General features: G+C 35.1%; 1 long non-coding RNA gene and 1 pseudogene across 1 annotated transcript; one reads left to right on the plus strand and one right to left on the minus strand.

Annotated features, from left to right (window-relative positions):
• Positions 1–3,609: 3,609 nt before the first annotated feature.
• LOC114263944 (receptor-like protein kinase FERONIA pseudogene) lies at positions 3,610–40,446 on the plus strand (annotated as a pseudogene).
• Positions 40,447–43,646: 3,200 nt separating this feature from the next.
• On the minus strand, positions 43,647–45,112 carry LOC145802082 (uncharacterized). The gene is made up of 2 exons (XR_014344352.1): positions 44,890–45,112; positions 43,647–44,031 (listed from the first exon to the last, which is right to left on the minus strand). It is a non-coding gene; the product is annotated as an uncharacterized LOC145802082 (long non-coding RNA).
• Between the last annotated feature and the right edge of the window lie 26,977 nt (positions 45,113–72,089).

Consider the following 72,089-nt stretch of genomic DNA (forward strand, 5'->3'; position numbering starts at 1 on the left):
GGGTCTCAAGTTTCACTTCGAAGGTCATTGTTTTCATTAAGAAGCCCAAAAACAGGTCTTTAATCCCCTTCTAAGTAAATGAATATTTGAGTATTCTTACATTCTTAAGCATGGAATGTGTGTCGAAGCTGGCTTCTTAGTTTCGAAGCCGCTGTTATTTGACTTTTAGTGCCAAAATCTGGCTTCGAAGCCAAACATTCTACTTTGAAGCTGGTATTAACGTCTGGGATATGTTTTTTCCCTCCAAGAGTATCAATGTTGAAGGAAATTCTTCGTATTTGTACTTTTGGTACTTAACGAATTTACGCGATATATCTTTCAGATATAAAGGCTTTTGAAATCCTTTTATTCCACATTCTGAAATCACTTGCTCGCTCAACATACAAAACCCTTCACCTCTATTCGTCTCCCACTTCTTTCTACTCCCTTTTCCAGCTTCGTCCTTTGAGAAAGCGTTTTATCAATGGCTTCCTCCTCATTGAAGGTGCCAGTTGTAGAGCGTGCGAGCCCATCTGTAGCCCTGAAAAGGCTCATTGATGCAGAATGTGAAAAGTACAAAGCTGGGGAGAAAAGTGCCATTGACGGACGCATCTTCATTCCTCGTCCTCATGTGCAACAAGACTATGTGCTTGGTCCCATAGTCAAGGAGATTCCTATTGAGCTTCTAGCTTTATACCCTTGTCTGGAAGACCATTGTCTCCTTTACGAAGGTGGCCTTGACTGGAGGAACTGGAAGACGAATCGCCCCCACCGATGCTGGCCCACGGTGAGACCAGAGTGACAAGAATGGTATGATCAAGTTGTCCCTAGTAGGACCCTGGACCTTCAAGAACTCTGCCTCATCGACGCCCTTCGATTATCCAGGTTAACCATTTCAGAGGACCCCTTTTTAGTTCCTGCTGCTCTGTGCTTTTGGAATTCTGTTTTTAATTTCTTCCAATTCAGATGTGGGATGATGGCCCCTACTGTTCTTGACATTTGCCATCTTTTAGGATTATCTCCCATTGGAACTCTCATTGGACCAGATTATCCTGACCTAGCAGTCCCTTTTTCCCTCCCCTCTCTTAACTCATCCTATAGTGACTTTGTCAAGGCTGAGAATAGAAGGGATGGTCTTGTGACCGATAGGGAATTCTTTTCTTTCTTATTATATTGGCTTTGCAAGTTCCTTTTCTGCACTTTTTCTCAAAAAATTATGCCTAAATTTGCCCCTCTTGCCAAAGCCCTTGTTTTACAGAAGAGGGTGGCTTTAGCCCCATACGTTCTAGGTCACGTATACAGAGCCTGCTCTCTTTTTTGTGAGAAACCCTTAGATGTCAATCAAGGGGGACCGATTTGGATTCTTCAGCTTTGGCTTTTTCTTATTTCCCCGAGTTACAATCCAAATGCCTTAAATTTTTTGAACCAGATCCTCTTACTCATGGCATGAGGCTAGCCAATGCTTCTCTTTATCTTTTTACTTTTGCTTTTTTACTTCTCTTTCTTCCACCAACTTTCAGCTTCTCGTCTTTCCTACTGCTTTCGTCCCTTCGAACCCACTACTATCGGCCCACTTTGGTTGAAGAATTTCCTAAGTGATAGGCTCTGTGCTTCACCTGTTCACAAGGATATATGGGTCTCCATTTTAATTCCCAGAGAATTATTCATTGGGACCATGAACCCCAGAGCTTACAAATGCATTGTTGAGCCCTATTGTCCTGCACAATTTGTTAGACAATTTGACTTCACTCAATGGGTCCCAATACCTCTCTGTAGTAACACCAATCTAAGTTTTACCACAAGGGATGTGAAAGTTCGAAGGTCCAGACTGGAAGAGGCAACTTCCAAATTTATACAGGACTTGATCGATTTTGAGTATATCCCCTTCCTTTCCCAAGGTAACATTTTGAAAAGATACCAAAATTGGTGGGTGACCAATATGGAAGTGCACTTGGCCATTCCCCCTCAAGACCTACTGACGGTGTTAGATGTACCCAAGCCCAAAGGAGCTAGAGCTGCTACTTCTTCCACTGTTCTGACCACTCTAGTTCCTGTGTCTGCCTCCACTCCTAGAGTTACTCGGGCCACCTCGAAGAAAGGTATACATTCTCATCTCTTCTCTTTTACCTTCTTTATAATGCTTTCAGTCTTATCATTAGTTTTTCCTTTTGTGAGGTGGTGTAGGTACCTTACAGGGAGACTCTCCTCAGAAGATTCAAGCTCTAAATCTCCTCAAAAGCAAACAGCAACAAAAGAAAATGAGACTTTTACTTGAGCCTGAGAAGGAAGTCTTTAACGTGCAAGTAGAAGAAGAAGAAAAAGCAGAAGAAGAGTTAACCCAAGAGCAAGAGTCTTCCTTGAAAAGAAGAAAAAGAGTAGCCGTCCCTTCTTCTGGCTTAGTTCAAGACCCCATGCATGAGACAATGGTCAGAGTGGAGGAACTCATTTCTGAAGAATCTGAATCCTAAACTGGAGAGAAAGAAGTTGAGGAAGAACATTCAATGCCTGCACAAAGAAAAAGGAGAAGAAGATGACTGTCTCTCCTTCTGATTTTTTTGAAGACCCTATACATGAGGCAGCTGCTAAGGCAGTGGAACGAGAGCATTCCAAGGCCATAATTGTCTTTGAGAGAGCTGAGAAGAGATAGCAGCAGCAATTCTTAAGAGACGAAGCTGCTACTGCTGATGCACTTCAAAGGGATGCTGCAAGAAGACAACACGTTGCTGATCACTACTCTCTTCGAAGCTCTCCTACTGCTACTATCACTTCTGAAACAAGTAACTTCTTTTAAGCCTCTATTGTTTTTCCTTGTTAATCTTGTGGGTATTGAGCTTTGACATCACTTTGTCATTCTCTTCTTTTGCAGCAACAAATCCTGAGCTTACTCTTTCAATGAGAACTCTCTCAGTTTCAATTGAGACTGATCAGATGCAAAATGTGAAGACCATTCAGATAATACTCCCACTTCCTAGGCCTACATTCAATGTATCCTCCTTGAGGCCAAGCATTCCTGCATTTCTTTCTTTTGGATTGAATCCATATCTCCCTTTCTTATCTTTGGATCTACCTTTATTCGATTCTTTTCCGAGCCTTACTCTTTCCCTCCCCCCTAAGGGAATTCCAACTATTACTCTATCTCAGATGATAGCTGATTCCCCAAAAGCGGGTGCTAGTGGCTCTCCAACCCATGGTTTATTACCTTTATCTACTTCCAGCCCTTCTTCCCTTGACATATTGGTGGCTAGGACCATAGAGACTGCTGAAAATGTTCCATCTATTTCTCTTATCCCTATGCAATCCTCTATGTCTTCTACCACTACTCTTTCTACACCCCTCATGCTCATGGACGAAGTAGATGTCTTCAAAGCAAGACTAGCTAGTCTCTTCGACATAGCCTTTACCTCTCCAATAACAAATGATAAGGCTGAGCCGTTGGTACTAGCTGACTCCCTGTTAGAAATTCTTGAGGGCTCCTCTTCCTCCAGTAGGAAGCCTTCTGCACCTCTGATGGATTTAGACAACTGTCTAGAATTACTGATGTCTTTTTCAAGGATTCCTTTCGAGGCTTTATAAAGTCCTATAATAAGAAATGGCTTCCTGCAGTGTTGCAAAGCTGTTGAGCAATCAAGCATGACTGTCTCAAGTCATCTATCTCAGGCAGCAGCTACTGTTGACTTTTATATCAACATTTGTCATACTGCCAAGGTTGCAGAGGAGAGATTAGCAAGAGATCAGAGCTTTGTTTTCGCAGTACATTCTGAAGTCTCAGTGCTGAAGGAACAACATTCCTCTGTCTCCCATTTTCGAACTCAACTACTGGAGAAGAAAGCTCAACTTGAGGATGAGCTGTCTATAGTGAATCAAGCCTTAATTCGAACTGACACAAAACTACAGATCACCAACCAAGGATTGGCCGATCGAAAGCAAGAAATGACCACGGCCATTCAGTTGGCTCCCTCATTTAAGAATAGGAAGTCTATTGTAAAAGAACAATTAAGGCATTGTAATGATTTTTGGACCAATTTATGGCAGAATGTATTTAACTCTTTATGAAGAAAAACAAATTCTGATTTATCATTTGAGTACTCTTGTGTTCTTTTGCTTGACATTCCTTCTACTCCTTTTGTTTCCCAGATAGTTAGAAAATAAGGCTTCAAATATCTGCCATTGATCTTTTTGGGATGTACGTATGCATTCAAATTTCTCAAATGGTATGCCCCAAAAGGCAGGACTCTATGAATTTGATATGGTCCTTCCCAGTTAGGTGACCATTTACCAAACTTATGGCTTTTAATACCTATTGGGAGTATAGTTTTCCACACCAAATCACCTTCATCAAAGCCAATGTGCTTGACTTTCTTATTGTAAATTTTGGTTGCTTTCTTCTTTTGAAAGAGAATGCTACTTAATGCCAGAATTCTGGCCTCATCTATTTCTTCTAATTCCAAGCACATACTCTGATGGTATTGCTTAGAATCTAGCTGGTCTTGGCATCTTACCCTTAAAGACTTAACATTAATTTCCACAGGCAATACAGCATCATGCCCATACACCAAGGCATAAGGAGTAACTCATGTGCTTGACCTTGGAGAAGTTCTATAAGCCCACAATACATCCAACAACAAGTTATGCCAATCCCTAGGATTGTCTTCCATAACCATTTGTATTCCTTTCTTCAAGGACTTATTGGATAATTCAGTCTGGCCGTTAGCTTGTGCATAATAGGGGGTGGAATTAATAAGGCTAATTCCAAACTCAGCCACAAAAGACCTCACCATTTTTCCATCAAACACAGTCCCATTATCAACAGTTATGGTTTGCGGGATGCCAAACCTATGGATCAAATCCCTGATGAACCCAATGACCTTAGTCTGGTCTACAGCCTTGTATGGCTTAGCTTCGACCCACTTGGTGAAATAATCAGTAGCCACCAAAATGAAACAATGATGCTTCAAAGAGGGTGGGTGTATTTTTCCCATCATATCCATGGCCCATCCTCTGAATGGTCAAGGCTTTACTACTGCATGCAGGTCAGTTATGGGCACATGCCTTATTATGCCATGCTTTTGACATGCCTGGCAACCCTTTGCATATTCTATGTAGTCTTTAAGGATAGTTGGCCAATAATAGGAATGTCTTTGAAGCATCCATCTCATTTTTACACCAGGCTGATGTGCACCACAGATGCCTTCATGAACCTCAGCCATAGCTGTTAATGCTTCTTTTGGTCCTAAACATTCCAACAATAGACCATCTCTCCCCCTTTTGTAGAGATCATTGTTATATATGATGTATTGCATAGATTGCAATTTAATTCTTCTACTGGCCTTTGAGGATGGGCCAGCCAAGTACCGTATTATTGGATGCCTCCAATCTTGTTCCTGTAAATCATTATGACTGACTTCCAGGACCACATTCCTTTTATTTAAGGGTGGTATAGATTTCTGGTATATTGTTTGGCTTATGTCCCGTTGGGTACCATCCCTCCTCTTGAAATTCGAGGCTTTCTAAGCCACATCATTTGCTCTATTATTCAAGAATCTTGGAACATGAGTTACATTTGCTATTTGAAATTGAGAGAGCAAATGTAATGCGACAACATAATACGGCAGCAAGCTTATACTTTGACATTTAAAAATCCCTTTCACTTGGTTAACCACCAATTGAGAATCTCCAAATATGTCAACTGCATGTACTTGTAATCCAATAAGAATTTCCAATCCCACTATCAAGGCTTCATATTCAGCTTGATTATTAGAACAAGTAGTTTCATCCACTCTGAAACCGTGTGTGGTTTCTATTCCTTGTGGTGACTTAATCACAATACCAATTCCAGTTAGGCCATTGGCTTTCGATCCATCGAACCACATTTGTCATGGCTCGACACTAGCCATACCAAGTTCCATTATCTCTTAACTCTCTATTTGAGATGTATGGTCTGCCAAAAAATTGGCTAAAACCTGTCCTTTCACTGCCTTTTGAGGCACATATTCTAAGTGAAATTCTGACAAGGCTAATACCCATTTGCCAATTCTTCCCCTCAACATAGGTCTAGATAACATATTTAACCAAATCTGTGGTTGCAATTACCAAGACATTTGTAGGCAAAAGGTAATATCTTAATTTCATTGCAGCAAAATACAGTGCAAGGCAAAGCTTTTCTACAGCTGAATATTTACATTCACAGGAATTTAAAAACCTACTAAGGTAATAAACAGCTTGCTCCTTGCCTTCTTCATTGTCTTGGGCTAAGAAAGCTCCCAATGAATCTTCTGCTGTAGCTATATACAACTTCAAAGGCTTAACGCTATTTGGTGGCATCAGCACTGGAGGGTTGGCCAAGTAGGCTTTGATTCCTTCGAAAGCAATTTGATGCTCCGCTGTCCACACAAATTCCTCTTCATCTTTCAGCCTTAATAAGGAAGAAAATACTTTAGTTTTCCCTGCAGTGTTAGAAATGAATCTTCGAAGAAAATTAACCTGTCTAAGGAACTTTTGTAATTCTTTCTTACTTGATGGAGGTCTGGCTTCAATGATGGCTTTGGCTTTATTCTAGTCAATCTGTATTCCTTTCTTGTGTACTACATAGCCCAAGAAGTTTCCAGATGATACGCCAAAAGCACACTTAAGAGGATTAAGCTTCAATTTGAACTTTCTTATTCTTTCAAAGGCTGCTTCTAGGTGAAACAGATGTTCCTCCATAGATTGGGATTTAACTACAATGTCATCAATATAACACTCTAAATACCCTCCAATAAGGTCATGAAATATAGTGTTCATAGCCCTCTGATATGTGGCCCCATCATTTTTTAGGCCAAATGGCATTTTAACCCATTCGAAGGTCCCAATATTCCTAGAACATCTGAATGCTGTCTTGTGAACATCCTCCTCTGCAATGCAGATTTGGTTGTAACCAGAGTGCCCATCCATCATTGATAAAATTTGATGCCCTGCTGAACTGTCCACCAGCAAATCTACTATAGGCATTGGATATTCATCTTTTGGAGTTGCTAGATTTAGGTTTCTAAAATCGATGCATACCCTCATTTTGCCATTCTTCTTAACTACAGGCACAATATTAGATAGCCATTCAACATACCTGGCTGTCCTGATAAAGCCTGCCTTGAGTAGTCTAAGAATTTCTTCCTTAACTTTCTGGATCACTTCTGGACCCATTCTTCTTGGTTTTTGTTTGTATGGCTTGAAGTTAGGCTTCATAGGAAGCCTATATTCCACTAATGACCTATCCAATCTTGGTAGTTCATTATAAGACCATGCGAAACAATCTTTATATCTCCTCAGTATAACCAACAACTGGTTCCTGTCAAGAGTATTCAACCGAGCACTTATATAAATGGGTTGTTGTACAGAACCTTCCCCTAAATTTATTTTTTCTAAGGGGTCTTGTATCTGAATACTTACTGAAACTCCTTCTTTGATTCCTTCTAACTTTGAAGCAATCTCCTTGCTGCGTTCTGTTCCCAGGTTCTTTGATTCAACCTCTTTACCCTCCTCCTCATAGACGAAGTCTGTCCACAAGGCTTCTTCTTCTTGTATTTCTTGGACTTTTGTCTCTATGTCCAATGCACAGTATTTATCAAGGGTCAAAACTCTGGCTTGTTACTGCTCCTGCTTGTAGCCAATTATCATGACTTCTTTCTCTTGCTCCCGCACTTTCTGGACTATTGACTTTACATCCAATATTGAAAACTTAATTAAAGCCAAAGACTTGGCTTCTGGTGCTTCATCTTGCTACCTATAACCAGGCATCATTGTCATCTTTAACGACCACCTCTTCATCAGCACTCTCCTGGACTAAGTGCTTCAGGTGTGTCACTTCCTCATCAGCCGTTACTTCGGCTGAGCCATCAGATTTTATCAGTATACTGAGCGGTGTCACTCCCTCAATATACAACTTGGCTTCTACGAAGTCTGCGCAGGCTACGAAAGGTTGAGGATCTGCATCAATTTCCTCCATCTCCCCATTGCTTAAAGCAATTATCATTTTTTGATGCAAATAGGAAGGCACACATTTGTTAGTGTGGATCCAATCTCTACCAAGTAAAGCATTGTACTTCGCATTGCTGTCGATGACGAAAAACGCCGTCATGCAGTCCTTGGTTCCCACACTCAAGTTGATGGGTAGAATTCCCTGGGCCATCTGTTTGTCCCTAGCAAAACCAGCAATGGTTGTACTGGTTGGGATTAACCTGGGATTCTTTTTCCCTAATTTCTTCAAGGAAGATTTCGGTAGTAAGTTCATCGCTGCCCCATTATCCACTAAGACTCGGTTCAACTGTATCCCATCGAAGAAGGCCTTAATATACAAAGGCTTAACATGTTGTGTCATAGAATTCAAGGGATATTCAAAAGGATACGAGAGGTTAATACTTACCACTTCTTCACTCTCATACTCAGTTTCCATTGGGGTAATCATTCCGGAATTATCTTGTACCATACTCTCTTGTGAGTCTTCACTAGAGATTGGAATTGGGTCAATTTCTTGCCCCTCTTGATTCTCATCTCCAGCTTGGAATTCATGCGGTAGTATGTGTACCATGTTTACTGACACCGAGCCAAATTGGATGGCCGGCTGTGTCTGCTTCTCCTTTTGGTCACCTTGTTCAGTCACTCCAGAAGCATCCTCCATGCTGCTTTCTAGTACTTTATCCTTTGAATGGTCTGTCACGACTGGTTTTTCAACCAGGAACGTTTGTTCAGCCATGAAGGCTTAGAACATTTCTTCCTCAACCATTTCTTTCTTTTGGCTTACACCAACTTCCGTTTCTGGTTCGCTGTCACTTTCCATTAGTGCCTTCTCTAATCCTGCTAAATTGGACTTCTTCCTGGCTCTTAGTTCAAAATGAACTTTGGCCAACTATTTTCTGTTGCAACCCATTTTTCCTTGTAGAGTTGGTTTTGGAGTAGGGTCTGACTTTGGATTCTTCTTTCCTTCTATTTGTGCCAATAAAGAATTCTCTCCATTTTCTTTCAGGTCTCGTTGGTACTGAGTGTATCTGCGCTGAATTTTTCTCATTTATGATCTAGAAATCACGGGGACCATATCTGGTTCCTTTGTTTTTGGGTGCTTAAGCAAGACCCAATTGTTCGGAGCCACCAAAGGAGGTCTGACCATCCTACCTTGGATTCCAGCAACCTTTCTCTGGGTAGACACTTCCCTAGGTTTGTTCTGCATTACAAACCAGTCTGGGACCCCAGGTACCCACGAACTTACTGACCCTGCCGTGGAACTACTTCCTTCTTCCTTCGAAGCTTTCCTCGAAGCTAGCCGCGAAGGCCACTGCTTGGTCCTGACTTCATGCTTTGGGCCTAACTCCGGCCTTCGATGAAGGTGTCTACTTTCTGTCTTGCGTGAGGCTAGTTTAGGGGACCAATCTCTGGTTTTAATCCCATAAACTGGACTTTTCTCCAATCTCGTCCCAGAATGGTTGCTCTCCGTTTTGTAATAATTAGCTGGCCTGGATTCATGTAAGGGCTTCTTGCCTTTGAAATGCATCCTATTAACTGTTGGTTCAACCCTCAAGGGCTGTTGCCTGACGCTAGATGGATATGGCCTTTTATTGTAAGCATTGGTTGGTTTAGGACGTCTCTGCACATCCTTGTAGTACTGCTTCCCATCAGTCGGGAGTCCTTTCAACCATTTGTAGCTTAGTCTGCACCTAGGACACATCCTCTGCATTACAGCTGCTTCTAAGGAATCGTCATCCAATGCTTCTTCCTCAGAGTCTTCCCTCTGGTGTGAGAAACCTTGTCCAATAGCTGGTAGATCTCTAGTGTCTTTCTTGATTGCTGTCTGGTTGGCCACATGCATCTGTGCATTGACTTCTTCCAATTCTTTCAAAGACAGGTTCTGAAAATCTGGCATAATGACATTGGTTGCCACCTCTCCAATTTCTGGAAATGGATTACTGTTGATCCCCATGGCCTTTTCAGCTTTGGCTGGGAATTTCAAACTCTCTTTCCGAATTTGTTCTTGGATCCTGCCTCGAAAAACAACACAGTTTTTAGTTGAGTGAGACCAAGAATTATGCCATTTACAATATACTTTTCCTTTAAGTTCATTAAGAGATGGAATTTTAACCCCTTTTAGTAACTTAAGGAAGTTGGCCGCAAGCAAATGATCAAAAATGTCATCTGCCTTAGTTAAATCGAAAGAATATTTCCTGTGGAGATCTTTCTTTTTAAATTGCTGGTCAATTGTTGTATCCTTATGAATTAATGCTTCACAGATCATAGGCTCTTTCCCCACAATCTCTGCTGCATCAATCTCATAGTTAGGATCTTTGTAGTATGTCTTATATGATGCATTATTTCGATCTTGCTCATCTTCTAGTAATGCTTCATATCTAGATACTCTGTAAGTCAGTTCTACTAAGTCCCTGAACTCTGTTGAGTCAAACTTCTTTTGAAGCCTAAATTCTAAGCCATTTTGAGCCAATCTTATGAATTCTGGCTCTAGCAAAATGACTCTATATTTATTTCAAGTCCTTTTAAATCTAGCAATAAACTGAGTAGCCTTTTCTTCAGGTCTTTGACTCAACCTTGCCAAGTCTGCCATGGAAACTTCTGGCTCCGATTGGAAAAATTGGGCATGAAATGCCTCTTCCATTTGTTGCCAAGTTTGGATTGAGCCAAGTGTAAGGTTAATGTACCATACAAATGCTCCCCCAGTTAGAGAATTTGGGAACAGCCTCAGCTTCATAAAATCATTATTAGTGAATTCACCGCATTGAGCAGTGAACCTAGCGATATGCTCTACTGTGGACTGGTTTCCATTCACATAAAAAAGGGCGAAATCTGGTATCCTGAAACCTCTTGGGTATTCATGTACCCTATCTATCCATTCTGGGTAGGGTTTTCTGTATACAGGAGTCTAGACCCCCCAAGCCATTGGTCTACACATCTCCCTAACGATGTTAGCAATTTGGTCCCTAGGGACCATATTTTGTGCCTGCTGAATCACCGCCGGAGGAACAAACACAGGATTTGGTGGACAAACTTGTACTTGTGGTCCTCTTGGTCCATAAGGTGGTATATTTAGGACTGGTTGTTCCTGTGGTGCAGGTTGCTGTTGGGGGTGTGGGTAATCCCTTTGAATTTGTCCTACGAAAGGACCTGTGAAAGGTGCTGGAACTGGTGTTGTGTCTCTTCCATTTGTAGGAACACTTTCTAAACCCCCGGGTATAAATTCGAATAAGGGATTAGTGAACCCCCTTGTGCCAGGTATGGCTTCAAACATGGGATTCAGAACCATTCTTATGCCATTTCCTTGTACTGGGCCAGTTCCACCAAATTGCATGGCTTCACTGTTAAGTACTGAGACATTTTGACCTACAACGGGCCTTGGAACAGGTTCGTACCAACACTAAGGTGATGGTCTTTCATGGTTCTGATTACTAGTTTGTCCATTAGAATATCCATGAACTTGCATAGGCTGTTTATCTCTAGCCAATCCTTGCTGAGGGACATTCGAAATTTCCTCCATGTGTCTTGCGTTTGTTAGTTGGTGGTTATTCATTCGATCCAAAAAGGATGTTGCCCACCTTTCCATTGTGTTCATTAATTGTTGTCCCATTGCATCTATTAAGCCACCCTATGGATTCACTGGCTGAGTAGATGGGACAGTGGATGGTCCAATTCCTTGGTCTCGTCCAATATTACGAACAAATGGTATTTGTTCTGAAGTACTGGTCTGTTCGACCATAGGTTCCGATAAAATAGGAGTTTCCACAGGATGTGTTATCACATCATCCTCTGGATTAGGTATCTCTACCCCTCCTTCCACGCCTTCTTCCAAGCGTTCATTTTCTCCTTGTCTCCTACGTCTAGCCATTTTAAATGTAGTCCCACCGGGCGTGCCAAAAATATATGTTGGCTTTTTGGCTTTCGAAGGTTATTATTGTGATTACGAGCGTGCCAGCAAGGATCAATTTAGTCCTTACAGAAATTTAATTGCCAACCAATTATCAGACGACTGTGTTTTAGTTCTCTTAGCCTCAATGAAGAGGACTTTTACTGGTGGCTTGATCTAGGAGAATTTAAACAGAATACCAATCAAATAAAGAAAATCTGAAGCATTTCACTAGAATGAAAAACTTACAATAATTCGAAGCGACGACCTATTTGAAACTACTCCTATGAATGAAAATGCAGTGCAGAATTTGAAGTACTAGAATGTAAAGAACAGGGTATGTAAAAGTAAAGTAGAATAAGACTGGTTTTTTAGATCTGAGTCCGGGGCTTTTTCCAGGGCCTTCTCTGCTATTTACACTGCTCAAAGATGACAGTCGAACTGTATTTTCAATTGTCGAACTGCTCCCCCATGATCGCTAATTATGTAGCCTCAAGATTAGCTCCACTATGCCATCATTTGCAGTTAAGCTTCCTTCCTAAATTTGAATTTAAATAAGAGTAACCGCTGATGCCACATCACCTTACATCTCTTTGTTGATCCACTGCTACTCAGATCTCATAACAACCAATATCAACTGCCACGTGTACGATCAGGATCGAAGACTTGAATGCTCTCCCCATATTACCCTTACTTTGCCACGCGTCGAATTGTAACTGGCTTGTACAAAATATGCAGCCAACAGAAGCAAAAAGCAAAAATATAATCAAAGTTGTTTGTTCACTCGAGCGGCCATTTGTGTGCTCGAGCGGAGAATCTTTGGTTCCAGAAGTTTAAACTGTCTGTAAAAGTAGTGGAAGTTGTGGTTTTGCACTCGAGTGGAACTTCCTGCGCTCGAGCGTCAGTCCGCTCGAGAGGCCATTTTGCGCTCGAGCGAAGATCGCAGATCAGTTTTCTATAAATATGTGGTTTCATCCGTTTTTAGGGTTACGGATTCTAGATCTTCTTCTTGGATATTAGGGTTTATATTTGGAGCTTCTTTTCTAGTTTCTTTGATGTTTGTTTGAGTTTAAATCTGGTTTGAAAAGTATACATCAAAGGATTGTTTGTTTTGTTCAATAGAAAAGAGAGCGTTGTTCTTCAGTGGATTCCGTGGAATTTAGGCCTGAAGCTTTGGTAGAATCCGGAGTGGCTTATCATCGGGGATTCGACATCGACGTTGCGGATTCAACGTTGGGCAAGGCAATTTCAAGGTGTAGACGAGGTTGGAAGAAACACATAGGGGTCGGTTCGATTCTGGCGTGGATTCGCTAGGTAATTAAGAGTACAGTTGTGTAATTCCTTTATGTCTTCTTAGTGGATTGTTTTGTGGCTTTGGCCTGTGATTTTTTTTATCACAATTGGAGGTGCTTTAGTTGTGGTTTTTCCACATAAAATCATTGCGTCGATTTGTCTTGATTGTTTGATTGGGATTGCTGTTCACTGCTTAAAATTGATACATAATCACAAATCAATATCTAGGGGATTTCTAGATTTTTCAGTCTTCAAGGGGAATGTGTTCCATTTCTCCTAAGCTGATTAATCCTAATTGTTTATAGATATCTTCTTTTGATTCTATTCTCTCATTATTTATTTTGTTCATCTACCATATCTAATTGTTCAGTTATTTATAATATTATTTTGTGTTTTATTCTACTTCATTATCATTTTCTTTTTCAATCATTTCTTCTAACTATTTTAAGCTATAGTTACTTAACTCCATTATCTTTTTGTTTTGCAGGTGAAATTAATTCAAAGAGTTCCTCCAGATTATTTCCTTTATATGGATATGGATATAGATCTAATTCTTGTTGGTTTTCTTCAAAAATGGCTACTTGTTTTTTCTGAATCTTGTACAAAAAGTCTAATTTCGTTTATTATTTCTAATTAATTAGTTCTAAGTTTTTCGTTAATTTCTTTTAATAGCCTAATTAAGGTATAATTTTGTTCTATTATTATTTGTAAAAAAGTATTACTATTTAAGTTATCATATTCTACTTCTTCACTATATTTAATACTCATACAAGAGTTATTGGCAAGGCTGAGAAACCGGGCTCTGATACCAATTTCTATTGCAGATTTGTGGATCTAATTTAATATTAACACTTGTAAGATCTTTCGTTAATATTTTACATTGGTTTTTTCTAAGGATATTTTATTTTTAATACTGGCAATTTTTGAGCTATAATTTATTATAGATCATTCTGAGGCAATAGCTAAAAGAGAATTTAATATATTTAACTCACTTTCTAATTCAGAAATATAATCTAAACTATCTTTTATTTCAGCTCTAAGTGTTGTAATTAAACGCATATAATTACTAATTCTAAGTTTATATGAAAATATAATTTTTACAATTTTTTTTATTAACTATTTATGTTTTTTTGTAATTTTCAAGTTTTTCAAGGTCAATTTATAATTTAATGGAAATTATTGGTGATAGGGATTGGTAAGGTGGCTTTAGTTTGGCGAAGTGTTTGTCTAGGTGGGTTTTGAGCCAAATTGTGGCTTCAACTTTCGAGCTACAAGGAATTATGTTTTTAACAATACATTTAGATTTGGAGAGGCTAAATTATATTCAGTTCCGCTACGTAGCTCGAAATTGGCTCGAATCCAAAACGACGTCGTTTTGTTTTTTTTTTTCTTTCTTTCTCATTGTTTTGAAGATAAAGATGATGAAGAATAAGAAGAAGAAGAAGAAAAGAGAAGAGGGAGCAGCTGAACACATCATCATCAACAACAACAATATCTTCATCAACATCATCATCGTCATCATCATCAATACATTATCAACAGCCAACAAATTTTTTTTTTGCCCCCTTCATCTTCAGATCTAGATCCACTAGAAAAAAAAAAAAATCAACATGATCATCATCAGCCAACAATTTTTTTTTTTCCCTTCATTTTCAGATCCAAATCCACTAGGAAAAAAAAAAGTAGAGTGGCGATCGGCGATACCCACCGGCGATCACTGCCATCACCGCCATCACCGTCGATGTAATGCCCCAAATTTCAACCCAAATGATAAGACAACAATCATGGCTCTTTTAAGGAAAATCGAATATAAATCTCCAAACTTACATTACATGATATGATTGTTCTTCATGTAACAATACATTAATCCAACAACAAGTAAATAAATAAATAAATACCCTCAAGGGTTTACAAGTTTCCAAGGCTTGAGCCTAGTTACACGAAACGGTTATTCAAACCCACACACATACAGCCCTTGGCTTACACACAGAGTCACAGCAAAATGAGAGTCTCGTACTCTCAACACACATTTCCCCGCCTTTAGTTAGGTGGCATCACCACATCTTTTCCTGCACAAAAATCCCGCAGGGTGAGCATAAAACCCAGTAAAAACTCCTTAACAAAGTATATACATTTTATACAAGTCTCAAGAGATGAAATGCATATGCCATGCTATGCTCTTTTGAAAGAAAATCACATCTCCATCTTTGAAAACTCTCATGCTCAATGATGTCATGCAATTTCAATTCTTCAAAACTTAACAATTCATTTCAAGAGCAACAAATACGACTCTGGTAATCCCTAAGTCGGTGTCTGCAAGTAGGCTAGACAAGTACTATCAATTTGTCATTTTTACCGATATTAACCGGAAGGCTCGACACCTATCCGCACAGGTTTTCGGTTTTTCACCCCGGACTCTCAGGCCAACTTATTCAATATCATCTACACCATCTATCAAGACTTACCAACGTATTTACCCCAAAACTATTCCATGAAAACTTGTTTCTCAACATTCTTTTCTCAATGCAAGTTTTCAAATCAACTTTCAAAGTTTAATGTAATCAAATGAATTGATATGCCAATAATACAAGATGAATATAAATATTTTTATTTCAATTCATCATCCAAGGAATAACACAATTCCCTCTTCTCAAGTATCCTCAACAATTAGTCATTTTAAGACTATTTCAACGTTTTGAACAATAATTTCCAAAATGAACAATAATTATCATATTCCCTAAAATTCATCATTTATATAAATATAAATATGAAATTTCCAAACATCCATTTATTTTGACATACAAAATAAATATAACAACATCATTTATGGATTTTCAGTCTCTTAAAAAAAATCTCCAAATTCTAAGTTTTCTCACCAAAACTATACAACTCAAATCTTTTGAAAAAAAACTTTCCAAAATCATTTTTTCTTCAATCAACGAAAATTCAAACCCATGAGATCATTTTAAAAGAATAAGTGACAAACTCACTTTCAAAATCGCTCAACTTCTTGAATCAACAATCAATTTTCAAAGTTATTGAAAGATGATTTCGAAAATCATATACATCTTGCAAAAACATATATATAACTCTAAGAAATCCCTATCTCAAGTTTTGACGAAGAAATGAGATGAAACCCCTAAAATCAACGGTGTTGAAACTCGATCTTTACCGCACACAGCGAAGCCCTCGAGAAGTTAACCAACTTTCATGAAGAAAACTATGGTAGAACTCTAATGGATCTTGAGAAATCAAGGTTTTGATCCAATTTAGCGTAAGGAAATGTAGAGAGAAGAGAGAAGAAAGGGTTTTTAGAGAGAGAGAGAGAGAGAGAGAGAGACCTAACAAGAGTGAGATACACTCAGCCTAAAGAGAAAAAAAGACTAAAATTTCGGACTCACCTACCACTTCAGGGGTGCTGCCCCTTGACCTTGCCAGGGCGTTGCCCTCGGACCCGCCAAGGGACGCTGCCTCCTGGACCCCCATGAGCTAACCGGGCAGCTCGATCATCGACCTGCCCAGTCGAAGTGGCAAAACATGAAAGAAGGGTCGAAACCGGGATCGCTACACAAAGTGATTCACCTTGCACTCTCTTTAATTTATTTTTTGTGTATATTTTTTCTACAGACCTTAAAAATTCTGATGGCCAATTTTCATATCAAATACATCTGATATATATACACATCACATGATAGAATTTGCATGTAGGTGGGATCCTTAGGGATCTCTATCTTTTAGTTGTGGGGATAAAATAAAAGAGGTATTTTTTATCTTAAATATGCAGGATACAACTTATCCAATTTTTCATTAATTATCTTTTAAATAGATAATATAGAACTTCCACTAATTGCAATAATGTCCATCAACACATTACAATTAAACTCCTAAAAGTAGAGAATTACAAGTGAGGCTCTTTCTTACAATTAGTCACAAACTTCCTTCCACCAAACTATATTCCACATGAGCTACTAGGTATGGACAAATTTATCACTACCAAAACCTTAACTCATGTAACCGAATTCTAAATTTTTCCTTCTTCTAATTAGACCCTAAAAGCATTTTTCAAAAATAGTACTTTTGTAATTATACATGTATAAAAATATTTTTTTTATGAAAAAGTTACCGGCCGATTTTTTGTTGGTCCAACGTTAATAGGAAAAATTGCTTGAATATACTTTCTCACTTTGAGAATGGTAGATTCCATGTTAAGCACCTATATAAATCAATTACTACTCACATAGCCCAACATGTCCGTATATAGCCTTTGGTTCAACGTCATCGATTGACAATATCAAAGTTAAATGAATAGTTAACTAATTTATACAAGTCTCTTAGGTCAAAGGAAAATAAGTGCATTGTAATAGAACTACCTTTTAAACTAGCAGTGATCATTTCATAGATGTTCTCAAAATCGATCATGTTCAGTGCATGTAATTTGTTAGGTTTTTATTCTTGGCAATCCTGTTTGACAAAACTCCTTTCAGTTATAATTTTATTCGATCTTTTATTTAAGTGAGACTATGAGTTTTTAGATGTGAATCCAACTTGAATTGTGCCTTGCAGAGATGTTTCAGAAGATAATTCTTTCATATTTGTCACTTCGTTGACTATATCGGGGATTGAGCTGCCTCTTGGCGGGCCCGGCGCAGCGCCCAGGCGGGGTCAAGGGGCAGCACCCCCTGAAGCCAGAAGCAAAATTGCAATCGAAGTTGCTTGTCCGCTTGAGTGGCCATATGTGCGCTCGAGCGGAGAATCTTTGGTTTTAGAAGTTTAAATTGTCTGCAAAAGTACTAGAAGTTGTGTTTTTGCGCTCGAGCGAAATTTCCTGCGCTCGTGCGTTAGTTCGCTCGAGCAGAGTTCGCGGAACAGTTTGCTATAAAAGGTGCGGTTTAGTTAGATTTTAGGGGACGACTTCCTGATCTTCTTCTTGGGTATTAGGATTTTCATCTGGAGCTTTTTTGCTTTTTTCTTTTGATATCTGTGAGAGGTTAATCATAAATTGAGTGGATTATATCAAGGGGTTTGTTTGTTTTATTTATTCAATACAAAAGAGAGAGTTGTTCTTCGGTGGATTCTGGAGAATTTGGCCCAGAAGCTTTGGTGGATTCTGGAGTGGCTTATCGTCTTGGATTGAACATTGGCGTTGTGGATTCAACGTTATACAAGACAATTCTGAGGTGAAGACGGGGGCTAGAAGAGGTACATAGGAGTCGGTTCGATTCGGGCGTGGATTCGCTAGGTAATTGAGAGTACGCTTGTGTAATTCATTTATGTCTTTTTAGTGGATTGTTTTGTGACTTTTTTCCGTGGCTTTTTTTATCACAATTGGAGGCGCTTCAATTGTGGTTTTTCCACGTAAAATCGTTGTGTCTATTTGTCTTGACTGTTTGATTGGGATTGTTATTTACTACTTAAAATTGATATATAATCACAAATCAATATCTAGGGGGATTTTTAGATTTTTCAGTACTTATTGCATAACACCCACATATTTGCCTAAGGTCATTACCTTAATGATGGAGTTAATCATTCTATCATATAGCAGCAAAACAGGTGTAAGCCATAGTAGTGCAATGCCTAATCAACACCCATAGCCTAGAACATTAATTGGGTCTATAAGGCATCGAAAAATCTTAACTACCAACTTTTGGTTCATTAACCATTAGCGTGTTTTTCTACAATGTTATCCAAGGGACCTTATGTTCACATCATATGTAACATTAAATATAACATTATCCAGAATAATAATATACAAAGTGCAAAATAAAATGCCAAGCAATTATTCAATTCGTTAATAAAGTAAACAAATTGTTTTTTCGAGGGCACAAATGCTAACATAATTTACTTGCTAGTTAAAGTTCTTAGGATTTCAAATCCTAGGAAGATAAAGACAAAATTTAACATAAATAGCCAAAACTAATCTTATAGCCCTAAAACCCTAGAACTCTCCATCACTTTATCGTTTCTCTCTCTCTCTCTCTCTCTCTCTCTCTAGTGTTGTCTCTACTATGTTTACTAGTGCAGCCTCAATGACATCTACCACCACCTCAATTGCATTTGCCGTCAGTGCTTCTATTATTTACACTCAAAATTGTTGTTGCTCTACCGACCTTTCAGTATCCTCTAACGTTTAGCGTTGGATGTGCTTTATTTACTTGAAACAATCATTATAATCACTGATTTGTCAAGCACCATTCTATCTCTCCGTTTGATGCATCTCACTAGTTCAGATCTAGACGTTGCTCACCTTCAATGAAATTTCTTATTCTCTATTTTATTTTATTTATCTATTTGTTCATTTGAATGTTATTAGTTGTCAGAAATTGATTGTTGCTATTTGTTTGGTACTTTTTTTAGTCTACTCTCTTTTTACCGTTTGTTGTACTCAATGAAATTTATCTGAGTAAAATTAATGAAACTGTTATAGTTAGTAAGATTTTTCTGACTTAAACTAAAAGTCGATGAAATTTCTTTGACCAAAGTCTTGTAAAATTTCACTAACGATTTTATTTTGGAGCTATAAATTTAAACTTTTTAGTCTTAAATTTGGAATCAAGGACCTGATTTTGTATTTGCTCTTAAATAGAATTTTCATAAATGTTGGAAAGTAAAATTTCAATGTGTTTTATTTTAAAAAAAAATAATAATAAAGAAATATAAAATTAGTCATTTTAAAGTCCCCAATTTGAATTTATTAGTCCTAAATTTAGAATTAGAAACCTAATTTTTTTAATTGGTTCTTAAATTTACAATTTTAGTGTGAAAACATGAAATTTCTCTCATCAAAATTTCACTATGATGTAACAACAAACCTAGTAAATTATTAATATAATTGTGAGGGCATTTTGATCCAAAATTGCTTCCGTGTTTTGTTAGAGGACCTGCACTAATACTATAAAATTATTTGTCCTTACCTGCGACAAAATGTTATCTAAGGAGCTTTAAAAAAAAAAAAAAAAAAAAACTCCATTAAAAATAGAGAAAATTGGTGATAAATTCATATTCTCACCCCTATCTATACTATATATTAAGCAAAAGGGAGTTTTTAACCCCCAAGACATGTGAGAGCTTCAATATCTCAATCTAAATTTTTAAAATTTTTTATTTAAAAAAAATCTCAGCATTTATTAATTTGGTCAAAATTCCCTGATCATCATTTATTAAATTTTTTTTCAATCCACAAGTCTTTCCACATGCTTGCATTTATTGATTTGGTCAAAATTCTCTGATCAGTATTTAAAATCCTCTCATACAAATAATTATAGATACAATCCGTGTATAGTTATTGCAGTATCCTTTTCAACTTCTCCCATATACTATAGTTAATGATAAGATTGTTAAATTATTTTTATACAAAATCTTAAAAAACATAATTTATATATTTAAAAAAATCTAAAGCAAATATAAATATCTATAATTATCCCGTGCATAGCACGGGTGATAGGCTAGTAAGTCATAAAGGACAAGGGTGGTTGTATTGGGGACATAAGGATATTTCTCGGTCAAAAGAACATTTGTTGGTCAAAAGTATATTACAACCTATCTGATAAAATTTTTATTTAAAATATTTGTTCAAATCTTTTTTTTATTTGTTCAATTTTTTAAACCTATTTGTTCAAATTTGAAATTCACCAAGCCTATTTTTTCCTATATGTTGAAATCCACCAAGTTTGTTTTTCAAATCAGTTCAATTTTTTATTTTATCTATTCAAATTCTTATATATACACAGATATATATAGAGAGACGTCCTATCTGTCAAAATCTTTTTCTATTTGTTCAAAACCCAATTCTCTCTCTCTCTCTCTTGAAACCTCTATCTATCTCTCTTTATCACAGGCCACTGGAATCTGACTCAAACTTACCACCACTGTCAAAAATCCCTCATAAAATCATCAACATAAAGAATAGAGGCGTCATATGTATTGCTTCAACTTGAGGAACAATTCCAGATCGGACTTGACCTTGTTCTTGAGATCCGAGTCCATAGCCATCGTGTTGATCATCCATATGAGAACTACTATTGCGACACAACCGTTTTGAACTAGACCAGATTTGAAATCAATGTTGTGATTGGTTAGATAGAGAAGCGGAAGAGAAAGAAGTGGAAAAAGAGGAACAAGGTAAGAGTTGTTGGAAATGGTTATAAAATTCTGGATAAAACCAGAATTTTTGTAAAACCCCATATTTTTATATAATAATAATAATAATATATATTTTTAATTTTCTTAAATAATTAGTCACAATATTTTGAATTTAATAGTCTGTATATTTTTATACTGAACATTTATTTAAAATAAAATAAAATAAAATGTTTTTTTGACTTTATATTATCACTCAATATAAATTTATGAACCTTATGATATTTTTATTCAAATTACACTGAAACCTAATATTTTATATACTAAAACCCAAAAAAAAAATATATATATATATATACATATTTAATCAGGCTCTATTGGAAGTCAATTAGACTAATTAAATTAGGTGGGATTTGAGATTAGATATAATTAACTAATTTTGTGTCAATCAAGACTTATTAAGAATATGTATTATTTAATTAAATCAATCTTAATCATAAATTAAACTATGGAAGGAAAAATAAATAAATAAATAAATAACTAAATAAATAAAAAATAATAATAAATTTATGGGTGTATATGAAGTGAGGGTGTGCTGAGAAACCCAAGTGTGTGTACTAAGAAATCTGTTTGTGTGTGCATGTGTAAGTGATGTGCTGGAAGCTTGACCAAGGTGCATGTGTGCAATGTGTCAACAAGAGAAGTGCATGTGTGTGTGTATAACTAAGGAGTTAAAGGTGTTTGGGTGAGGAATTGGTGGGTATGTGCTGTGAGAGTCCTAGAGGGAGAGAGAGAGAGAGAGAGAGAGAGAGCCGAGAATGAGAGAGAGGGAGTGAAAAATAAGAGAGTATTGAAGCCTATTCAATTTTTTTTTGCTAGAAGGAATTTCATGGGAAGCAAAAAAAAAAAAAAAAATTAAAGAAAGGAAGATCTTGAAGGCTAATAGGTAAGAAAACCCTCTCAACCTTCTCATTTTTTTTATATAATTGAAATTTTCAGATTGTATACATATGATACATTGTCTAAATTGTTTTGAATCTGCCCGCATGTTTACCCGAATTTTTAGATAATTTTATACTCAAAATTTCGAGATGATTTCTTCTACAAAGTTGTTGATAATGATGTCTAGTTTGTCCAGAAATTTTTGGAAATAATTTCTGAGCTTTCTACGAATTTATACAAATTTTTAACTAAATCTGAAACTGTGTTGAGAATAAATTGTTTTGAATCTGCCCGCATGTTTACCCGAATTTTTAGATAATTTTATACTCAAAATTTCGAGATGATTTCTTCTACAAAGTTGTTGATAATGATGTCTAGTTTGTCCAGAAATTTTTGGAAACAATTTTTGAGCTTTCTACGAATTTATACAAATTGTTTTTTACTAAATCTGAAACTGTGTCGAGAATAATCTGTCTTGAATCTGCCAGCATGTTACCCGAATTTTTAGACAATTTTATACTCAGAATTTCGAGATGATTTCTTCTACAAAGTTGTTGATAATGATGTCTAGTTTATCCAGAAAGTTTTGGAAACAATTTTCGAGCTTCCTACGAATTTATACAAATTTCTAACTGAATCTAAAACTGTGAGACAGATTTTACCATGTATTTGAAAATTTATTTAAAATTCTATACTAAGCCAAATCTGGTAATTTCTAACTAGAAGATGAAATTTGAGAAGTCTAGTTTCAAAATAAATTCTTAGATTATGGGTTTGATCTATAAATTTAAGCATGGAATTAAAATAAGGAAATGTGACAAATCTGTGTCATAAACACTCTTGGAATTTGTTTAGAATTATTTATAAGTTATTTTTGGAAAAATATTTCTGAAAAATAATCATAACATGTTTATTGAGTATCCTGCAGATTGATATGAATTTTAGAGTTGTATAAGTAATGTATTTATAATTTTATTTGCAAGATATATACTCTGGAAATTTTTCTGGACAGGATAAAATGACCACTTTAATATTATGCTAGTCTAATTTTGTAAATCAGAAATTTGTGCATGTGTGTATTTATGGTTTAATTCTTGTATCTAAGTTGTTATTTCATACCATGGTTTAAATAAATTGTTTATTTAAATTCTCTACTTTTATTTAGTATTGTGTGACACATGCAATATTTTATGATTGGAAATTTTAATGAGTTGGTATAACATTACTTGTGATAAAAAAAAAATTTGGGGCGTCACAACATGGTATCAGAGCTCTAGGTCAGAATACCTAAGGACAGTGGGTAGAGGTTTAACCTCAATTGAGGAGTAGTATCATGTGTTAGAAGGAATAGAATTATGTAACTCATAGTTTATGAGAGGGTTATGCTAATCATAGTAACTATCATTGTTTGATGCTAACTGGGTTGACGCCAAATTTGTCGGATGTAAAATCATCACTGCTCTATCTTCATTGAACCTTTCCAATTCGACAAAGTATTGCCTTAAGATGATCAATTGGTAATTTTTGAGTCATGTTTATTGTATCTTGTATGTTGTTCTCTTGAAAACCGATTGCACTCTTTTAATCCTTACAGGGTGAAGAATCTTAGGTGTTTGGTTTGAAATGTGTATGGCCAAACACAATTTCAATTCAAATATCTAGTTTGATCACCAGCTCCATAATCTTAACCCTATTTAAAGTTCAAAACTATCATGTCATCCGACTTTACCGTCTGCTCAAATTCCTTTTGAATTCTTATGCTAGTTATGCTATGGTCGTAGCCACGTCATACTCTTTCTTCTCTACTATAATTGTGTGGATCTTAGGATTAGAGCTTGAACGATTAGAAACACCTATAAGTGTAGCTTCACTGCTAGGAGGTCAAACTCGAGTAGATAACGTCTGCAAATCATGTGAACTAAGAGTCTCTAATTTACGTTTAACTTGCGACCTACGAGTCATGGAAATTTCAGACTTTGACGTTATCCTAGGAATGGACTGGTTATCAGCCCATAGAGCCATCATTGATTGCTATCGGAAGACGGTGATTGCTTACTCTCAGGATGGAACACGATTCCAATTTAAGGGGGATAGACAAGATTCCCTATCACTAACACTTGGAAATTCAAAGTGGCACAATCACCTAGTTGGGTGGCTAGCCAGCTTAGTTCTGGAAGATAAAGATCATATGGAACTAGGGTTACGAATATGCTGATGTGTTCCCAGAGGAATTACCAGGACTACCCCCAAAGCGAGAAGTAGACTTTACCATTGAACTACAACCTGGTACATCACCGATTTTAATGGCACCACATCGCCTGGCACCAACTGAATTGAGAAAGCTAAAGACATAGTTACAAGAATTATTGGACAAGGAATATATAAGGTCAAGCACGTCCCTGTGGGAAGCACCAACCTTATTTGCTAAAAAGAAAGATGGGACACTCAGGTTGTGCATTGATTATCGACAACTCAATAGTCACCATTAAGAATCGGTATCCACTACCTCGGATTGATGACCTTTTCAATCAGCTTAGAGGGGCAAAGTATTTCTCAAAGATAGACCTCAGGTCGGGGTATCACCAATTGCGTGTTCAGGAAGAAGATATTCTTAAAACTGCGTTTCAAACCTATTACAGCCACTATGAATTCGTGGTGATGCCATTCGGCCTAACCAATGCACCAGGCATGTTCATGAGCTTAATGAACAAAATATTCACACTTTACTTAGATCAAATTGTGGTAGTTTTCATAAAATATATTTTGGTGTATTTCAAGTCTGAAGGAGACCATGAATAATATTTGAGAATAGTACTTCAAACTTTGAGAGAAAACCAGCTGTATGCTAAGGCTAGTAAATGTGAGTTCTGGATGGGGGAAGTAAGGTTTTTGGATCACGTGGTATCTGACAAGGAAATATTAGTAGACCTAACTAAAGTAGAAACAGTGACAGAATGGAAGCAACCTAAGAACACATTTGAGATTCGTAGTTTCTTAGGACTCGCCGGTTACTATCGAAGATTCAAGACTTCTCAAAACTGGCCAAACCAATGACACATTTGACTCAAAAGAGGGTAAGTTTGAATGGAACGAATCTTGCGAAAAATTCATTCCAAGAACTCAAGAAAAGATTGACGAGCGCCCCTATTCTCCTAGTGCCAGAACGTGACGTTGGGTACAACGTGTATTGTGATGCTCCCAAAGAAGGTCTGGGGTGCGTATTGATGCAAAATAGCAAGGAGGTGAAATTGATAAGTTAAATCAGTTTAATTTCAAGTACTGGACCCTATGAAAGTGTAATTAAATACTCGATTCAGTTTAATAAAACTAAGGTTTAATCAATTGGGTTCGAATTGGAGTTAATTGAGTTGTGAGGATTGAGAATTTAGATTATTATGAATTACATTTATTTATGAGGTGCTCAATTGAATATGTAATTTATAGATGGAGATTTTGAGTTTGATATGAAATTGAAGGCCTTAAAGGTGAGAGAAACCAAAATTGATGAGCTCAATAAGTTTAATTTGATAATTGGAGCATTTTGGGGATTTGATTTGAAATCTGATTCAGAATGATAAATTAACCAAAATTAATTGGGCCTTTATGGAAGTCAAATTCGACCAATTAAATTATGTACGAGTCTAGAAGTTAGAGTGTTTATGGGTGTGGGTGTATTGAGAAATCCGCTGTGTGTGTGCATGTGAGTGATACGATGGAACCTCAATGAAATGTGCTAGTGTTCAGGTGCACAGGTGGTGTGGAATGGAAGATGGGAGAGGGTGTGAATGAGGTAAAACTGGAAACTAATAACATAATAGTAGAGTTCGCTCATCGGTTACCCACAACTTTTCAAAACCCAAGGACAACTTAAATTTCGGGGACGAAATTTTTGTAAGGGGGATAGATTGTAAAACCCCATATTTTTATATAATAATAATAATAATATATATTTTTAATTTTCTTAAATAATTAGTCACAATATTTTGAATTTAATAGTCTGTATATTTTTATACTGAACATTTATTTAAAATAAAATAAAATAAAATGTTTTTTTGACTTTATATTATCACTCAATATAAATTTATGAACCTTATGATATTTTTATTCAAATTACATTGAAACCTAATATTTTATATACTAAAACCCAAAAAAAAAAAAAAAATATATATATATATATATATACATATTTAATCAGGCTCTATTGGAAGTCAATTAGACTAATTAAATTAGGTGGGATTTGAGATTAGATATAATTAACTAATTTTGTGTCAATCAAGACTTATTAAGAATATGTATTATTTAATTAAATCAATCTTAATCATAAATTAAACTATGGAAGGAAAAAAAAAATAAATAAATAAATAAATAAAAAAATAATAATAAATTTATGGGTGTATATGAAGTGAGGGTGTGCTGAGAAACCCAAGTGTGTGTACTAAGAAATCTGTTTGTGTGTGCATGTGTAAGTGATGTGCTGGAAGCTTGACCAAGGTGCATGTGTGCAATGTGTCAACAAGAGAAGTGCATGTGTGTGTGTATAACTAAGGAGTTAAAGGTGTTTGGGTGAGGAATTGGTGGGTATGTGCTGTGAGAGTCCTAGAGGGAGAGAGAGAGAGAGAGAGAGAGAGAGCCGAGAATGAGAGAGAGGGAGTGAAAAATAAGAGAGTATTGAAGCCTATTCAATTTTTTTTTGCTAGAAGGAATTTCATGGGAAGCAAAAAAAAAAAAAAAAATTAAAGAAAGGAAGATCTTGAAGGCTAATAGGTAAGAAAACCCTCTCAACCTTCTCATTTTTTTTATATAATTGAAATTTTCAGATTGTATACATATGATACATTGTCTAAATTGTTTTGAATCTGCCCGCATGTTTACCCGAATTTTTAGATAATTTTATACTCAAAATTTCGAGATGATTTCTTCTACAAAGTTGTTGATAATGATGTCTAGTTTGTCCAGAAATTTTTGGAAATAATTTCTGAGCTTTCTACGAATTTATAAAAATTTTTAACTAAATCTGAAACTGTGTTGAGAATAAATTGTTTTGAATCTGCCCGCATGTTTACCCGAATTTTTAGATAATTTTATACTCAAAATTTCGAGATGATTTCTTCTACAAAGTTGTTGATAATGATGTCTAGTTTGTCCAGAAATTTTTGGAAACAATTTTTGAGCTTTCTACGAATTTATAAAAAATTTTTTTTACTAAATCTGAAACTGTGTCGAGAATAATCTGTCTTGAATCTGCCAGCATGTTACCCGAATTTTTAGACAATTTTATACTCAGAATTTCGAGATGATTTCTTCTACAAAGTTGTTGATAATGATGTCTAGTTTATCCAGAAAGTTTTGGAAACAATTTTCGAGCTTCCTACGAATTTATACAAATTTCTAACTGAATCTAAAACTGTGAGACAGATTTTACCATGTATTTGAAAATTTATTTAAAATTCTATACTAAGCCAAATCTGGTAATTTCTAACTAGAAGATGAAATTTGAGAAGTCTAGTTTCAAAATAAATTCTTAGATTATGGGTTTGATCTATAAATTTAAGCATGGAATTAAAATAAGGAAATGTGACAAATCTGTGTCATAAACACTCTTGGAATTTGTTTAGAATTATTTATAAGTTATTTTTGGAAAAATATTTCTGAAAAATAATCATAACATGTTTATTGAGTATCCTGCAGATTGATATGAATTTTAGAGTTGTATAAATAATGTATTTATAATTTTATTTGCAAGATATATACTCTGGAAATTTTTCTGGACAGGATAAAATGACCACTTTAATATTATGCTAGTCTAATTTTGTAAATCAGAAATTTGTGCATGTGTGTATTTATGGTTTAATTCTTGTATCTAAGTTGTTATTTCATACCATGGTTTAAATAAATTGTTTATTTAAATTCTCTACTTTTATTTAGTATTGTGTGACACATGCAATATTTTATGATTGGAAATTTTAATGAGTTGGTATAACATTACTTGTAATAAAAAAAAAAATTGGAATTATTTGTGATTAATATCAAAATTAACTGAAATGATTAACGACATATACAAAGTTAACAATTGACGGTTAATACCAGTTGTTCGGGGTGAGTATTGGTTTAAAGACTGTACGGAATTAAGGGTTGACAGTTAACACCGGTTGTTCAGGGTGAGCCCTGGTTTTGAGAATTCTCACGTAAATTGTGTTGCGAAACTCTAAGATGGCACGGGACTTATTTGACCCCTTTTCGGTATTCGGTTTTGGAATAAGGGTGGATGTGCAGGTGGCACACAGGGAGGTTACTTACCCCTGGCAGACCGTTTCCTTAGGGCAGACCACGGATGCCACTACTTGGGTATATAACTCCGGACGTGGGCATCCCTGGTAGTTACGGTTGGTAACACTTAAATATTTGACCAAGGGAGGGTTTCAAATTAACCGTTGCCATGCTTAGTGGTTGGTAAGTTAAATCTCTTTGGTGAGATTTCGAGTGTCACCTAATTTATAAAAATTACTGAAATTATTCTAATGGTTGTAATTTCTGTGTATAATTATATTGTTATCTCATGTTTAGAATATTATTATTTTTCTCTTAAAAAGAATGGTAGGTTGGTTACGTTTTCTTACTGTGTTGCAAAACTCATGGCATATATTTTTGTTGCCCTGGCGTTTTATGCCAGGTTTTAGCGAGGAAATAATTGAAGCTGAAATGGAGTTGACGCTAACGTAGAGCCTTGGCTGAGTTGAAATCATAGCAAAAGTCGAATAACTTTATTATCCTATATATTAGCTATTAAGGACCTTATAATTTCATTGCTGTTGTATTTGGATAATGTTAAGTTTTTATTTAATATTATTTGAACCTTTGGTTATGTACGAGAGTTGGAATGCCCTATTAAGATGTTAACTTTTTAGTTTATTAAGTCATTTTGTTTATTTAATTTCCCTTGATGTTTAAAAAAAAAAAAAAAAAAAATTGGGGCGTCACAATTTTTTCCTAAGTTCGATCTATTTTTTAGGTGGGCCCCGAGTGTCAATTTACTCGGGTCAAAGTGGTAACGCGTTCTATGCCGCGTTGTGATTCACGTGGTATATTTGGTTGATCAAAACCATTACCGAGTGAATGGGAAATTGAAGCCAAAGTGTGCTCCATGGAAATGGAGTTTTTGGTGGAAATTCCTTAAGGTTGTAAATTGGCTTGTCCTACATTGATTTGGTGGGAAGTTTTGAAAGGGTTTATAAGGCTTAGGGTGAGATACTTGGGGTGTGCCCCAAGGGGTACCCAAGTGTTTTAGAGGGAGAGGTTATGGGCAAAATGGGCTAGACCCATTGGACCCAAAAATCACCACGCGCGCGCCGCCGCCGCCGTCCGTCCGGGCGGGCTGGGCCTGGGCGCGGGTGTGTGGTGTGCTTCTAATCTTTTTGGGCCAAAAACATTTGAATTTAATTTTATTTTTTATTAAAATAAAATTCAAATTAAATTGGTTTGGATTTTTTGTTCATCCAAACAAGGCCCTTCCCGTTTTCAAACAGAAATAAACTGTTTTGGAATTAGTGCACATCCAAACAGGGCCCTTCCCGTAATTGCTATCTGTTTGAATTGTTGAATCTGTTTGAAATTCAAAACCCAACAGGTATCATACCTGTTCAATTCAAAACCAAGAGCCACATACCTGTTCAATTCAAAACCAAGAGCCACCTTCACATCTATAAATAGGACCACCCTCATTTGATGTTTTCCATTCAGAAATTTCGTATTTCACTTCTGCTATTTATATTCTTCATCTTGCCGCATTTTATTTCCGAAAGAAAGAGTGTAAACACTTAGTGTGTTCGTAAGGCAAACAATTAGTAGTGCTGCTATTGTTTGTGGTAGATCATTTCATCCTGGGAGATAGACGTCCGAATTCTGAAAGCACCGTGGAGAGGGCGAATCTGTCTTAAGGACACAGTGTCAAACACTGGACTTGATCAGAAAATAATTCGAAGAAATTAAATCAAGTAAGTTATTTAATTTATTTTCAGTGTTGTTTTTATTTATTTTAATCAGATTTTATTTTTGTTTTTGTAACAAAATAAAATCTGTTTTTATTTATTTATTTTTATTTCGAGTTTGATTTTTGTAATCAAACAAATTCTCTCATTTTCTTTATTTCTTTAAATTCTATTTGTTGTTGTGTACACAATAGAATTAAATCTTTTAAATACAGTGAAGATTGTCCTACAATCTTAAGACAGATTCCTTTTTGGGTATCTTCATTGTATTTAATTTTCTGTGTTTTCAAATTAATATTCTGGTTGGAAAAATAAATAGTGATTTATGCTATTTGACAGATAGTAGTAATATACTGTCTCTTTTCTTTGACAACAACTAGTAGTACGATACTGGTGTCATTAACAATTCAGAATATTATTTGGTATTACAGAAAATTCTTGTGATATTTTATTTTTCTAGTTTTAGTAACAAGGAAAATAAAATTATTTTGTTGTTATAATTTATTTTCTGGTTTTAGTAACTAGAAAATTAATTTGTGATTTAATTTTTTCTGATTTTTGTAATCAGAGATTATGGCTACTACAACTGAAACTGCATCTGGCAGTGGTACTCCTATTGTTACACCTACATCGGTCCCTATCCAGAACCATGTTCATGTACCAATCAATCATGGAGAAAAATCGGAAAAATTTAAAGGTACCGAGTTTAAGAGATGGCAGCAGAAGATGCTGTTCTATCTTACAACTCTTAATTTGGCCCGGTTTCTCCATGAAGAGGCTCCAGCACTTAAAGAGGGTGAAAGTGATCGGCAAGTTGTTGCCGCTGTAGATGCTTGGAAACATTCAGATTTCCTGTGCAAAAACTACATCCTAAATGGCCTTGACAATATGCTGTATAATGTATGCAGTCCTCTGAAAACAGCAAAAGAATTGTGGGATTCTTTGGAGAAGAAATACAAGACAGAAGATGCCGGCACGAAGAAATTTGTCGTCGGTAAATTTCTGGACTTTGTTATGGTAGACTCCCAAACAGTAATATCTCAAGTTCAAAGTTTTCAAATAATTTTGCATGATATTCATTCAGAAGGTATGTCTCTTAGCGAGTCATTCCAAGTCGCTGCTTTAGTGGAAAAGTTACCACCGGCTTGGAAAGATTTCAAAAATTATTTAAAACATAAACGCAAAGAGATGACTATGGATGAATTGATTGTAAGATTAAGAATTGAAGAAGATAACCGAAAGGCTGAAAAGAGGAATGGGAAAAATCCCATTAAGTCCAAGGCAAATGTGGTTGAACAAGTTCATAAACCACATAACAAAAAGAGAAAGTTTACTGGAGATGGTCCTAAACAAGGCGATAGTAGCAAGAAGTTCAAAGGAAAATGCTATAACTGTGGCAAAACTGGACATCGAGCTTCTGACTGCCGCCGCCCTAAGAAGAATCATGGAAGTACAAGTAAGAAGACCACCAATCAGGCCAATGTAACAGAATTGGATTACATCTCTGACGGAGTGAATGACATCAACCTCTCTGCTGTGGTGTCTGAGGCTAACTTGGTTGGAAATCCCAAAGAGTGGTGGGTTGACACTGGAGCAACTCGTCACATATGTGCGGACAAGAAGATGTTCACTACCTACAATGAGGCAGCAAATGGTGAACAACTTTTCATGGGAAATTCTTCTACTTCTACTGTTGCTGGACAAGGGAAAGTAATCTTGAAGATGACATCAGGGAAAGAACTGACCCTCAACAACGTACTGCATGTACCTGACATCCGGAAGAATTTAGTTTCTGCGTCTTTGTTAAGTAAAAATGGTTTTAGGCTTGTATTTGAGTCTGATAAATTTGTATTAACAAAGAGTGGTATGTATGTTGGTAAGGGATACATGAGTGATGGTCTCTTTAAGTTGAATGTAATGACAGTTGTACCGAAAGTTGCTATGAATAAGAATAACACATCTTTTGTTTATATTCTTGAGTCAAATTTATGGCATGGTAGATTAGGACATGTGAATTTTGATGCTTTGCGTAGATTAATTGGTTTAGATTATATACCAAAGTTTGAAATTAATCCTAATCATAAATGTGAAATTTGTGTAGAAGCGAAACTAACTAAGGCTCCATTTAAATCGGTTGAAAGAAAAACCGAACCTCTAGAATTAATTCATACTGATGTATGTGATTTAAAATTTATTCAAACTAGAGGTGGCAAAAAGTATTTCATAACATTTATCGATGATTGCACAAGATATTGTTATGTTTATTTATTTAGAAGTAAAGATGAAGCCTTAGAAATGTTTAAACTCTACAAAACAGAAGTTGAAAATCAACTTGGTAAAACCATTAAAATGGTTAGAAGTGATAGGGGTGGTGAATATGATGCACCATTAAATGAATTTTGTGCACAACATGACATTATTCACCAAACTACAGCCCCTTATTCTCCACAGCAAAATGGAATTGCTGAAAGGAAGAATAGAACTCTCAAAGAAATGATGAATGCCATGTTACTAAGTTCAGGCTTACCACAGAACTTGTGGGGGGAAGCAATATTGTCTGCTAATTATGTTCTTAATAGAATACCCCACAAGAAAACCAACAGCACTCCTTATGAATTGTGGAAAGGTCGACCGCCTTCCTACAAATACTTAAAAGTGTGGGGGTGTTTGGCAAAAGTTGAAGTTCCTATTCCTAAAAAGACTAAGATTGGACCAAAAACAATAGACTGTGTGTTTATTGGTTATGCTCAGAATAGTAGTGCATATCAGTTTCTGACTTATAAATCAGAAATACCTGATATAAATGTGAACACTATTATAGAGTCAAGGAATGCTGTGTTTTTTGAACATGTCTTTCCTTACAAGAAAGGACAGGAATTAAGTTCACAGAAAAGAACTTATGATTGTACACAAAGTCAAGAGACTAATGACAATCAAACACAAGAGACTAATAATAGTCTGGACCAACAGGATTTAACTAATGATGAACCAAGACGGAGTAAAAGAGCAAAAACATCAAAATCCTTTGGTCCAGATTTTCTGACATACTTGTTAGAAAATGAACCTCAAAGCTTTAAGGCAGCAATGACAGGTCCTGAAGCACCTTTGTGGAAAGAGGCTGTTAATAATGAAATTGAATCCATTATGCAAAATCATACTTGGGAATTGGTGGATCTTCCACCAGGTTCTAAACCTCTTGGATATAAATGGATATTCAAGAGAAAAATGAAAGCAGATGGTTCAATTGACAAGTATAAAGCAAGACTTGTTGTTAAAGGTTACAGACAAAAGGAAGGTCTGGACTATTTTGACACATATTCCCCTGTGACAAGAATAACATCCATTCGCATGCTTATTTCTATAGCAGCGTTGTTTAATTTAGAAATACATCAAATGGATGTTAAGACAGCTTTCTTAAATGGTGATCTAAATGAAGAGATCTATATGGAACAACCCGAAGGGTTTGTAGTATCAGGGCAAGAAAAGAAAGTTTGTCGACTTGTAAAATCCCTTTATGGATTAAAACAAGCACCTAAGCAATGGCATGAAAAAATTTGATCATGCAATGGTTACTAATGGGTTTAAGATAAACGAATGTGACAAATGCGTCTATGTTAAAAACACTGACCAAGGACATGTCATAGTTTGTCTTTATGTGGATGACATGCTTATCATCGGAAGCAGTCAAAACATGATCAAATCAACTAAGCAGATGCTTAACAAAAGATTTGATATGAAAGATATGGGGGTCGCAGATGTTATATTAGGAATGAAAATTACTAAAACATCTGACGGATATGCATTATCTCAATCTCATTATATTGAGAAAATCCTTGATAAATTTATCAAGGATGATTTGAATTTAGCTAGAACACCTGTAGACATCAGTCTTTCTTTATCAAAAAATAAAGGTGATGCAGTGTCCCAGTTAAAATACTCCCAAATCATTGGAAGCCTAATGTACCTAATGAATTGTACTCGTCCTGATATAGCTTATGCTATCAGTAAATTGAGTAGGTACACTAGTAACCCTGGAGAAGACCATTGGAAAGCGATCATTCGAGTTCTTAGATAGCTAAGATTTACTCGTGATCATGGTTTGAACTTTACTCGATATCCAGCAGTACTCGAAGGTTATTGTGATGCCAATTGGATATCGGATACTAAAGATTCAAAATCCACTAGTGGATATGTCTTTACTCTAGGCGGCGCTGCTGTTTCTTGGAAGTCCACGAAACAAACTTGCATTGCACGATCCACAATGGAATCCGAGTTCATTGCTTTAGACAAAGCAGGTGAAGAAGCAGAATGGCTTCGTCACTTCTTAGAAGACATTCCAATGTGGCCAAAACCTGTGCCAGCTATTTGCATTCATTGTGATAGTCAATCTGCAATAGGCAGGGCACAGAATCACATGTATAACGGTAAGTCACGACATATACGTCGTCGACATAATACCGTAAGGCAATTGTTGTCAAATGGAATAATCTCAATAGATTATATAAAATCTAAAGAGAATATTGCGGATCCGTTAACAAAAGGTTTGACAAAAGAGCTAGTGTATAGTTCATCGAAGGGGATGGGATTAAAGCCTATTACATAAGAGTCGTCATAATGGTAACCCTACTTATATGACTGGAGATCCCAAGAACTAAGTTCAAAGGGACACCTAAGTTATGTATGGCTCGCCAGAAATCACCAAGGGATTAACATTCCTACCCATTCCTATGGTGAGAGTGATATCTGCAACATATGTTGTCTGCAGGGGTGTAAGGATAAGCTTTGCTTTTAATGATTACTTATATCTTGATTAAGGCATAAAATCAAGATGAGTATAAGAAGATACTCACAATAAGAATCACCTATATAAGTGTTGAACTGGGGCCGGTTCTATGAGAATGAAGAGGCTAAATTCTCTAGAAACACTTATGAAAACCAGGTGCGTTCAAGGCCAAAATGAACACAACAGTGAGAACCACGATGTGTTAGAAGATATTTTGTGTGAAATCTATTGTCTTGGCTTACACAAACGGCTGAACAATTCAAGGCATCGCGTCCATTGGTTAGCCAGTAAGTCCGATAGGTTATCACTAGGGAAGGTTCAAAGCCGAAAACTACCTATCCTGATGCAAGATATTTTCGACTTATACTCTTTCGTTAAAATCTGCATATTGTTGCATTTCCGTTGTCATCAAATTCCATTCATGTGGGGGATTGTTGGAAATGGTTATAAAATTCTGGATAAAACCAGAATTTTTTCCTAAGTTCGGTCTATTTTTTAGGTGGGCCCCGAGTGTCGATTTACTCGGGTCAAAGTGGTAACGCGTTCTATGCCGCGTTGTGATTCACGTGGTATATTTGGTTGATCAAAACCATTACCGAGTGAATGGGAAATTGAAGCCAAAGTGTGCTCCATGGAAATGGAGTTTTTGGTAGAAATTCCTTAAGGTTGTAAATTGGCTTGTCCCACATTGATTTGGTGGGAAGTTTTGAAAGGGTTTATAAGGCTTAGGGTGAGATACTTGGGGTGTGCCCCAAGGGGTACCCAAGTGTTTTAGAGGGAGAGGTTATGGGCAAAATGGGCTAGACCCATTGGACCCAAAAATCACCACACGCGCGCCGCCGCCGCCGTCCGTCCGGGCGGGCTGGGCTGGGCCTGGGCGCGGGTGTGTGGTGTGCTTCTAATCTTTTTGGGCCAAAAACATTTGAATTTAATTTTATTTTTTATTAAAATAAAATTCAAATTAAATTGGTTTGGATTTTTTGTTCATCCAAACAAGGCCCTTCCCGTTTTCAAACAGAAATAAACTGTTTTGGAATTAGTGCACATCCAAACAGGGCCCTTCCCGTAATTGCTATCTGTTTGAATTGTTGAATCTGTTTGAAATTCAAAACCCAACAGGTATCATACCTGTTCAATTCAAAACCAAGAGCCACATACCTGTTCAATTCAAAACCAAGAGCCACCTTCACATCTATAAATAGGACCACCCTCATTTGATGTTTTCCATTCAGAAATTTCGTATTTCACTTCTGCTATTTATATTCTTCATCTTGCCGCATTTTATTTCCGAAAGAAAGAGTGTAAACACTTAGTGTGTTCGTAAGGCAAACAATTAGTAGTGCTGCTATTGTTTGTGGTAGATCATTTCATCCTGGGAGATAGACGTCCGAATTCTGAAAGCACCGTGGAGAGGGCGAATCTGTCTTAAGGACACAGTGTCAAACACTGGACTTGATCAGAAAATAATTCGAAGAAATTAAATCAAGTAAGTTATTTAATTTATTTTCAGTGTTGTTTTTATTTATTTTAATCAGATTTTATTTTTGTTTTTGTAACAAAATAAAATCTGTTTTTATTTATTTATTTTTATTTCGAGTTTGATTTTTGTAATCAAACAAATTCTCTCATTTTCTTTATTTCTTTAAATTCTATTTGTTGTTGTGTACACAATAGAATTAAATCTTTTAAATACAGTAAAGATTGTCCTACAAGAGTTTGCAAGCTGAATCACCCTAAGAGCGAGTTCAAACAAGTTCTTCGTCGTAGTCGCTGGACCGATGAGTCAGAGGAGAGAGAGAGAGAATTGGCAATGAACACTAAAGAACAGATTGAACAGATAGTCACTTGAATGAGACAGTCCTTATGGACTTAATAGTGTAGCGTGTGGACTTTTACAAGAAAGGAATATAAAATTGGATTTATAAATCCAACGCCCTTAAAAATATATACTTTTAGTTTAGACCTTACACGGTTAATATAGCTCATATTATTAATAGAAAGGTAGACATGTTTCTCAAGACAAAAATCCTAACGTAATTGACATGGAGCAAGGATTCTCTACAGTGATTTTTCCCTAAAGTTTCCTAGAGTGCAACATTGTGTGGTTGAGATTTACTGGCAAGTCACATCAATTTTTCTGATGTGACTTGCCAGTAAATCTCAATCACACAATATAGCACTCTAGGAAATTTTAGGGAAATTTCACTCTAGAGGATCCTTGGTGATTGACATGAAACAATCATTTCATAAACAAACAAACAAACAAAAAAATTAAAAAGAAAAAGACAGAAGGTGCATAAAAAAAAAAAATTGTCCCATAAGTTAATTTATTTGAATTCATTTTTTTTAAAAAAATTTAAATTCACATTTGTGGCTGAATTTTAAAATCCAAAACCTTTCATTTTCAAAAGAAAAATGGAAAATATTAAAAAGGGGTAATTATGCACCAGTGAAATTAAAATAAAAAAAATACATATTCATGAAAAATAAATTATAATTATAATTATTAATATATATAAAGCGTTTCTCATTGATTTGTAATTATTATTTTTTTTTAAAATTCTATTGATTTGATATTTTCTTTATTAAAAAGGAAAATTTGTGTGAGTTATTCAATGAGTAAACAGTCATTTTAGGTATAAATTCAACATTTAAATATCTAATATGTTTTAGTCAAACCAAGGATCTTTCTTGTTCCTATACCATGTCAACAACCAACTCCACACAATTATGTTTGACTTTTAGATTTGTGAACGGAAAAGAGAAATGAAATAGATTTTTTTTTTTTTTTTTTTTTTAACAAATCCAATTTCAAACAGAATTTCTCAACAGTTCCTTTCAAGTGAAGCTGAGGATCACAACTCCAGACTTTAATCCTTCTATGTTTTTTCATTCAAAATTAAACAAATAATATACCGACAAATTTTATTTCCAAATCATGATAAAACATTATTAGCAGTCACATTTTTAAGACTCCATCCTTCTATAAATAAAATAAAAAATTTTGATTGCTAGCCAAGTTTTACCAAAATGTGAAAATAAAATTTGTCTGTACACTATATGTTTAATTTTGAACTAAAAGTAGGATTAAACACCCATTAAAAGTCTAAACAAGTGAACTATTTCAAAAAGTTATATATTCATTGGTAGGTAAGACATCATGCATTTTCCATGCCATGACATCTCATAAATTACTGGACCTGAAGTGTCCCTTGAGAGATGAGCTCTATATTTTTTCATTTCAAATCTTTGATGAAGAAGAAATATATATATATATATATATATATGTACAGAAGTATTCTTTAGTTAATATACTAAGATGAAAATTCTATGATCTTATCCTATAGAATTCCCAAACAAAAAAACAAGATCTACCATATGACTAGGGGGAGCTCATCTAACTTGCCCCACGTTGAAGCTGCCTGCTCTCACACGTTTGCTGCAAAATATAAAAATTAAGGAAAAAGATTGAGAGCTCTAATGGGTGAGCTCTAAAGGAGTACCCTGTGATGTGATGTCTTGTGCTAGCTTTCTCTTCTTTTTTTTGCTTTGTCACATCACTAGAGCTCAAATTAGAGCTCTAGATTTAGAGCTTTGTATAATTTCCCAAAAATTAAACACTAAACTGAGAAAATTTTCGAATGCCAGAAAATTTCGTCAATGGTTCCAGAGTCTCAATCAGTTCAAGTGCTTAAATTATGTTTAGAAGGAGTAGATTGAGAGGTGTACCTAGTTGGATCCATGGTTTCAAATTCGCAAAAACCTATTTAATTATTCAGTAGTCAAGCAACCATATATTGTGCAGAGAGCTTCCAAAAAACTCAACAACACCAAAGTTGATGATGATTATGTAAATTGAGGACAAGAATACAAATAAATAAAATTAGTGAAAAAACGACAATCACACAAGACACCAAAGAATTACGCCGTTCGGCTGAACCTACATCCACGGACAATCTCACAAGTAACAGTTTTCAGTATCAAACAAAACAAGTGCTCATAGAGGTCCAATGGTCTTTCTCTCAATCTCCCTCTACTCAAATATGAGTATAAAAATACTCCCAAATTATTGCCTTGTTTTCTTCTTGCAAATTGCTTTGGAGGAGTGAGTTCTATCCAGAAGACTTCTTTCATTTGGTATTAGAATTTATTGGCTAAATTAAGATAACTATTAAACTGTTGAATATTGATTGATAGGTAAGTGAAGCTTGAGGATTTGTATCTAATATTGCTCTGGGAAAATTATGACCCTGTTTGGTACAGTTTACTAAATTAATTATATTTTTTTTTAATATTAAAAGAAAAGTTATCATCCAAGCGTCTCAACCATCCATTACACCTGAAATCTTTTCCTCAACAGCTATTCCACTTCCAAGATTGGGTTGGGTCAGCCCCATGTAGGTGATCCCAAGCCCATGTTAAGAAAAATAAAAAATAAAAAATAAAAGAAGAAGGTAGTAGTCCTTTCATTTTTTCACCTGCTAAAATGAAGTAGTAGTCCTTTCATTGCTCTGATTGAATGGTCTATTGAACTTGGATCTTTGTGAAATTTGACAGAAAAATTATTTGATACTCCTGACATGTTAGGTGTTCGTGGTTTTCACCGGTCAAATACGAGTATAAAAATACTCCCAAATTATTGCCTCTTCACTCCTTTTGTCACGGAAGTCAATGGAGAAATAGTAAGGTTATTGACTCTGGAATTACAGCCCAGCCAAGCATTGTTGACCTGAGGAGGAACCCAATTTGAGTCTTCCATTTCTTCGTTTTGTGATCCCCATGTCTTCTCTCATCCCTTCACTCTTATCTTCCTTCATCGTCTCATTCTATCGATTGATTGCCAGTCCAAATCCTGTGTGCTAAGCACATATTCCATCATGTATCAATCCAAGGAATCGTGCCGTTGCTTTTCACTCGTAGATTCAATTGGCAACCAACAACTTCGATAATGCTTTGGTCATTGGGAAAGGCGGATTTGGTAAGGTGTTTAAAGGATTCATTAACGGTGGAGCTACCACTGTCGCCATTAAGCGATCGAATGCAGAGTCCAAACAAGGGGCAGCAGAGTTTTGGACTGAGATCAAGACGCTTTCCAATCTCCGGCACAGACATCTCGTGACTCTGATTGGCTACTCTAATGATTGCGAGGAGATGATACTTGTTTACGAATACATGGTCAATGGGACGCTTGTTGATCATCTCTACAAAAATAGTAGGAAAGGGAATGGGAATGAAATTTATCGGCTTACATGGGAGGATAGGCTCGAGATTTGTATTAGTGCCGCCCAAGGATTGGACTACCTTCATACGAATACTGAGCAAGCTGTCATACATAGAGACGTGAAGAGCACAAACATTCTATTGGACGAGAATTGGGTAGCTAAGATTTCAGATTTGGGTTGTCGAAAATGGTAAACAGAAGCCATTCACAAACCCATGTTAGTACAGATGTTAAAGGCACATTTGGTTATTTAGATCCAGCGTATTTCTTGACCCGCACTACGCCAAAATAGGGCATTAACGGCGGTTTTTTTAACGGCGGTAACGAAAACCGCCGTTAAAGGTACTATTAACGGCGGTAACGAAAACCGCCGTTAATACCGCCGTTAATTTATCATTAACGGCGGTTTCGTTACCGCCGTTAAAAAAACGGCCACTAAAGTGTCTTTAACGACGGTAATGAAACCCTTTATTAACGGCGGTAACAAAACCGCCGCTAATGCCAGCCTTTAACGGCGGTAACAAAACCGCCGCTAATGCCCAATCATTACCGCCGTTAATGACGGCGGTCTTTGCCGGCGGAGCTCCGGCGAAACTTCGGCGTGCTCCGGCGAAACTCCGGTGAGCTCCGGCGAAACCATCTATAATAAAGTAAAAGTAATGTTTAAATATTTATTTAGGGAATATATTTCATGAAGAGTGGCTATGGCAGAGTGGTTGGTGTGGGTGGATGAGAGGTCTTGGGTTCAAAACTTGGGGAATGCAAGAAGAAAGAATTACTTTTTGAAAAAATCTGAACCTGTTTACGGCGGTAAAAAACCGCCGTTTTTGGTCCTATATTACCGCCGTTTTTGGTCGACTTTTAACGACGGTAATTTACCTTTTTACGACGGTTGTACTTTTTCCGACACGTGCATAAACGGCGGTAACGAAATCGCCATTAATACCGCCGTTAAAGGTTTTAACGGTGGTTTTACAACCTTTAACGGCGGTAAAAAACCGCCGCTAAAGCCCAATTTTGGCGTAGTGCCGTAGACTAACCAAGAAATCGGATGTGTATGCCTTTAGTGTGGTTCTATTTGAAGTTTTATGTGCGAGGCCACCGGTGGATACAAGTGTTGAGGAGGACCAAATGGGTCTAGCTCGATGGGCAAAAAGATGCATGAAAAAAGGAACCCTTGACCAGATCATTGATCCCTCTATAAGAGGGCAAATATCACCAAGCTGTCTAAAGGTGTTCACAGAAGTTGCTAACAAATGTTTACGTAATCGTCCAGAAGGAAGGCCCACAATGACTGAAGTGGCGGGGAGCCTCAAGCTTGGATTGGCATCACAAGGCAATATCCATATACCTCAACACAAGGGAATAATAACCAATGTGTTTTTTACTACTGCACATGTAGTGGCTAAAGGTATTGATATTGGGTGGAGGAAGTGGAAGAACTGGGGTCCTAAGAATGGGGTGTCAAGGCAGTTGTGGAGGGATCTGGTTGAGGATGGTGTCATTCAATCATTCCGTCGTTTCTCTCTGGAGGAGATTCGAGTAGTCACAAATAATTTTCATGAGCTTCTGGTGATTGGGCAGTCTGTTGACACCAAAGTGTATAGAGGCCATATCAACCACGGGAATATTGTGTTGGCAATTAAAAGATGGAAAGAAGGAACATCAAGAGAGAGGAACTTGGACCAATTTAGGGTTGAGCTCCAAGTGCACTCCTATCTCCATCACCCCCACATTGTTTCTTTAATTGGATACTGCATCGATAAGCATGAAGTGATTGTTGTGTATGAGTATAGGGTCCATGGGCCTCTCTCCAATCACCTCAATGAAACCAACACGTATACACTAAACTGGGAAAAGCGACTTGAGATTTGCATTGGTGTTGCACAAGGACTACAATACCTCCATGCAGGTACAAGGCAAACAATCATTCATCAGAACCTGAATCCAAGCTATATTATGTTGGATGAGAATTGGAATGCAAAAGTACTATACGAGGCTGTATCAAGTACATACACTGTGGGATATATGGATCCAGAATACCTTGGCAATGCAAAATTTACTATAAAATCTGATGTGTACTCATTCGGCGTCATCTTACTTGAACTATTGTGTGGTAGGAAGCCAATGATCTATTCAAGGGACGAGGAACAAGTGAATTTAGTTCGTTGGTTCAAAACTAATATCGAAATGCGTACTATTGATCAGATCATTGATCCGTATCTAACCAACAAAATAGCACCAGAATGTTTGAAAAAATATGTCAAGATTGCAGAAAATTGTGTGTGTGATGAGGGGATTGAGCGTCCATCGATGGATGATGTGTTGGGTAACCTCCGGTATGCACTGCAATTGCAAGAGACTTGGCGGAATTGTAATGAACAGTTCGGTACAGTTAAGTCCCCTGAGGCCGTTCCTCGTTAGAATGGAACTGTGTTTGTTCAATTAGCCAGTAGAGGAGATATTGATGTGATTTTATGAGCATTGGGGATTCTGATTGTTTTCCAAGTAATCTAGCACAATAGCATAATGTTGCCACTGTTAATGGATTGCTTTCCGATGTATGTCTGAAGCTATCCATTTGCTATGTTGAAATAAACTTTCTAACATAATGTAATCCACATATTTTATAGATTTTTTGTGTATTGTACAATATGGTTGATGCAAAACAAGCAGGAACAATGCTGGATTTTGAAAACAGAGGTTATTTGATGGCCTAAGCAGTGAGTAATTTAGGATTTCAAGGGTTAAATTGAAGGCTAATATGTAGGGTAAGGGATTAGGATTGATTTGAGGGTGATTGGATGGAGTTTTGAGGTTAAAAAGTGCACTTTAGAGTACTGTGAATAGTAATTCGAGAATAGTAAATTGAAACAAAAAGAAGAAAGAGGAGAAGAAGATAGGTTTAGGAATCAATTAGAAAATCCCTTAGGCATCGCACCTAGGGTTTGATTGCATCACACAATCCGTAAAGAAACTTCAAAGTTCTCAAATTTTTTTATAAAATATCAACTCTGTTGAATTATAAGCATTACATGGTTATATATAGAATTAGAAGAATTCCAAAACCAACTATGACCAAAAATGAAACTATTATAATATCTTTGACTTTTAAAACTAATCTAAAACAAATAAGAAACAAAAACAAAGACTAATTAAATAACTAGACCTACAAGATGACCCATGGGCAACCCATGTCAGCAAATATAAAATTACCAACATACCCCTAACCTTAAAAATCCTAAAAAATAATAATAAAATAAGGCTCTAATAATACAAGAAACATAATTATAGAAGATTTCTATTAATTTCTCTATAAAATCATGCCAATGTTCAAGTATCATCATTTCTTTGAATTTAACATTCCAGGAGCTTCTTATACCCTACATCAATGGTGTTCCAACTCTTGAATCGGTTATACCTAGCAAATTCTACCACCAACTCAGCATCTTATTTCATTAACAGAAAAAGAGATTTAGAACCACCAGATGATTTAGTTCTAGCCTCTAGGGAATTCATTTCAAATCAATACCAATGCCAAAGGACATTGTTTACATGCTTTTTAGTATTCACACCTCAGACATACCAAATTAGATGCATGCTTGAGCAAAATGCTTAACATATATTCTAGAGCAAAACTTACTTTAATCAATGCAAAAGTTGAAAATACAAAAGTATATTAGATGAAATATTATATTTATATATATATATAGTCCCCTATTTCTCCACGAAAAGTTTGATTTTTCTCAACAATTGAATATTCTCAATTTGATCCTTGTTCATCATAAATTCATGCAAGAAAACAGAAAGGTCATCATTTACCCTGCTTGCCTTCAAGAAGTCAAAAAGTGCATTCTGAAGTTTATTAGCCCAATCCCTGACAGCAACCAAATAAAAAAACCAAACACAGTCATGACCAAACCATAAGATTGCAGACTGACACATTTATGCGTGATAAGGAAGAAGTTTTTTAAAAACAAAGTAAACAAGAACTCTCATGAAACTAGCCCAACCAGTAAACCATAAAAAGATCAAAAGTATTCATACAATGTCTTGATATCTAAAATTTTATTAGTCAGAGACTAGTTTCCTCATTGCCCTCAGTCAACCTCCAACTTGGTTCTCAAATTAATTTGAAGTAGAATTGGGTTGGAAAAAAAAAAAATGCATATTTACTAAAAGCTTTATCTTGAGATGAACAACTCAGAAAATTCAATGGATACTACTGAAATATTTTACCAATAAATAAATAATCAATTCAGCTTGTCATCAGCCAAAAACTAAATAATCCAAACTAAAAGGTCCACAAAAAAAGAGAAAGATATTAACCACTCGTTGAAAAACTAAAACATTACATATGTTAAAGTGATTGCTTAGGGATTTCAAGGACTAAACAGTAATTGATTATGTTCTGTTGGGTTGCTGAGAAAATTCAAGAATACTAAAACTCCAAGTAATCGAAGCAAGTGAAGACTATTTGGGTAGATGGAAATGAGTTTTTCATTTTTATTAGTACATAAAAATGTTCAAATTTCCTTTCCGTTTCTTCAATTTCCCCTTAGATTTGGCTTTTAACTCAACTGGGTTGGCTAATTCTTTTCCAATTCCCTCATTTTCTGAGCAAATAGGCTACATAAGAATCGACATTAATACGTGTATTTAGAAACTCAAAAACTGAATAAACATTTAAATAAATAAAGATCCTCAAGAACATATCATGGAGGAGGGAGATTACCTGGTGGGAAGTGGCGTATTGGGAGAATCCTGAGGATGTCTGATTTGGGAGTCTCAGTGGATAGATCCGGGTTTGGGCGGGAAAATTGGGTATGAGTCTGTTTGGATGGCGAGAAAGTTGTCGTTATTGGAATGTCATTCATCTGGATTTGCGAGAGAGAAGTGTTGGCCCAAAAATCTTGCACAACCCGAGCCATCATGAGGTGTTTAGCATTTGCTCTTTTATTTATTTATTTTCAACTAATTTTCGTCTATAATGAAATTTTTTATAAAAATCGTGGACAATTTTTTTTTAAAAAAAATTAAAAATTAAATATTCCAAAAAAAAAAAAGACAAAAGAAAATGAAAAGACAAAAAATAAGTAAAAAATAGTGGACTTTTTTTTTACTTATTTTGGCTTCTTCACATTTTTTAAAGTTTTTAATTTTGTTTTACTTTTGATTCGTCCACACAAACGGAATAGAAATATAAGATAAAATAAGAAAAGTTGACATAATTTTTTTTAAAAATATATACTAAGAGCAAAAACAAATCCAAAAAAAAAAATGACTATAAGTAGGGGTGATAAACAAACCAAACAAGCTAAACAATTAATTGTTCAAACTTAATTTGATAACTTTAATGAGTTTCAAAATTTGTTCAAGTTTGGTTTGTTAAATTTTTGAGTAGATTTTAAACGAGTTTTTATTGAGCTGAGCTCGAATAATTTAGTAATTTATATAATTTTAAGCTAGTTGAACCGAGTCGAACAAGTAATTGTCTCTTTAAGCTTGATTTAAAAACCTTAATGAGTTTTAAAATGTATTCACATTTGACTTGTTTATTTAACAAACTAAGCTCAAATGAACTTTTAACAAGTCGAGCTCGAACTATTTGATTCGTTTATCATCCCTAACTATAAGCTACCATCACCACACACACCCGCAAACTAAATTTTATTTTATTTTTATTCTTAAACTATTAATTTTTATTTAATTAGTTTCTAAATTTTATTTTTTATTTTATTTCAGTTCATTTGATCTAATTAGAAATAATTAGACAAATCATTAACCGTTAAAATTTAATTTAATGGCCAAAATGTCATTTTAAAATTTAAAAAACTTGCATGATACAATTAAACACTCATTTTTCAATATGCTAATGAATATATTGCAAGGCCTGTAGTTTTGGTATAACTACACTGATCTCTCTTTTAGTATGACTAAAAGAATCGAAAATAATACAAATTGAATGAAAACACAATGATAAATGATGAATAATATGCATTTCATAATAAAATAAATGAAAATATTATTTTCTATCTATACGACGAATGGATAATTAATGAAAAGTGAGCTAAGTGTTAAATGAATATAATATAATTATGCCAAAATTATAAGATTTGTCATATTTTCTCCAATTCTCAAGAAAGGTTAATGTAATTTATTATTTTTCTTACTATTTTTAACATATTACATCTTGGAAGTTGAAACTAATTTTGATGGATATTTGGTTGTATAGTTAAATTATATAAATTTTAAAATGAACTTTTTACTATTAAATTAGGTTATAATAACGGGCAAATTTCACTAATAGTCCTTATAGTTTGGAACTTATGTCACTTTAGTCCCTGACTTTTCAATTGTGACACATTTGATCTTGAATTTTGAATCTTGTTTCAAATAAGGACAATTGAACATATCATTGCTTAATTTCAAGGGCAAAATCATCAATTTGATAAAATATAAACTAATTTGACAAAAATAAATGTCAAAAATATTTTAAAATTTTTAAAAATTATTTCTACCCACTAAAGATAAAATTATGTAAAATTGATAAATCTTATTTCTACCCACTAAAGATAAAATTATGTAAAATTGTCAAATAGGTAGAAATAATTTTAAAAAATTCAAAAATAATTTTTTGACATTTATTTTTGTCAAATTAATTTATATTTTATCAAATTAACGAATTTGCCCTTGAAAAATCCAATAGTATCTTCAATTGTCTTTATTTGGAACAAGATTTAAAATTTAAGGTCAAATGTGTCACAATTAAAAAGACAGGGACCAAAGTGACACAAAAACCAAATTATAGGGACCATTGGTGTAATTCACCCTTTAATAATTGTTGATTTGTATAACCGTCCTCAATTAAAAAAACACGAAATGAAATCAAATGAAATGAAAAAAAATTTAAGGACTACACTAATGGAATTGATAATTTATGAATAAACAAAAGAAAAAAATGGTGATACTTGAAGGGATAAAGTAGAATTAACACTTGTGACTTTGATTTTGCCTATGAAAAAATATTTGAAAACCATAAAACATCATCTATAAATGTATTTCAATGACACAGGACTATAATGTACCACATTCGTGCAAATAAATTTAAAAATGATATTTGTTGAAAAAGATATTTAAGGCCAAGGTAGCAGGGCCGGCCCTGGGGTGAGGCGACTGAGACGGTCGCCTCAGGCCCCCAATTTTGAACAAAATTTAGGGTTCTCAATTAGGGGAGTGTATCATGTCATGTTATTTCATAATTATTTTAATATTAGCTCAATTCATTTATTTTTATGTTGTCGTGTAGTGTTATTTTGATTCATGTTCGATTGATGTTTAATGTGAAAACTTTCACTTTTAGTTAAAAATAACTTAGCAAGTGTATTGAGAGATTAAAATTTTTCTCATAAGTTGAATTTTATAAAATTTATTTCAACTAAATGAAATTATTCATAGAATATTTGATTTTAATTCAATTGCATTTTTCTAATTAAAAAAATTGTACCTTATTACTATATATTTTTTATGAGATTGACTCTAAAATAGGTAACAAAAAAATATATATCTTAAATGAAAAAAAATATTAGCCTTAATTATTATTTTACATACTTTTTTATTCAGTTAGATAGAGTTAAATAAAAGATTAAAAAAATGTCATGGCATCCCTTAGTGAACATTCAAATATACAATTAATAATTCATGTTATTGAGTTGTGTCATACTTAGATTCATGCAGAAAATAGTCAACCTCAACTTGCTAATTTTATATATTGCTTGAGTTGTGTCGAAAATTCTCATCCTTACCCCCAATTAATTTTTGTTCTTATAGCATTGGTAAGTTAAAAAATAAAGATTTGATTCAACTAATTGAAGTTCAACTATTATATATATATATATATATATATATATATTTGTTATCTAAATTTTGTTAAATTGTAATGCAATAGAAATAAATTTTTATCTTTTTTGTTTTATACAAACAATTTTTTCTTTTTTTTAGATAATGATATATAAAGGGCCCAATTTAAAAAATTCGCCTTAGGCCCCTAATAAGTCAGGGTCGGCCCTGCAAGGTAGCTTGGCCCCTATCTTCATAAAAATTGCCTTAAAGCATTTTTAACAATTCATTCAGATTTGGAGATGCTAAATTATTTTACGGTATAAGCGGCATTTTGACATTTTCAAATTTGGCATATCCAAAATAAGCACCTCTACCAAAAGGAAAAATTTACTATACACACTCCCTATCATATGTATTCCTAAATTATGTTATTTTCTTCTTTAGTTATGATTAATTCTTTTATTTAGTTATAACCTTATTTAGTTGACTTATGATCTTTGGTTATACTTGTTTGGTTATATATATTTTTTTCTTTTTTAGTTATGACTTAGAAATATGACATTTTAATATTTTCTTTTTTAGTTATAAAGTACATACGATACATGCCTTTAAAGGGGGTATATTGTAGGCTTTTCCCTACCAAAATGTCAAATTTATTATTTTTTACTTTAATCATCGTTCATCACTCCAACAAAACTGTCTCAAAAAGGAGGCCCATTTAATAAGCAGGTAATAGTAGGGATACCAAATTTTCTATCAAATAAATGACTATATGTCTCACATGGGTGTGGAGTTTTGGGACCTATAACATTTTTCTTAATAAACAAATGAAAAATAATGATTTGAAGATTTATAAGCCGGATGCAAAATTTGAACATAAAAAAGGATGCAAAATAGGATCTTACACGTTTGTTGGAGTATTCAATACCTTCAAGTCTGATTATATCACCGGTCAGTCACTTGAGATTTAAACTAACATCACCCATAGAGATAATCTTAGTATATAGTATATATCAAGATCTCAAAAATAATTATATAATAGAATAATATTAGCATACAAAAATTTATTAGAAATGTACTAAAAAATTCATCAAATTCATTGTAGATGCATCTTCATCACATAGAATGAATTTGAGCGGTATATCAATATTTCTATACACCTATACTTAAGAGCAAGAACAATGATGAATGAGATGAAAGATGATTGTCCCACAAATATTTTTAATACAAATTCTATCGTATATAGATTCCATGATAGAAAAATCGCGGAGTGTTATTTTGATTGATAAATCACTTGATAAGCATTAAAAATAGAGAAATTAGGGATATAATAATATATATTATTAAAAGTAGGTGGCACATTATAAAGGTTTTTTTTTTTTTTTTTTTTTTTTTTTTTTTAAAAGAGTCACGTCAGTATGTAATTTCTTAATTACATATATAGTTCTATACAACCAAACTTAATTTAAATTATACTAACTTTACATATTTTATATATTTCTATTTGACAAATATTTCTTTTTCATATATTTTTCAATGTAAATTGAGATAATCTACAAACCTAATACTAATTTTGCGTTTCACGTTTTTCTTCTTAATTTTTTCAAGGGCATTAGGATTTTTTTTTTTTAATGGCAAATTGCTTTTTTTTTTCTTCTTCTTCTTATTTTCCTGTGCATTATATAATCACAACTCACAGGAAGAAAAAACATGCACAACAATACTCTCGAGGAACTTCTAAAGTTTGAATTTACTGCTTGGGTTACTTTTTCAATTGTTGAACAATAATGTTTTTTTATTTTTTTTATTTTTCTTTTAATGTTTTGACATCAGATTACAGATGCTTAATCACGTCACACTGAGATTTATTGATTGTTTGGATATTTTCATTATTTTTTTTTTTTGAGTTTAGATGTTGTGTGATTCTTTCTTAGTTAGTCGTTGTTAAATTCATTTATATAGTTGATATTTTAATTTGATTAAAAGTGTTTATTTTACAATCTTATAATTTAATATATATATATATATATCATATAAAATCATTATATGATAATCCAACTACAATATATTTATATTTAATTTTTTTAATAAATTTTATATAATTTCTGTTTCTACATATTTTTATTTTCCAAATAAATATAAAAGAAAACTAAATAGTTAGAATTACTTTTGATTTTATTTTACTACTTCTTCTAATTTAACTATTATTTTTAAAGTCAAAATGCTTATTTATTTTACTATTTTATAATTTAATATATATCATACAAAATTATTATATGATAATTACACTTTTATAATACGATAGAACTAAAATTATCAAAATAAACAAATAATTTAACTAAAATTAATATATATAAGTATTCAAATAACAATTTTATAGAACGATAGAGCTAATATTATCAAAATAAATAATTAAAATCATACTTTAATTTTAAATTTAAATTTAAATTATTCTTTTATAATACACATCGTATCATCAAATATTTTTTGAAAAAAACAAATAACACGTGTATTGCATGGGTCAATTGCTAGTTACTCTATATATTTGTGTAAGAGTCTGAAGACACCAAGAATTTAACATAAATAGCCAAAACTAATCTTATAGCCCTAAAATCCTAGAACTCTCCATCACTTTATCGTTTCTCTCTCTCTCTCTCTCTCTCTCTCTCTCTCTCTCTCTCTCTCCAGCGTTGTCTCTACTATATTTACCGGTGTAGACTCAATGCATTGGATGTGCTTTATTTACTTGAAACAATGTCATGCCCTGGATTTACGAGGTCCGGCCCACGTGAGTAAACCACCCAACGATAGACAATCACTAACAATACACATGCAGATGTTTATAATATAAGCACATAGTACATGTGCTATTCCAATTTTATACATTCTTAGATACAACATCTAAGTCAAATAGATGCTCTGTAACAAAAACATACAAAGATGTTATAAATCAAATTAAAATACCCAAAGGCTTACATCATATACAAAGGGTGTAACCCTTACGAGAATGGCACACAACCACCAATTACATAAATGGCCTTTGGCTGTCACGTCCCGGACTTACAAGGTCCAGCCCACGTGAGCAAACCACCTAACGATAGACGATCACTAACTACACTCATGCAAACGTATATAATATAAGCACACAGTACATGTGTTATTCCAATTTTATACATTCTTAGATACAACATCTAAGTCAAATGGATGTTCTGTAACAAAAAACATACAAAGACGTTATATATCAAATTAAAATGCCCAAAGGCTTATATCATATATAAAGGGTGTAACCCTTACAAGAATGGCACACGACCAACAAATACATAAATGGCCCTTGGCCGACAAATAAAGGAACCACCCTACACGGTTCCAAATACAACTTCAATGCCTCAGGCCACATCCACATAAGCATACCTGAAAAACATTTTCAGCCACGTAGGGTGAGCATAAAGTCCAGTAGAAAATATTTCAAAAACTAAATATGCTCCACTAGTGTAAATGATCATGAATGCAATACATACATATATAACATGCCCAAATGCATTCTCAAATCCACTTGCTTTCTCAATAAAAACCCTTTCTTCCCAGTCTTCAAAACCTTTCGTTTCTTCAAAACGTTTTCCAAATTCAATACATTGGTTTGATATAAAATCTACTTCCAGAAGTCAATCCAGGTAGCTCAATACCAACTAGCAATTTCATTGCCAATTCCAATACGAATACTTTATTAACCAACAGCAATTACATTGCTAAAACCGTTTTAAAATCATTTCTTTTCAAAACCAAAATGATAATAAATAAAATAGGTAAATCTCCAAAATCAATACAACATTTCACGGAAATTTTGTCCTCGAGAAACCATCAAACTGGACCCGTGTAAACATAGGCTATACAAGCATTACCATTGCCACTTTATGGAAATTTCGTCCGCGGGATTGGCACCCGTGTATACACGCAGTTTTTGGGACTTTCACCCTAAACACACAGGCCAACTTGTTTGATGTAATAACAACCATTTCTCAGATTTACCATTTTATTTACCCTTTCCAAATAGCACAATACATGTGATCCAAAATATGATTTTCAAAATGAAACAAATGCTCTTAAAACATAACACGAGAATTTTCAAAATCTCTTTCCAAAACATATAGTTTTAATTTTCAAAATCCGCTACATGCTCCATGATATGCATGATTTATAAACAGTCCAGTTTGCCTAGTCCACATGCAATTTCTACAATAATCATAATTATCCTCCACCGGTAGTTCAAAACAAATATCTCTACACAGATAAATAAATTCCATTAAAGATACACTTTTCCAAAATCTCAAATGGGAGTGATAATAGATATCCAACTCCACCATCATCATTCATCTTCATTTCAATTTCATATTACTCAACATTTATTCCATTTCCTCTTTACAGTCTTAATAATTACATTTTAGGGCATAACCCCCTTTCTCTTTGAAAATCCATTTCAATGCAAGAAATAGCTTATTTCAACATATATCAACTCCAATTTCATAATCACAACATTTTTCAAGAAAACATTTGGAAACTCCTCTTTTACATTTTGATTTAATAATCCAACTATTTCCCAAAAGATCAACATTTTAGGGTTTCTTCAAATTAGGGCTTTTTACATTTTAAAAACTCATATGCATTTTAAAAACTCATATGCATTTTAAAAACTCAACAATCCTGTAACAACCCTCATACTGTTTACTGATTAATGACTGATTGATTACCGATAATCACCGATTACTGTTAAACGGAACTGATAATGACTGATAACTGACTGAGAATTGAACTGATTAAGGTACTGAACTGACTGCCCGAAATTGAAACTGAATTGAGTGAATACATCTGTTTGAATTGCATTTTATCTGTTGACTGTTTGTGTGATCTGTTCGTGTTTTATGTTTAAACTATTAATTGAAGGCCTTATCGGCGACCGAACCGGAAATTGGTTAGTGTTTTATGATCCTCATAATTAATGTAATTTTATGGTACATTCATTGAAAAAGTGATTAGGTATGATTAAATTAGATTAAATAAGCTAATTAAAGAGTTAGGCTTAATTACCAAATTGCCACCCTTAGTGGTCCACTCAATACACACACTTGAGCCTTATGTACACACTTGAAGAACATTTCATCAGCCATTTCTTCTTGTTCTAGCCGACCTTAGAGAGAGAGAGAGACTTGAGGAGTTGATTTCATCTCAATTTTACTTGTGAATTGTTTGGAAATTGAAGAAATTGTTGAGGAGATTGCATATTTGAGCTCCCTCACTTCTAATTCTACACCTAAGGTAGATCATTCATCATCTTAATGGTGTCTTTGAGTTGTTCTTGCATGATTCATGCTTCATTGTAGAACTAAGTCATGAATTGGTTCATTGTTGTTGAATTGAAGCTTAAGTATTGCATGCATGTACATATATTGAAGTTTTGAGGTGGTAGTTCATCATACCTCACATGCATGTCCATCTTTTGGTCATACTCCATGAGTTCATCTTGTTTTTGAAGGCTTGAGCTCTTTTGAAACAGCATTAAAGCTTTGAAAATGATTTAAGATCATGCATGTCATGTTTGAAGATTGTTCTTGAAAATGATTTGAGATTGGTTTGAAATTGGGTTTGAATTAAACACCCTTGGGCTTTGATTTCTCAAATTGAGCTTTGAACCACGTTATTCTATGTGTTTATAAATGTTTTCCAAAAAATGAGCCCAAGAGGATCGGTTTTGATGCATTTAAACTTGAGTTTGAGCTTGGAGGTGCAATCTGGGTTTTCTAGATTTCGCACTTCCGCTCGAGCGGGGAAAGTTACGCTCGAGCGTGGAATCCGAGCAACCAGCATCTCTCTGCACTGTTTTACAGTCCGCTCGAGCGGAGGATAGGGCGCTCGAGCGGAGTCATGTCTCAAGCTCGAGCGGGCGTCGAGCGGAGATTTCACCCATCCAGTACTTTTACAGTACGCTCGAGCGGAAAAGTTTACGCTCAAGCGTGTACCTTTGTTGCATGTCCGCTCGAGCGGGGAAACATGCGCTCGAGCGGGACTCTGTTTTTCTGAAAATGCTTTTAAATGTGCATTTTTGCATCCTCATCCCATCCTAGGCATTCTTAGGCCTAGTTTAAGACATCTTGATGAGGATATCGTTGTAGAACACACCAAGGCAAATTAGGGATTAAGTTATGATATTTCCCAACTGTGTAGCTTAGTGTGTTCAACCTGTGAACTGTGTAGGGTTGGCGACTGGGGAGACACGCTCTAGCATACCGTAGCCCAAACTCTGTGAGTAACAATTGTGTAAAGATATGTTCAAAATGATTATCTTCTGAATACTGAACTGAACTGTTTACTGAACTGATACTGTTTACTGAATGAATGTATGTCCTATATTCTGAACTGTATTGTGGCATCCTTAGCACCTACTGTTTACTGTTACTGTTACAGAGATCTCTGTCGGTTCCCTCGTGGAACCACTACTGTTTACTGACTGATGGCCATCATTACTGTTCGGTCTTTTAAGACCTACTGTTACTGTTATGCTAATGGATGTACCACATATGACTGTTTACTGTACTGAACAACTGAAATGCTGATTGAATTGAACTGTTTTCATTACCGTAAGGACATTTCATTCATAACCCCTTTACGCATTATGTTATTCACTGGGCTTTAGCTCACTGTTTATATATATATGTAGGTGCTCAGCCACCAGACCGGAGCTAGGAGCGTGGGTTAGACTCCAGTTTTGTCAAGCCAGCCTATGTGCCTCACTGCGAGGTTCCGAGCCTATCGTGTTAAGGCTTAGGGGTGTTTTACAATTTCCCCTTCTGTACTGTCTTACTGTTCTGTATAGACTGAATGTTTTCCGTACTGTTGTGTAGGGTTGAGTCCCTAGTTTGAATGAATGTAAATATTGTGCATACTGTTCTGTACTGTTTACGTATGAATGTATGAAAAAAACATATTTTGGCATACAGACTGTCACAGCTCATTGGGCATTGTTTCATTACTGTATTGGCTTCCGCCAGGCCCTGTACTCTGTTTTACTGTATTACTGTTAAGCAGGCCTTCGGTAATCTCGGATTACTAGCCGGTTACGGTGCTAAACCCATAGGGCCGGGTTTGGGTCGTGACAAATCCCATTTGGACAAACCCTCACTTACAAAAACAAATTTCCAAAAATCAATCCAACAATGATAGAATCTATATATTTAAAATACACCACAAATACACTACCGAACTCATATTGATTTTAAGAAATATATCCTACCTCTTGAAGCAAGAAGGAAACAAGTTGAAAAAATCACCGGCAATGAAATGATGGTCTGTTGAGATTAAATGGAAACCCTCGTCATGCTCTACATTTTGGTATATCAAACTAGAGGTCAAAGATGTATAGAAATAGATGAAATCAAGCTTAAAAAGCTTGAGAAATCAAAAATGGCGGAAAGAGAGAGAAAGGGGAGTGAAAAGTGAAGAGATTTGACCAAAAAAGTGACTTTTAAAAACCTGATTTTGCACAGTACGCTCGAGCGTTGAAAGTTGAGCTCAAGTACACTATGCTCACAGCACAGATTCACAAATTTCAAACAAGTATAACTCTCTCGTCCGAACTCCATTTAGTGTCGTTCTTGTGTCCAAATTGAAGCCCTAGAAATAAGATTTCCAATGGCTCTAGCCTCACATCAAGATTCAAAGTATAGAGAGAGAGAAAATGACAAAAGTGTGAAGACTACTCAATAACAACTATTCGAATTTGGAGTTTTTGATTCAATCTCACCCAACCACTATGGTAACACCTCAACCAAGGCTCAAATATAGACTACGAAGGTTCCTAATCAAGATAATCAAATAGTCAAATATAACTCCATTATAACAAGAAGTACATAATATAGCGATTCCGATATTGACCCAACTCTTGTTGTATCTCGGGCTCAAGTTTTATGATTCTATAATGTTGTTCTTGTCTTTTCCCTTATTCTTCATTGAAATTGAGTATTGGAGTGCCTTGGTTGTGTTTGGAACAGATTGGTTACTAGTTGGTTCAAATTGTTGTTGTCCAGATTTTGGCCTCTTCGCTCGAGCGAAGCTTCTTGCGCTTAAGCGAGCTTTGTGAGCTCCCAGTACTTTTGCAGGCTTGCAAATATATTGGGAGGGTAGTGTTCTTCACTTGAGTGACAACTCTTGCGCTCGAGTGACGGCCTTCTGTCTGTAAAACTTCTGGGAGTGTGTATTCTCCACTCGAACGAGGTGACTTATTTGTGTCTGGTCACTCGAGCGAGAACTCTCGCGCTCGAGCGAGCTGCGCGTATATCAGTTCGCAGCAGCACATTTTTACATCACTTTTTTATATCTTCTGTTCCAAAAACCCTAGATCGGGACCTTCTATCTCTCTACATTTTTAACCTACATTTAGTGGGTTCTCTACCTCGTGTGCCTTTGTTAAAAAGGTAGTACGTCTCAAGAGCTGTCTTTTGATCCGATTAAAGCTTGGTTTCGACACTTTTGAAGTTCCTCCATCTCTTCCTTTGGTCTTCTAAGCTTGAGGTAGGGATCTTCTACGCTTTCATATGGTTTTTAACTTAGTTATTTGATGTTGTATGGACAAGATTGGGATTTGGAGAATTTTAGACAAACCTAGGGTTTTGATTTAAAATCTCAAGAGAGGTTTTCGAATGAATATAATGGAAATGGTTATGAGAATAGATATGAACTTACATTGTGTTAAAATAGTTAATTTTGGTGTTTGAGATAAAGTTGGGAAAAATGGGAGCTTAGCCCTAAAATGACTCAAATGATTATTTTGTATAAATAATGGAATTGGTGGTGAATGTGTGAAATTGGGAGGTCGTTTATATAAATGGTGGAGTTAGATATGTATTATCTCGCACCTATGGAAATTTGGATAATTTATCTATTATAAAGATTGTATATTTGTTTAGAAATATCTATTTTGGACTATCAATGGAGTATAGTCATGATTGTTGTAGAATTTGCATGAGGATTAGGTGAATTAAAGCTAATCTCTTATTGTTGTCAATGAATATGACTGTGTTATAATACATTGTACATGTATGATACTTAGCAAGAGAAAGGGGATAAACACCATATGTGGGAGGAGAAAGGAGATGGACTCCATTGAATTAAGTTGGCCTGTGTGTCTAGGGTGTAAGTCCCGAAAATCACGCGTATACATGGGTGTTGATTCTCGCGGACGAAATTTTCGTAAAATGGCAAATTTAAGTGTTAGGTATATTGATTATGTATATTTGAGAACCACTGAGTTGTAGTCTCAGTTGGGTGGTCTGGATAATAAGGAACATGACTTATGAATTGAGATGAAATCAACTGACATGAATGAAATTGAGATAAGGCAGATTGGAATAAAAGAATTTGACATATTATGATCTTGTAAGATATGATTGATTTTATGATGGGCATTAGACATACATTTCATGCTTATAGCTTTGTTAAGATTCATATATTGTGTTAGACTATTCCTACTAGGCTTTGGCTCACCCTATTGGAAAAAACCATTTTCAAGTGCTAGTGATATGCCTCCGCCAAGACAATAGCATTAGAGAGACTTGGAGCAAGGGATTATTTTTGTTGTATTTAATTTTTATAGCCAAGGGCTTTAACTGTATTGAGCTAGACTCATTCTGTTGTAACCAAGGAATAACTTGGAAAGATGTAAGCCGTTAAGGCATTTAAATATCTGTTCAACTTTCATCTTTTGATTACTAGTAACACATGTTGTAGATTTAGAATAGGTTCTTTATGAATATATATCGCATGTGTTACCGTTTGTGTATTAACTCTGATGAATGAGAGTATGTTGTTTCAATTTTATTTTTGCAAATGAGACGGGTTTGTTATGTTTATTTTGGGGCGTGACACATAAAGCTACAAACAATCATTATCATCATTGATCTTTCAAGCACCATTCTATCTCCCTGTTTGATGGATCTCACTAGTTCAGATCTAGACGTTGCTCACCTTCAATGAAATTTCTCATTCTTTATTTTATTTTATTTATCTATTTGTTGATCTGTATGTTATTAGTTGTCACAACAACAACAATAACCACACGGACTCGAAGACGTCAACCACGCTTGAATCACCTACAACACCGAAATCACCACCGAGTGCTCAAACGCTCGGACACAAAGAATAAGAGAACTCCTCGCACACCAGACTCTCGATCAACTCTCGGAACGAGAACACAAGGAAAAATACGACTAAAGAATAATGAATACGGCATAACAAGCCTCGAACAAATTCTAAACCCCCGTAAAGTAAACACATAGCACATAACTAGCAACTCAGGCTAGATCACAACGCACTGCACAACACAAGGTACCGCATCTAAGTTAAAGAAAATTCCTTACTTTTTCCATTTGTCTCAAAACACTTTGCTTTTCCAAAAGGCGTCCAAGCCGCACCGTCACAATCCTGATACATTTTGAACCACCCACAACAAAACTCAGAGATTTCTAAACTATTTTTCCAAAAAACATAGATGATATTTATAACACAAAACCATTTTCATTTTGTTTACGATTTGTTGGATTCAACTTTTATTAAACCAAAAACTTACATTTTAATTCAAAACCGTTTTAGTTCAAGAAAAATACCCAAGGCCACAACACTAAAAGAATTCCCCCCCCCCCCCCTCAAAATCATTCATTAGCATTCCTCCGGTGAACCACAACATGGTCACCCAACAAAACCCATCACACCCACAATGATGCCACAATATTAAAACCAAATTTCCACGATAAGAATCCCGAGAAATTTCAAAAATGCTAGCAACGCAATAACACAAGAAAAAGAAATTTTACACACAATCACATAATGGAGCAAAAACATAGTAAAACCGTAACCCCAAACTAGTTACCTCAAACTCAAAATAACTTCTCAACTGTCCATATGGAATTTACATGCCACATTAAGATATCGATCAATTACACAATCCTTCAATTCCATCATATTCCTGAGGTAACTATATGTCAACCAATCCAAATGCCAACCAATCTATTATTCAACACCACTAACCCATACTGGCCTGCATATCTCAACACTACACCAACACACATATTACCTAACCAAATCAACTCCGAGATGGAGCTCCTCACACAATCTTACATTTTCATTGAATCACACCGGATTTCTCAAGTTAACCCATATTACCTCAAATCTTAGCCCATCCCCTGCACTTATACCTACATGCAAAAACTTTCATGCACCACACTTGAGTTTGAGCTAAACTCCCTAAGATTATAATAAACACTCACCCCTAGACCAATGAAATAAATAACAAACTTACACAACTCTCTACCCGCTCCACATAACCTTACCATACCACTAGAAGTTCCATCATCAAACTAAAACCACAATAGAAAATCTCCCCAACACTAGGGATCTTACATGGGTTTCGTAAACAACCTCCACTTATGACGGAAGTAATTTAACTTAGCACACATTAAACCACGAAACAATACAATAAGCATAATATTACCACACCAAGGCAACCTTCTGGGATAGTCCCATGACCAATCCCTTTCTACACATCTCCTAACAACATACTTCTACATACCGCCAATCCAAAACAAAAGAACTTATACTTAAAAACAATTCCATAAAACCAACATCTCCGTCAATAGACTATAAATAACTGCCCCACAAAAGAAACTCAAGTCACTCTCTTGCCAACCACTCTTACTAACTCAAACACCAACACTGCCAACTCCCAAACACCTGAAAAGGAATTCTTACAGATGTTATAAGGACATCAATCCATCTAACCCACTTCTTGGTATGAACAACAATACTCCAACACCAAACACCCTCATAATGGGTTCCAAATACGCACAAACCACTCGAGCGACCAAAATACCACACTTTCGGAAATTACAAATAGAAGTTAACCGCTCGAACGCAACACCGCTCGAGCACAAGAAACACTGCTTGAGCGAAGAATACCAACTCTCATAAGTTTTACAGATAGAAGACCACCGCTCGAGCGCAACACCGCTCGAGCGCAAGAAACACCACTCGGGCGAAAAATATACTCTCCCAGTATCTCTGCAGACCTGCCAAAGTACTGAAAGTTCTCAAAAACTGCTCGAGCATAGAAAGTACCGCTCGAGCGTGGAGGTGAAAATATGGACCAAATTTCTATTAAAAACAAACCCCCAACCTGTTCCAAATGCAACCACAATACTTAAACAACTCAAATCAACAAGGAATAAGATAAACAACAATATGAACAACCATTAAAGACAAGAAAACTTGAATCCCAAAGCATCAAATAGGTCGAGTGTAAATCAAAATCATCATATCTCCAACATAAACAATAACCAACATCAACCAAACTAAATATATTGACTGGTAAAACTTCGCCCTCACAATAACCCAACAAGTCACAATGACTTCCAACCACACATCATCTACAAAGAGAAACCTCAAGCCTAAATGTCCCAACAGGCTCTACCAACCCCGAGGGAAGTCAAACCATAACTCGTATCCCAACCAACCACGCTCCACAAATCCCAACTCTTCATGTTCTAAAAACTCTAACGCCACCAACACCCTTTCCACGGGTTACAAGACTTAAAACAATTCACTCAATTGGGGAGCACACCCCACACCTCTGGTCACTTAGAGTTATAACTAATTCCAACGCATACTAGTCCACAAACTAACAACCCACACCAAACCTATACGACATCACTTAAATAAGTATAGCAACTCCATGCAACCACCAAGCACAAAGGACTCAAAACATCACCGTCTCTCAAAGACATACTAATTGTCATTAAGGAAAAACCAACACCAACTCACAACTTATGCTAATACACAACATATCACCAATATAGCACTCACTGAGATGCCCACTCCAAGTCTACTACTCAATCCAAAATGTTTCTCTAAGAAGGGAAACACACAACTTAGGATACGTAACACTGACACCTTTCCCCAAAATACTAACACAACAAAATCACATAACAATTACTCAAACAACCCCATTGAGGCTCCAATTAATTTACATACCATCTACCACATAACACGTAACACGTAATCGCGCTAAGTGTACAAAGATAATCGTTCGTTCCAGTACTTGCTTAGATTTCTCATTAGAAACTACGTTGATCAAGCGTGTTTCCAATAAGACCTCCAAGTTAGTCAACTAGACACCAAATAATATCCATGAGTCTCAACACCATGCCCACATAAAATGCACCACATAAGTATGCTATCATTTAGCACACAACAAACAAATGTCCTCATCGAGCATGATAAACTCATTTTGGCAAACCACTTCCCGTGAGCCCAAGATTCTCAAACCCGGTTAGCTTTGATACCAAGTTGTCACACCCCGGATTTACGAGGTCCGACCCACGTGAGTAAACCACCCAACGATAGACGATCACTAACAACACTCATGCAAAAATATATAATTTAAGTACATAGTACATGTGTTATTCCAATTTTACACATTCTTAGATGCAACATCTAAGTCAAATAGATGCTCTGTAACAAAAACATACAATGATGTTATAAATCAAATTAAAATGCTCAAATGCTTACATCATATACAAAGGGTGTAATTCTTACAAGAATGGCACACGGCCAACAAATACATAAATGGCCCTTGGCCGACAAATAAAGAAACCACCCTACATGGTTCCAAACACAACTTTAATGTCTCAGTCTACATCCGCATAAGCATACCAGAAAAATATTTTCAGCCACGTAGGGTGAGCATAAAGCCCAATAGGAAATATTTCAAAAGCTAAATGTACTCCACCAGTGCAAATGATCATAAATGCAATACATACGTGTATTATATGCTCACTGCATTCTCAAATCCATTTACTTTCTCAATAAAAACCCTTTCTTCCCAGTTTTCAAAACCTTTCGTTTATTCAAAACGTTTTCTGAATTCAATACATTATTTTGATATAACAATCTATTTCCATAAGTCAATCCAGCTATCTCAATACCAACTAGCAATTTGATTGCCAATTCCAATACGAATACATTGTTAACCAATAATAATTACATTGGTAAAACTGTTTTAAAATCATTTCTTTCCAAAACCAAAATGATAATAAATAAAATAGGTAAATCTCCAAAACCAATACTACCTTTCACGAAAATTTCATCTACGGGAAACCATCAAATAGGACCCATGTAAACGTAGGCTATACAAGCACTATTATTGCCATTTTACAAAAATTTCGTCCGCGAGATCGACACTCATGTATACGCGCAGTTTTCGGGACTTTTACCGTGGACACACAGGCCAACTTGTTTGATGTAACAACAACCATTTCTCAAATTTACCATTTTATTTACCTTTTCCAAATAGCACAATACATGTGATCCAAAATATGATTTTCAAAATGAAACAAATGGTCTTGAAACATAACACAAGAATTTCCAAAACATATAGTTTCAATTTCCAAAATCCACTACATGCTGCATGATATGCATGATTTATAAACAGTCCGGTTTGCCTAGTTCACATGCAATTTCTACAACAATCATAGCTATCCTCCATCGATAGCCAAAAACAAATATCTCTAAACAGATAAATAAATCTCATTAAAGATACACTTTTCCAAAATCTCTAATGGGAGTGATAATAAATATCAAACTTCACCATCATTACTCATCACTTCAATTTCACATTTCTCAACATTTATTCCATTTCTTCTTTACAATCTCAACATTTACATTTTAGGGCATAATCCCCTTCCTCTTTGAAAATCCATTTCAATGTATGAAATAACACATTTCAACATATATCAACTCCAATTTCATATCACAACCTTTTCAAGAAAACATTTGGAAACCCCTCTTTTACATTTTGATTTAATAATCCAACTTTTTCCCAAAAGATCAACATTTTAGGGTTTCTCCACGTTAGGGTTTTTTACTTTTTAAAAGCTCATATGCATTTTTGTAAGTGGAAAAAAAAAAAACTTTTTTATAGCTAAATCGTAGCTCAACAATTCCATTTGGACAAATCCTCATTTACAAAAACAAATTTTCAAAAATCAATCCAACAACAATGGAATCTATATATTTAAAATACACCATAAATATACTACCGAACTCATATTGAGTTTAAGAAATAGATCCTACCTCTTGAAGCAAGAAGGAAACAAGTCAGAAAAATCATCGGCAACGAAATGACGATCTGTTGAGATTAAATGGAAGCCCTCTTCGTGCTTTACGTTTTGGTATATGGAACTAGGGGTCGAAGATGTATAGAAATAGATGAAATCAAGCTTAAAAAGATTGAGAAATAAAAAAATGGTGGAATGAGAGAGAAAGGGGAGTAAAAAGTGAAGAGATTTGACCCAAAAAGTGACTTTTAAAGACCTGATTCTACGCAGTACGCTCGAGCATTGAAAGTTTCGCTCAAGCGCACTATGTTTATGGCACAGATTCACAAATTTCAAACAAGTATAACTCTTTTGTCCGAACTCCATTTAGGGTCATTCTTGTGTCCAAATTGAAGCCCTAGAAGTAAGCTTTCCAATGGTTCTAACCTTATATCAAGATTCAAAGTGTAGAGAGAGAAAATGATAAAAGAGTGAAGACTACTCAATAATAACTATTCGAATTTGGAGTTTTTGATTCAATCTCACCCAACCACTATGGTAACACCTCAACCAAGGCTTAAATATCGCCTACGAAAGGTTCCTAATTAAGATAATCAAAGAGTCAAATATAATTCCATTATGACATGAAGTACATAGTGCTACAAACAATCATTATCATCACTGATCTGTCAAGCACCATTCTATCTTTCTGTTTGACGCATCTCACTAGTTCAGATCTAGACGTTGCTCACCTTCAATGAAATTTCTCATTCTCTATTTTATTTTATTTATCTATTTGTTGATCTGTATGTTATTAGTTGTCAGAAATTTATTGTTGTTATTTGTTTTGTATTTTTTTAGTCTACTCTCTTTTTACCATTTGTCATACTCAATGAAATTTATTTCAGTAAAATTAGTGAAACTATTATAGTCAGTACGCTTTTTTTGACTTAAACTACATGTCAGTGAAATTTATTTGACCAAAGTCTTGTAAAATTTCACGAACGATTTTATTTTGGAGCTATAAATTTTAACTTTTTAGTCTTAAATTTGGAATCAAGGACCAAATTTTGTATTTGCTCTTAAATAAAATTTTCATAAATGTTGGAACGTAAAATTTCAATTTGTTTTATTTCAAAAAAATAAATAATATAAAATTATTCATTTTTTTAAGTCCCCAATTTGAATTTATTAGTCCTAATTTTGAATTAGAAACCTAATTTTTTTTTAATTGGTCCTTAAATTTACAATTTTAGTGTGAAAATATGGAATTTCTCTCATCAAAATTTCACTATGATGTAACAATGAACATAGTAAATTATGAATATAATTATGAGGGCATTTTGATCCAAAATTTCTTCTGTGTTTTGTTAGAGGACCTACACTAATACTATAAAATTGTTTGTCCTTAGCTACTACAAAATGTTATCTAAGAAGCTGAATAAAAAAAAATCTTTATTTAAAATAGAGAAAATTGGTGATAAATCCATATTTATAAGTCAATAAGAACAAGGGTGGTGCTATTGGGAACATAAGGATATTTCTTGGTCAAAAGAACATTTGTTGATCAAAAGGATATTACCACCTATCTGATGAAATTTCTATTTTAACATATTTGTTCAATTTTTTTTTATTTGTTCAAATTTGAAATTCACCAAGCCTATTTTTTCCTATATGTTGAAGTTCACCAAATTTAATTTTCCTATCTGTTCAATTTTTTATTCTATCTCATATACGAAAGAGGTCCTATCTGTCAAAATCTTTTTTTATCTGTTCAAAACCCAACTCTCTCTCTCTCTCTCTCTCTCTCTCTCTCTCTCTCTCTTCCATGAAACATGAACTACTGACTACCTTCCTTAATACCACTCTTTCTTTCTCTATCTGTCTCTTTTTATCACCGACTACTTGAATCTGTCTCAAACCCACCACCACCGCTGCTAGAAATTCTTCCTAGAATTATCAACGTGAAGAATAGAGCCATCATATGTATCGTTTCGACTTAAGGAACAATTTTAGATCAGACTTGACCTTATTCTTGAGATCAAAGTCCATCCCCACCGTATTCATCGTCTATACTAGAACCACCATCACGACACAACCGTTTTGAACTAGATCGGATCTAGAATCAATGTTGTGCTTGGTTAGATAGAGAAACGGGGGAGAGAGGAGTGGAAGGAAACGAAAGAGGTAAGAGTTCACAAGCTGAATCACCCTAAGAGCGAGTTCAAACAACGACGTCTAGGTTGTTCTTCATCGTTGTCGCTGGACCGATGAGCCAGCGGAAAAAATCAGAGAGAGAGAGAGAGAGAGAGAGAGAGAGAGAGAGATGACATTGACAATGAACACTAAAGAACAGATCGAGCAGATAGTCACTTGAATAAAACTATCCTTATGGACTTAATAGTGTAGCTCGTGGACTTTTTAGAGGAAAGGAATCTAAAATTAGATTTATAGACCGAGCACCTTTAGAAATATATACTTTTGGTTTAGACTTAATTAAGACTAAATGAATGCCATTTTTTAAAAAATTTAAGACAGTTAATGTAGCTCATATTATTAACAGAAAGCATTAATAGACATGTTGCTCAAGACAAAAAGCCTAACATAATTGACATGAAACAATCATTTCATAAACAGACAAACAAAAAAATTGTTGCGCCCCAAATTTTAATTACTCGAAAACATTACCAAAAGCTTGTAATTTAGGTCCATTTTTTTTTTTTTTTTACAGATATCTATTACTCTTGAGTAATAGAAACATAATAACACTTGTTCTCTCTAATAATGAATACAACAATAGTAATAGTACATGCCAAGCTTTCGCTACGGAGTTACAAACAAATAAATACAAACATCCATGCTCAATGAGATTGCACATAAAAGATACACGAACTTCTTAATTCTCCAACCAATCAATTCAAATTCTCTTCCTGTACGAAAAATGAAACAACGAGGGGTGAGCACAATTGCCCAGTAGGTATCTCATAATTCTAAAACAATAACCATCCTATAGATAGAAATGATCATGCATGCAGGGTGATACCATATAGTAAAGTGATATTTTGTAATTTCAAAATATCATACACATAGTATCTTTTTCTCAAAATTTATTTGAATATTTAAGGTAAACCTTCGACCATAAAAAACTATCCATTTTCATCAGAAAACCATATATCCTTTTTGAAAACAAACATGTTTAAGGAACCATATCATTTTATATTTATCAACCCATTCCAAAAATATTCCTCATTTAATTTCCATCTTAACATTCCTCTTTTTATTTCCATTCTCCCCTTTTACTAGTTACATTTATTATAACATTATAACCTCAAGTTCAAGTTCTCTTAATACTCCAAAACATCCCACATACATGCTATTCCCACTAATCTATTCATATTTGCTGTAACTCCTCAATGTGGAAATCCAAATCTCCTTTATATTCAATAATTGTTATCCTACACTCAACTCCTACTTATCTAACAACTACATCACATCCACACTTGCATTATCAACTATAATTCAATATATCGCAACTACATCATATCCACATGTGTGTTATCAACCATAATTCAACATATCACAAGGATAATAAACCTTTTTAATTCAATTTCTTCAAATAATTTCTATATGCATTCCCTTTCCATGCCAAATTACACATTAATTGTAATTTCATAAGTTCATCTCAATTCACACATATTATCATTGACTCAACACATTTCTCAACACATTGCACCTTTTGCTGACTTGATACGACGGGACAACGGGCACCCAATCCATAACACTTTCCACCTTTTGCCGGCTATTTTATGGCGGGAAGTGAACTCCCAAAAACCATTTTCTGAAAAGCCATTTTCTTCCGGAAACCACATTTTTTCAAAAAACCATTTTTCAACTTTTTAAAACTGTCCCCTACATTTGCCAGCTATTATACGGTAGGACGTGGGCCCCCAAAACATTTTTGAAAACCATCTATTTTTCCATTTTTGCCAACTATTATATGGTAGGACTGTGTGGACACCCAAAAATCATTTTCCTACTTTTGCCAGCTATTATACGACAGGACTGTGTAGACACCCAAAAATATTTTTTCCACATTCGTCCAGTGATAAAGTTTAGATAGGGCAATTGGGCACCTTGAATTCAAACCACCCCCACATTTATCGGTTATTATACGGACGACCATGGGCACCGAAAAACCATTTTTCAATTTTAAAACCATCCCCCATATTTGCCGGCTATTATACGGTAGGATGTGGGCCCTCCAAAACCTTTTCGACTCCCCGCGTGGGTACCAACCACAACACAACTCAACTCAACCCAACACAACTCAACTCCACACGACACAACTCAACCAAACTCAACACAACTCAACTCAACTCAACACAACATAACCCAACTTAACTCAACACAACATAACCCAATACAATTCACATAACGCACAACAAAATTCAACACAACCATTTCAACACAAAGCTCATATCATCCATACCATTAGTAATTTCTTTTCCCCCAAGTTTGGTTTCATATTATAACATAATTTGAAACATCAACATTAAGAGTTCAATCACAACTTTTACCTAAATTTTTCAAACACTCTAACATTTCAATTAAACTTGTACATGTGTAATTTAACACCTCAATTTCATGATTCTACTATCAATTGAAGCAAAACCATTAACCATCTTCATGAGCCAAACTAGGATTTTTAAGAGAAATTAAAGCTTTTCACAAAAACACATTTTATTCCAACCCTTCTATTACTTTTAGACCCAAACTCATGATCCAAGATCATAACCCAACAAGCAAACCCAACTCTCTTCAAACCCTAAACCCTAATCTCATGATTCATCACAATATGCATAAAATATAAACTTTTGTATTTATATAAAGAAAATACCATAAATCTATTTATAAATGAAGGTATTGAAAGAGAACTAGAAACCCCTACCTCTTGAAGCAAGGAGATGGCAACCCAAAATTCACCAGCAACGAAACCATGAACTATTCAGATCAAAATGAAGCCCTTGACGAGATCTACACTCTTTCGCAAAGGACACTCTTTCGCAAAGGACCAAGGTGAAAAGATCACTCTAGGTGAGTAGATCTAGAGATTTAAGTGAAAAAGTTTGAGTTTTAGAGAGAGAGAAGAGAACTCACGGTTTGAGAGAGAGGAAAGAGGAGAAAAGTGAAATGAAAATATGTTTGGAGCTTATTTATAGTAACAAGGTAATAATAGAATAATAGCTCCAAAGTCAAATGAAAAGAACAAGTCAAAAACCCCCAAAAAGTAGGGCCCAAACTAGCCCAAAAAGTTGAAAATTACACGCAAGTGTTGACCTTTCGGGCAGAGGTGTCGGCCCTTTAGGAAGAAAAGTAATCTGTGCAATAGGCAAGGTGTCGACACCTCCCAGACTGGTGTCGACACTAAATTTCAGCAAGCAACTTCTAGATTCAGAAACATACAAGGGTCGACCATTCCTAGACTGGTGTCAACCTTTGTGGATAGCAACAAGAGGCAGGTGTCGACACCACCAAGGCTGGTGTCGACCCTAAATTCTAGCAACACTTCTAGAAACTTCACCAACATGTAAGGGTCGACCTTTAGAAAGGCTGGTGTCGACCCCAGAATAGAATTTCTAAGTTTCCAAGGAACTTTTTGACAAGAACAAGCGCGAACAAATAAACCCAACGAGTTTAAATCGGATTATACTCCTCCAAAACCAACATTTAACAACTCCAAGGACTCCAAAAAATGAAAATAAGGGAATTAAATACACACTCCAATGGATTAAAGGATGCGGGTGTTACAAAACTTAAAAAGAAAAAGACAGAAGAAGGTGTGACAAAAAAAGAAAAAGGAAAAATTGTCCAATAAGTTCATTTATCTGAATTCAATTTTTTTTTTTTCAAATTCACATTTGTGGCTGAATTTTAAAATCTAAAGCGTTTCATTTTCAGAAGAAAAATGGCAAATATTAAAAAGGGGTAATTATACCCAGTGAAATTTTATAAAAATAATTACATAATAAAAAATAAATAAATAATAATTATTAATATTATATAGTGTTTCTCACTAATTTGTAATTATTATTTTTTTTTCAAATTCCACTGATTTGATATTTTCTTTATTAAAAAAAAAAATTTGTGTGAGAGTTATTCAATGAGTAAACAGTCATTTTAAGTATAAATTCAACATTTAAGTATCTAATATGTTTTATTCAAACCTTGTTCCTATACCATGTCAACAACCAACTCCACACAATAACCTAACTTGCAAGTTAGGTTATATTTGACTTTTATATTTGTAAACAGGAAAGAGAAATGAAACAGAAATTTTGGATGTGTTTGGTTTGTATTTTGATATAAATTTAAATTAAAAAAAAATGGGAAGAGAGTTTAGAATTTTTTTTTTTTGGTTTGTTTGGTTGTATATTTTGAAAATAGTTTTGAAGTTTGAGAGTTTGGGATGATTTGATATTTTGTTGTAGTTGAGTAGATGTGTGTGAGAGAAAAAAATAATTGAGAAGGAGAGAGAAGAGAGAAAAAGTGATTAATTGATGTGTAAGAGAAAAAAAATAATTTTGGAATTTTTTTTTCAAAAAATTTGAATCAAACAAAATTTTGAAATTTTTTTTCAAAAATTGTATCTTGAGATGCAAACCAAACAAACCCAATTTCAAACAGAATTTCTCAACAGTTCCTTTCAAGTGAAGCTAAGGATCACAACTCCAGACATTAACCAGTCTATATTTTTTCAATCCAAATTAAACAAATAATGTGTCACGCCCTCAAAATAACAACATTAAACCCATCAATATAGACATGCATTGATATATAAAAGTTCCACATTCTTCTATTCATCGGAGTTCCATTACCAAAAGTATTACATGTTAACAACAAAAGCAAATGCCCTATAGGCTTACAGCTTTCCAAGTTAACACTTGGTTACAACAAAAGAGTACTAACTCATTTACACATTAAGCCCTTGGCTTGAATATACATGTAATACATCAAAGAAATAGAGCAACAAAAGTCCGCCTGCCTCTAGCCTCCCAAGCTACATCCTTGGAGGTGGCATGCTACCTGTACCTGAAAATGATGTTCCCATATAGGGTGAGCCACAGCCCAGTAGAAATATACTAAACCAAATATGAACCATGACTAAAAGATTAGCAGTTGATAAATGGCCAACACAGATGCTTTTCCTTATTACACTTTACGGTTTCATGACATACAAGTCCATATTACAGTCCATTTTCCAATTCTTTTCAATTCTCAATTTATAACCATGGCTTAGAACCTGGCCAAACAACTCATATGAGACAGTAACTCATATCTAGCACTTCCCCATTTCATAATAGATAAGCAAACTAGCTATATCACATACCAACAGATAAGCATACGAGCTATATCACAAACTAACAAATAAGCATACAAGCTATATCATCACTTCCACAGATATGCATAAGAGCACTATCACAGTTCCAATGACAAGCATATGAGCTCTGTCAACACATTACTAGATAAGCATATGAGCTCTATCTATGGAGTCCATCCCCTATCTCTTCCCAACAACACCCGGTTTAGAGGTCCATCCCCTATCTTCCCCTAAACCGTGGAGTACATCTCTCATCTCCTTCAACACAACACAATGCATATAAACAATAATTATACACATCATCACACAACACATAAATTTTATGTATTCTTTCAATCGTCATACTCAATGACACATTCGAGTGATTAGTTCCAGTTTGCCTAATCATCATGCATTGTCTACAATAATCAAGACTATCCTCCACCGATAGCCCAAAGCAGTTATTTCTATACAGAAAATAAATGCAACAATGGATATATAATCAACATTCCAACTAGGTGAGCGATAAATAATCCAACTACACCCTTTAATCCCATACCTTTCCAAATCAATTCCTCATTTCTCATAATTTATTAAGCAAATTAATCAACCAATGTAATTAGGGCATTTTCCATAATTAACATTACAACCCTTAGGTTCCATTTTCATTAATGTTTCAACATTAATTCCACTTTCCCATGCCAAACATGCATTTTGGTTTTATATAAATAAAAACCCCAACTTTTGTAAAATTACACAAAGGCCCCAAACTTTCACAAAATTACCAAACCAACCCCAACATCTCAAAATACTAAAATTTAAAGACAAAGCTCATAGTAAGGAGTAGGTTATCCCTACCTCGAAGTTAGAGCTCGGATGGAGAAGAAGCCAAAACTAAAATGCTCCAAAGACCAAGATTCTTGGATCAAAACGACGCCCTCGACGATCCACACAACTTTTACAAAGGCCGAAGAGAAGGAGGACACTCTAACTAGATCAAACCCTAGAGAGAAGGGGGTTTCTAGAGAGAGAGGCTCTCAAAAATGGTTTTTTTGAAAAAGTAGGAGAGAGAAAGAAAAGCAAAAAGTGATTTAAAATCACCCAGCGGATAACTTATATACGTATGACCCGCTCGAGCGGAGAACACAACGCTCGAGCGGCAAGAACAAAAATCTGTACACGCTCGAGCGCAATAAGGCCCGCTCGAGCGCCAAGACACAAGAATAAAGCACTTCCGCTCGAGCGCGAAAACTAGTCCGCTCGAGCGTAGATTTCCACCTTCCAGAACTGATACCCAGAAAGTACTACCCGCTCGAGCGCCACCAGACCCGCTAGAGTGCTACCGCTCGAGCGTAAACAAACCCGCTCGAGCGTAAAAATCACATCTGTAGAAGATTTTGCAGGAACACGAAATACTGGTTTTGTGCAATCCCCGCTCGAGCGCAAGAAGACCCGCTCGAGCGGAACGCCTAAAAACTAGGCAACAAGGAATTGAAACCAAGGCCTAACCAACCTGTAACAACCCTGCCCAAAACATCCTAAAACTCAATCAAGTGAAATTAAAGGACGGCAACAAGATAGATACTACTACCAACTTCACGGAAC

This window comes from Camellia sinensis, chromosome 11 (genome assembly GCF_055761805.1).
Source record: "Camellia sinensis isolate YWXY chromosome 11, ASM5576180v1, whole genome shotgun sequence".
Lineage (NCBI taxonomy): Eukaryota > Viridiplantae > Streptophyta > Magnoliopsida > Ericales > Theaceae > Camellia > Camellia sinensis.